We start from the raw sequence: 56,778 nt of genomic DNA on the forward strand, positions 1-56,778 counted from the left end.
AACATACTTTAGTAGTGGTGTGCGGATCGATCCTGAAATCTCGATTCCTCCAATACCAGTCATTTATGTTCTAGAATCGATTCTCACATTAAAATATCGATATTTTAGTAATTTAGAGTAAATTTGTAGTTTATCATTAACAGGAACACAGTGGAAAGAAACTATCATTCGGATTGTCTACATTGGAAGTAACTACTTCCTCTTACGTCTTTCATAGTCATGTGTGAAACACGGCTGTATAACTGTGTGGCAGCCCCTGGCGTGCGCACTCACAACAATGGCTGAGCGTAAATGGAGTCATGTGTGGACGTATTTTACCTCCACAAACAAGTAGTAGTTTGTGATACATGTGGCAAGAAAGTGAGGTGTTGTGGCAACACCACTAACCTCATCAAACACCTCAGAGTAAATCATATCACAGAATATGACTAGCGTATGTTGAGGCGAACTGAAGAGGAGGAGGGAGTCCTTTAGTGCTGCAGGCAGGCAACCTGTTCAAATAGCACAACTTCAGTTTTTTTTTATTTCTATATGATAATTCTGCATTATTAAGTGATAAGAACAAGTAATCTGATGTCCTGTGATCATTATGACGCTATAATTTGAGATTCAATAAAAGATACAGTAAATAAAATAAGTTTTTGTACAAAGTATGGTATCGGATCAGTATCGTCGATACCACCCTGAATTTTACTTGGTATCGGATCGGAAAGGAAATCAGTGGTATCACACATCACTATACTTTAGCAATCAAGTATCACCGCTCTATTGAGTCACATTTTGCGCGTAATTTATGGTCATGGTTAGAGTCACCACTCTTACTACGACTTTTGCGCCGCTGGAGGGCGACTTGACTTCCTCTTCCTCAGACGCTCCATGGCACGAAGTACCAGCATTCCCCTTTCTATTATGCATGATTTTTACTTTCCGTAAACACTTATCCTGGACTAAAGCTGCAGTTTACCTTCTCTTCACCTTTAACCCAGATCATCGCTTAAGCGCTGCAACTGAGGAGGATGGGCTTTAGTAGACACACTTAGCTGGACAACCAGACATGCTGGTGATTAAACGACTCAAAATCAAACGGAGTGTGGCCCTGTCCAATAAGAAGTGACATGAAGCAAGAAACATCCAATCACAGGGCGTATAGCGAATTGTGGGCGGGCTTAAAAAGCGCGTGCACAAGGTAGAGAGTAGGAAGAGGAGGTCAAATGTATTGAGTGAAAACGTGAGGCTGTTTCAGGACAGATACACAGGTGGAAAGCTACAATATAACAGTTCAGTTTACAGTGAAGTTAATAGATATTATATTCAGAGGCAGGAGCGGGGGGGGGGGGGGGGGGGGGTTTCGGTGTATTTTAGTTTGTGCTGGTAACTTCCGCTAATTTAGAAGCTAGTGAAGAGAGATAAGGTTAGCTAATGCTAACGTTACGTGTCGCGTGTTTGCAGACAACTCCGCAGCTAGTGGCACTACTAGAGTAAGTTATGAATTTTGCTTTCTATAGTTGTGCATCATTATCTGCGTAGGTAGAGAGGGAATGCGCGGTGGTAGCTCGCAGCGCATTAGCTTTGGAAACAAAGTTTGTTAGCTAACCTTGCTGCTGCACTTTGCTACTTCTGGAATTCACGTTGTCTTTGTGTACTTGTGTCACGGACACAGCTGTCATGTTTCACTCGGTGCCCCGCCGTCCGATCTGTGAGATCGGTGTAAATACAGTGAGGCTTCAGAGCAGCTGGTCATTTCGACGCACTGTCGAGGAGGGAAGGGGAAAGCTTGAGAGGCTCCCGTTGCTAGGCAGGAATGTGGGCCTGCTGCTGTCCTGGCTGCAGAGGGCAGGTGTGGGTGCTAGCGAGTCCGCGGCCTCTGGTCCCAAGAGGAGGGGTTTGCTGTCCATATTTGCAGACCATTGCGGCTTTGTGACCGGCCAGAGACTCCGGCGTGCATGCCAGATTGGAGAGCTTTACTCCAACCTGTACTCGGAGCGCACCAAGTGGACCCTGGTTGGCAACATATGGCGCAGATTACAGAGCAAGCACGCCCCTACTGGGAAATTTGTGGCTGCCCTGGCTGGTGTCTTCATGTGGGAGAATGATAAAATCCAAGATGAGGAAATTCAGAGGTGGGACAACATTTTATAAAGGCATATATTTTTGCAACAAAAAAAAAGGAATAGATGTAAAAATGCCTCTTACTCTGTTGGCACTCTCAACAAAGCAGCATTGACATTCCTGTCTTGATTCAAAATTTGAGTAAACAGTGCAGTTAAATTTATTCTTACATTTGTATGCACAGTTCAGCATTTCATTATGATCTCAATATAACCTGTAAGTAATCTAAGCTTGATATTTGCATCTTTGTGAAGGTGTGGACTGGAGCTGCAGGCGCTGGAGGCAGCAAAACGACTAAGTGTGTCTTCGGGGACTGCAACTGGGCAACAGGAACCTGGCTGGGAAATTGTGGTGGAAAAGAAGGACTTCAGAGTGTGGAAGCGACCTATTCCCAACAGTCACCTCTACGAATATCGAGGTCAGCTAGTCACACACATGTTTAACAGGGTCTCTCATATTTGTCCAGTTTTGTCAAAGAGGGAGAAATATTTGTAGCTCTAAATGATTCTGCAGATTTTTCTTGCATTTTAAGCAGGTAATTGAAGGTACTTTGAGCTGGTCTGATTTGTTATCTTTTACTTGCAGTATTGGGCTCTTATGACGATGTCACACCAAGACAATTCTTCAATGTACAGGTATATTTAAGTTCAGTCTAATTATGTGCAATTTTGACTACCTCAAAAGTTTAAGTTGTTGAGGAAACTGCGTGAAGTTGATCACCTATTCTATTCCAGTGCTGACATACATGAGGAAATGATTAGGCTACACTCCTAATCCATTATTGGGGATTTAGGTGTGCAGCAATCTCTTTACTCTTGAAGTTTGACCTTCTGAACCACTGTTTACTCAGACAACCTTTTAAAATCGACACATCAAGGTTATAGATTAATATTAATTGGAGTGGGCTTTTAGGGTTATGGGATTTTTTTATTTTTTTTTTGAATCGCGTTACACATCACAGGAATGCTTTAACAAGAATAACACTCTGCCTTTCCCTTCCCCCCAGTTGGACATAGAGTACAGGAAGAAGTGGGATTCTCTCATTATCAAGCTTGAAGTGGTGGACCGACATGCCAATACTGGCTCTGAAGTTGTGCATTGGGCTACACACTTTCCTGTGAGTTTGTAGATTGCTATTTGTTCAGCCTACCCTGCATTCACCCGTGACACTTTTTTTGTTATCAGTCAAAGTATGAATAACCTTCATTTACCTTTTGATCAAGAGCAACTGCCAACCAAGTAAGGTTAGGTTGCATTTCATACACTCAGTTGTTATTTGATCTTGTTTGATGTCCTTCACAGTATCCCATGTATTCGAGGGACTATGTTTATGTGCGCCGCTATGATGTTGATTTGAAAAACAACCTGATGATCTTAGTCTCCAGGTCAGACTTAAAGAGATGTTTGTTAATTTGTTTATTTTGGGGTGTATTTATATAATCAGACTAAATGCTGTATCTTATCTTGTGCATTGATAATCTGGCTGTGCAGAGCCGTGCAGCATCCCAGAGTACCAGAGACACAGGAATATGTGAGAGTTCATTCATACCAGTCAAAGATGGTCATTCGCCCGCACAAGTCCTTTGATGAGGTTTGTGATGAATGTCATGCTGCACAGATTATTTAATTTTAAACAACTGTCCTTTTTTTGAAGTTGCTCAGCATAGTTTTGCTTATCTCCTCACAGAATGGATTTGATTATCTGCTGACCTACAGTGATGACCCTCAGACCGTCTTCCCCCGCTATTGTGTGAGCTGGATGGTGTCGAGTGGTGAGTACTGAAAAAGTCATACGCTAATCACAAAAGGATTAACTGAAATTTATTCAAAAAATAAATTTAAAAATGACTAATGTTGATCAAAGAGCTGTACAAAACACAAAACAGAGAAAGAGGATAAAGGAATGGAATAAAGGAAACTGACTCAAATTCCAGTGAATAAATATAAGTTTTCAGTCTAGTTTTAAAAGTCTCAGTGGAAGGAGCAGAGTTGACGGGGTGGGGGATGCTCAAACAAGTTTGGGGGCAAACACAGTTTAAAACAATATTAAAAAAGTTGACTACACTGTGGCAGTGCAATTTGTCATGATGTTGTTAATCAACACTATAACTAACGGACATAAGGCAAGATTTTGACCGTATTTTACATCATATTTAACCACATATATTCATATTTAATTGAATAATACATATGAATAATACTACATTTTGTAGAAGTCTGGACAGAAATGTAGCGATCTAAAATGTAATATTTAGTTTTCAGAGAGAGTGGTCCATCATGTTATGCCTTTTCCAGCCTGATTTTGAGAATGTTCTCCCTCTTAAAACCTGTCTAGGAATGCCCGAATTTCTGGATAAACTGCACACTGCTGCCCTGCGGGCCAAAAACTTAGAAGTGGGAATTCAAGACTACACGAGTGTCATTAAATCCAGTGACACAAACAGGCCGTCAAGCCAGGAGCGCCTCACTGGAGAAAATGCCCATACAGGTGGTTCTGGACAGATCTACGCTTGAGATGGAGATTTCATAGAGAGCAGAGGTTTTCTTGGTGTGTTTTCACTTGCACTCAAGTCAGGAAAAATAACCCTCCAACCCCAAACTTAGGGGTAGATTAGAAGAACTGAAAATGAAAGGTGCGATCTACGTTACCGGCACGTGTCCATCCATAGACATGTTTATGCTGTTTATAGAGGAGATGTCACAAGAACGATGGACTACATTAGTGACGGCATTGTTGTCACTGGAGAATATGTTGCAATGCAAGTTGTCGTTCAGACTGCTGGTTTTGGCATTTTTCTTCTTCAGCCAGTCAATGCCACCTGATGTTTTCCTGCAATTGTACAATTGAGCCAAATTTCCTAACCGTAGACATGTTTTTGCCAAACACACAGTTTTACTCATTTTAATATTTAATGGCTTGTCTTATGTTTTTAGACAAAGCTTGACTTTAAACTCTATTCAGACCGCCAGCTTGCTCACTACTGTATTAGCGTCTTTAGTGTGATTTCAACAAGTTGTGGCGGAACTGAGTATGACATAGAACTGCAACTACACCCGGCTTGGACATTTTTACTAAGAAGTTGAGTCAAATTATGCGTTAAGAGAAGAACCGAGGCCCCCTGCTGGGAATTTAAAGCAAGCGGTTTTCGATTTGTTTGAAGCATGACAGATGACAAGTTAAATTATGAGTTTGGCCGAAAAATGATACAATTACTGAATTTAAAAATAAAATAATAAAGCTTTTTGTTTGCTATCGACATTAGTTTACTATCCGCCCTGTTGAGGTATCAGACGGTCCGTCTCACTGTGTTCCTGCGAGTGTTTAAAGCGCCCAGCCTTCTGAGGATAAACCAGGCCTTCAGCATTAGGGGCATAGTGTCTTATAACAACCATATAAATCCTCAGATACAGTGGTGTAAAGTTTTAGGTATTTGTGCCACATCCCAAGCCATTTGCATTTCATCTGATAGTTTTTTTTTGTTTTTGTTTTTTTTAAGAGGTGGTCCAATATTTTGTTACTGTTGGGTTCATCAACACAGTTTGCACTCCTGGAGGTCTGGATATTTCTGTGTTGCTGTAGATCTTGTATACTCAAAAAGTCACATCTGGAGGACTGGATTTTTATTTTTATTTTTTTGTCAATGGGTGCAATGAGATTCACGGCTTTCTCCTAAATTTTGATGCTACCGTTTTGTTCTCGTGTGTCCTACTGAAACTCCTTTGAATTCATCTTTCCAAGTCACCCTTGCATGCCGGGGGTGCTATGAATGTACAAATAGCAGCACATGCCACAGAATATATAACATCGCCTAACACAGTACACTGTTTACAGACTGGCACAAGAATCGTGAAATAATTTGTTGTAAAAAAACCCTCACATCTTGTAACGCAAGCTTGTGCTACAAGATGTGATTCACTCAAATGGTACATTTGAGTGAATCGGCTAATTCTATATGGTGGTTTCCACTTGTGTGAGGGAGGTCCTGTGTGTGGATACGCGTGTGCTCCCAGTGTATCAAAAGTGTGTGTAATTATATTCTGTTGTGAAGTGTTTTCCTGCTGTTGTGTTTTTAACAATGGCAGTGTAAGATGAGATACTCTTCATGGGTTGACTGTGCAAATTGACTCTCATCATAACCCAATTAAACAGTATGTCATACTTGCTAGTGTAGTGTGTGTGTGTATGTAACATTTGAATGATCTGATAACTGAAGACACCTCTGTGCCACCTGCAGTATTTAAAACCAGTTTTCACATCTTATTTTTGTTTTGCAGGTAACTTTTTTTTTCTCTCTCTCTCTCCATTGTTAAACTATTTTAGGAACAGAAAGAGGGGGAAAGTGTTGGTTATGAACAGGTGCACTTGTAATCCACGTGATCTGATGAAATAAACAGTCCTTTATGTGTATCATTGTGGGTTCAACTTTTGATGCAGAAAGCATTTGGCTTTGACTTGTGCTGCTCGGGGCCATGATTGATTAGCATACTGTTTGTACTGAAGGGCCACCATCGTCCAGTCTAATGGGATAATCTGTAAATCCAATAGGCTGTCTGGTCAGACGGTCTGTGACACTCCGCACATATAAGCTTTACTGCACACACACACTGTTTAATTTGTCTGCTCTGGATAACACTCACTGCTATATCTATGCTGACTATTGATTCTTTGCAGGCAGTCAGCACAGTGTACTACTTTAGCATCAAATATTTATGTGTTAAAATAGCTGCATGTCGTTTATAAAAGATATCTGCCAGTTTTGTCTTAAGTGCTTGACTTGAAGTTACCTTCACATCTTTTTAGGTTCATGAAGACCTTTTACCTCTCATCCAAGAAGCTTCTTCATGTTTCCCAGGTGCAATTAATGAGCACTTAAATCTGATAGGTTTATGTATAATAGTATTGAATGAGTTCATGTGGCTGAAGTTTGTGAAGGTGATAATTAGGGATGGGTATCGAAAACCGGTTCTTGTTGAGAACCGGTTCCCACTGTTTCAATTCCTTGGAATCGTTTGCCATTTTTGCAAACGATTCCCTTATCGATTCCAGTCGCCCCGAATGACGTCACCACGTTGCGGAGCGTCATTTACCTGGCAGGAAACATGGCGGCTCAAGCGCTAAAAAGTTTGGTTATACTTTACGAGAACGGATGACAACAGGGCAACTTGCAATACTTGCAAAGTAGATATTTCATTTAAGGGAGGAAACACTACGAATATGCAAAAGCATTTGCTCACAAAACACGTGATGACCTTAAATGAATGTCGTGTTTTTAATTCCGCTCCGGACTCGTGAATCTCAACCCAGCAGCAGCGGTAACGTTTGCACGTCCTCTCCCGTTAATGCGGCAGGTAAATAATCAACTAACAGTGCATATTATGTTAGCGCGATCTGCCTTATTACAAAACCTGCCATTACTGTGCATTTAGGTGACCATGATGAGACAGACAGAGTCTGGCTCAGATGCTGGCAGTTCTCGCTGCAGTCTACCGTAGCGTCTCCTTTCAGGCAGGATAGACGAATGTCACCGAGCAGAGACTCAGTTTGTGGTCAAAGGCTTGAACCCATTTGCCACAGCAGATGATTTTCAGTAAGTGAATGTGTTTAATTGTAGGCAGGGACATTACTGGATATTCTTGTGTTATTGCTACAGAAGAATATTTATTTTATTATTTTACATTCACAATTTTTTTTCCTGGGGACCCTGTGACGCCCCATTGAAGAGCCGTAGGTTGGATCTGTTAAGATCTCACTGTTGGGTTTGTAAGGCCATGTTACTCCTCAATTTCTATCTTGTTCAAAGAGAAGATATAAAACAAAGATCTAAGCTAATTGACCTTAGTGTTCTCCTTTTTAAAAAAAAAAAAATCGATAAGAGAATCGATAAAGAATCGAATCGTTAAACAGAATCGAAAATGGAATCGGAATCGTGAAAATCTTATCAATACCCATCCCTAGTGATAATTGGACAATGTGACGTAGCATTTTCCAATTGATATCTTGGGTCCATCCGTTAAAAGTCCCAGTGACCTTAACCTAAAAGTCAGAGGTTTCTTAGATAATTTCTGAAAATTACCAATGATTTCCAAATTTAAACCATAGCTGCATTTAGGATGCTTTTTTGTTTTCTTATATTTGTGATGTGTTCATGGTGCAGATGTAAATAAAAGGTGCAGTTGCTGTACGGAAGAAGAGAGGAGACAACTTAAACAGAGTAGTCTTTTTTTCAAGTGGCAGGAAATTTGAAATGCAACTTTTCAAAGTTGCTTACTAAATAACAGCAAACATAGTTTCTGCACAGTTTGTCACAAAAAAGTTTTCTGCTAGCTAATGTGCAGTTGCTGTATTTCTTAGAGAGAGAGAGACCTTAATGGGCACAACAGATGTTTTTGCAAAACATCTTGCAACCTTTAATTCGACTGACTTAATCCACAGAAAGCAGCAGCACAGGTCAGCTGCTGCTTTTATAGGTGACTGATCAGTCTACTCAGAGAAAGATCTACTGGAACTCCAAATAAGCTATTATGTCACTTATTAAGTAATTCTGCTCCCCACATTGCACTATAGCACTCTGTTTGACCTCTACCTGTCAAATCAATCTTTAACCCTTTGTAGGGTCAGATCCCAACAACAGTTGCCTCAATGTCCTTTATAGTTTAGATCAGGGGTCCCCAATCCCAGTCCACGAGGGCCGGTGTCCCTGCAAGGTTTAGATGTGTCCTTGATCCACCACAGTTGATTTAAATGGATAAATGACCTCCTCAACATGTCTTGAAGTTCTCCAGAGACCTGGTAATGAACTAATCACGTGATTTAGGTGTGTTGACCCAGGGTGAGATCTGAAAACTGCAGGGGACCCCTGGTTTAGATTAAAGACCCTACAATAATAGGGAGAACACTCCAACAATCAGAGGACCCCCTATGAATAAAGACTTTGCAACAGTGGGAAGGAAAATTAACCTCCCTTTTTCAACAGGAAGTAATCTCCAGTAGCGCCAGAATTGTGGAGGGGCAGCTCTCTGCCATGACCATTTATGAATGCAATGAGGGGAGGGAAAAGAGACACACACACACACACACACACACACACACACACACACACACACACACACACACACACACAAAGAAAGGTCACAGAGGTTGAAACACTTGGGAAGGGATCTCTGGATTGCATTATAGGTGGCTGATAGCTGGTGTTGCAGGACACCAGTTCTCTTCAGTGATGATCTTTCACTTTGGCTGTTGATGTCCTCCTTTACTCCTTTCTCAAACCATCTGTCTTTGTCCAAAATGGGAACATTCGGATTCTCACAAGAGCATCCCCTCTCCTTTAAGTGCTGACGTACCACTGGCTCTTATTCTGATGAGGTGTTTCTTCTTTGCATCTCTGGAGTGGATGTTTGGTCTTTAATACGTACAACAACCCTTAGGACTACCTCCAAGATGACAGCTTCCCAGGGTTAAATACCAGGTACACGCGATTAGCTGAACCCGCCACTTGGAACAAACGTGAAACATCCTCGCAGACCAGAAAGAAGCCTAGCTGCCTTCAACACAAGCATTGAAGACTGAGGACCTGCAAACACAAATCTGCCAGTTTAAATTCATAGATAGAGATCTGAAGATTGAACAGCTCAAGCTAAGAGTAGTTTCACATGGGAATGGGAATAGTTGTTCTCATTTAACAACATTCTTGTCAAGTCTAGTTTGAAAAAAAAACTGTCCACTGTGATGTGTGTATCTAGTGAATTAACCTTACTGAACCTGCTTATCCAGTCCTAACTAGTTTTAGTTTGAGAGGTTTATCGAATATTTTACCTTAAAGTGTTTTTTATGCTTCACAGCAGAATTTAGGGCTACGTAATCATTGCTTTGAACAGCAGATGGTGAGGTCTTATTATTTTTTACTTTACAGTCGGCAGTCAGCATGGCAGTGCAGTGTTTAGGAGGTCGCCTGACAGACGTCCAAAGCTGCTTGTTGACTGTGGCTGTCTTTGTGTCGATATTTCATGTTCTTCTGCTGCCTCCATCAGTTTTCTCAGAGCATGTTCATTATTTATTCTGAAGTTGTCGTGACTGTGAGTGCGTATGTTTCTGTGTCCCTGTGCGTTTGTTAACTCTATTATAGACTGGCCACATACCCAGAATTTACCCAACCTCTCTCTTAATGGCTTGAGCCCCCTCGCATTGGGTGAGTGGTTAACAAAGTGGATGGATGGATGATTCTGTCACTGCAAACTGTCTCAGTGAGACATTTGAGTAGAATGTATTATTAACACTTACACAATTACTGTATTTAAAATAGCAGCTACAGCTGAGGAATAACAAATGGCATGGCACCACATCCGTAATGAGTTGATTGATTAAAATAAGAGTCGTAAAGAAAGGAGGAGTCTGGTTTTCATATTTCATATTTATTGGTTTGATGCATTAGTTGGGATTGGACGACACAGACTGAATTTTAAAAGAAATAGCCGACCTCTGCGGAGAAAAGGGAGTAATATAATTTGATGATCATTTCAAGAACATAAACTCGGGCTGAGACATATTGGCTTGTAAGTTTCAGGCGTTTCTAAGAGTCTCGTCATTTGATTTACAGATCTGTGATGAGTCTGCAGTCCTTACAAACGACACATTGTTTTAATATATGACCTCTACCAGGCTGAAATCACTGGACATGCTCAAAATCACTGAGCACTTATTGTAATTGATCATTTCCACAAACGTCCCATATTTTTTGCTATCCAACTTATAGATAAAAAAAACCACTTTATTTATATGAATGCTATGAACCCGATTGCTTGCTTTCACTGTTAAGTTTTCCACTTTATTCAACATAACCAGTAAAAATACACAGAATATTTAGATGTTATTAATGAGCCATAGCCCCACATCTTACTGCATCATGAGATTTTATTAAAATATAAACTAAACACTTGTAATATTATTAAAATTGACCCTGTGGTTATTGATCTTCTTTGTGTTTTTCCACCACACACCACCGCTGTCGTCCAGTCTTATTTACTGCCCTATTTTTCGTGATCATTTCATTTATACATGAATATTTGGAAAAAAATGCAGAGACATTGAAATAGATATCCAGATAGCTGAGGCAGACAGTGCACACAAGACTCCAAGGTGCTTGGCACAACCATGGACAGAAGATGCACTGCATGGTTAGATCAAGCACAATGGAGTCATGAGCAACGACAAAAGAAGTCCAACAGATATCGCACAGATGCAACAGATGCAGATCGACCAAGCAACATGCCGTATCGACCAGGTTTTTGTGCAAATGTTAAGTAGCAGGTTTTATTTTTTTCCTGAAAAAAAGACACAGCATTGTTAGAATATTTTATGGGTTTTGTTGAAGGACGGTCCTGCAGTCGGAGCTGTCAGCAATACAAAATTTCAGAAAAATCCAAAAAGTGTGAGAGAAGTGATCTGATCTCATGGGGATGTTTAAAAAAAGAAAGAAAGAAAAGAAATGCTACTGGTTGTCTATGATCAAAAAAAGATGAAGAGACTTGCAGCTAGGAAGATCTGCAGAATTAAAAAAGGGAAAGATTACTCACAGGTCATGCTCACTGCGGGAAAAAAGGGCTACACCCTTCCTGCGCACGAACTGCGTCAAACCCCACCCTCTCGCCCTTCACGCCCAACTCTAACAGAGGAAAAAAGTCACCATTTGATCACTTTTCACTCTTTTAAAACTCAAATCTCAAACATTTTTAAGAAAGGACCTGCAACAGGCCTGAAAAATGTTGGCTTGATTAAATTTGTTTCCTCATTGGGCATTCCCAAAGTGATCAATGGAAACAGAGTTTGGGTAATTCATCTGTGATCTTGTTAGAGTCGCAAGATCTTATAGAGTCCAAGTCCCTGAAATTTGAGTAGTTATTGACTAAAAACAAACCATGCTCCCTGGACACTATTGAATTAAGAATTAGAGGTATAGTTACTTCTCTGTAGTCCATCTGGGGTGCATCTGCCATCTACTAAGAGCAAAGAAAAACCACTCCTAACATTTTAGTCTTAACTATGTTAAGTGTTCCTGTGTTGTGATACCATCAGGCTAAGATAGCTTCTTTTCCAAAAGGTTTGACAATCTTGTTACCTTCCCTTATGTCTCTTTCTAGCTCCCTGAGGACATTTTACTACAATGAAAAGGCACGGCACAATAATCAACTTACAGGGCTCAGCAAGTGAAACCACTTTGTGTGATGAAATTACACCATAATGCATATTAATGCACCAAACAGGAAAAAAGCTGCATTTGGAAGTGACCAAATGGCACGAAAATTGGAGTACTTTGGGTGAAGATGGTGGGCGGCGGTGATGAAACAGACTTTTGTTTTTCAGAACAATGAGGATGTTTGAAAGGGATGCAGCGCAGCTGATGGGATGGTTTAATGGGTTTTATGCACAGATGATGATTGTGATACATGATTACGCTTACTTACCTTCTATTTTCCTGTCTTCTCAACATGGCTTAAAATACTAAGAGAAGTATTTGAAAAAAAGTGCTTTCTGAGCTAAAGCAACAAAACCTAAAGCAACTGTTCTTCAAACCTGACCAGCACAGTATCACTGAAAACAGTTGGTCTCAACCTACTCTGTGTTTAACGGACAACTACACATTGTCTTTCCAAGAAACTCACCTTTCCATTCGCTAGCCTCAAAGCGAGCGTAAGGCGCAGGTGGTTGAGGGGTGGTGAAGACTGCTGGGTGCTCTGAGCTGTGTCTTGGGGTCTTCCAGCTTGCTCTACTGGAGACAGACTGTCCTGACTGCGTCCTCAGCACCCTTCAAGTCCCCAACTCCTGCCCCTCCTTCAAGCTAGGAGGGGTTGGTGATGTTCTCTTGGGATAGGTGCACTGGCAAGGAGGACTTGGTCAGGCTGGGATTGGATGTAGGTTGGGGAGTCTGAATGGGGGGGCGCCGGTTCCGCATTTCATAAATATTAATACAGAGTCCTCTCTCTCCAAATGGGTAGATTCTTTAATTTTGTTAGAGGGGGAAGTGCTTTATTCACTTAATGGCTTTTATTAGTGCCCAGTGTTCAACTCTTTCATTAGCTAAAGTGCTGCTATAATTTACAGGGTAAAAGGGGGTGGGGAAGAGGCGGTGTCTGGGAAGGGTTGATCCTGCTGCTGCTGCTTCTGCTGGACAGGCAGGCATCACCTTCAACCACTGCAGCTTTTACTAAAAAGCGGCTTTTGGGCTAAAAGAACTGGAGTCAAAAGATATCAAATACACTCCATGAACCGTTATACTGTCGGTCATGCTGTCTCACTTTCACATCTGTTTTTTTTTCTAAACACATCTGTGCAAATCTAAAGTGTTAAGGATAATCCCGAATTAGACACTGTAACCAATTTTCTTTTTAGAAAAAAGCACAATATTGATGACACTTCTAACAAATAAGTGGCTTTTTACTTATGAGCAGAGAAAGATTTTGTGGAAACATGCAGTGGATTTCTCTCGCTGGCAAACTGGAATCATTTTTCTTTACGGTTCCATATCATATTAATTTAGTAAATGAAGGCTGTAAGGGTCTCTTTTTTAGCTTAGCAACACATCTTTGCATGGGTTTTGTGCACACACTTGATAATTAAAAAGCAAAACATGAGTATCTTTCATGTTTGGACTGCTTGATTTCACTCTTCAAATTTGTAATCTAGCCATATTATACTACAGTTTACATGCTTGGTGTCATCCATCGCATTCATTCATTAGCTTCTGGTACTCGCACTCAGAGTGGTCTTGTTGTAACATATGGACATTAAATACCACCAACTTCCAAGAGTGCACCCAGTGCCAATAAAAAGCAGCTTTATTTTGCTCTGTGGAGTTTGGCTACTTGTGAACATCCCAACAACCCTCAGACTGCATCTGAGTGAATGAACTTATTAACCTGAGTGGCCGTCCCCACCAGAGAGCGGGGGAGTGGGTGGGCCACCAGTTTGAATAACTATCCCCATCATCAATGTCATATAAATCTCTTTCCTCCCCCTCCCCCATCTGAGCCACAGTTAAATGTTAGCCATAATGCTGGCTGCGGGTACACATCTGCAACATTTCTGTGGGATTTTTCCTAAAAAACCAAATTTAGCACAACACAGAACACTCCTGGTTACACTTTTTGATAAAGTAATAAATCTATTATCTGAATAAAAGTACAGAATAATAAAAAGCATAAAATAACAGACACATTGAGATTCCACTGTGATTTTATTGTACAGTTCTTTTAGGAGTCAATGGAAGCCTTAACCAATATTCAATATGAACTATTCATGGTGTTAAATACTGTGTGTTACTTTAAATATGACACTTGAACCTGCCATTGTTTTAAATCAATGAAAACAAAAACAACAGATGCTGTAATGACAGACATGTCCGGTAGTTTATTGAGCAGCTGTACAGAACACTTTGTGATAACATGGGTCATGCAGTGAGCATTAAGAATCCTTTTTTCTTTTTTACTTTTTCACCAGCTGGATAACATCTTCATCCTCCATCACATGGTCCTTGCCCACCTTTTGAGGGTTGTGCTTTACAGAGGAGCCCCAAACAAGTGCACTGAAAGAAAGAGTTAAGAAAAAAAGAGTTTGATCCTGGTTGACTGATGTTTCGTTCAAGAGTGTGAAAAGAAAAGATATCAGGCCATTATAAAGTAGCCCTACAAATCATTCTTTGCTACAGCTCTATTATAAAGGAACCTACTGGGTATGTGACATCCTTAAGGAGCAAAAGCTTCCATGTGTCACAGTTTTACCCGTCCGTTCCCTTGAGGATGGCTAATGCTCAGCAGCACTAACATAATGAATGATTGACGATGTTATCTTGGCAGGGCCATTTGGAGATGGTGGTGCAACACGCGGTCACATGTCTAAAAATCAAATGTTCCAGTGATGGCAACATTTAGTCTGGTAAATGTTGCCATTAAGGGAGGTGATAGAGTCAAGAGAAAAAGAATGTAAACCCAGTTTTAGTTTTAAGGTTTTGACGCATAAAAACACATTAAGAATAATCTGATCAACACCACGCTCTAAAATCATTTATATACAACCTCAGATGAACTAACCCCCCCCCCCAAAAAAAAATAAAAAGGAGCTATTACATATGTGTCATTATTTATATAACAAAAATTAAGTCAAAAATGAAGAAACGATGTGTGAAAAACTAAAGTACACTGTTCCTGCTTCCATAATAATGATGAGGGTAAGTGGCACCCAGATGTAGCTACTCAGAATGCATTTCAAAAAAGAAATTGTGGCAGTTTGTTGGTTAGGAGGATTCAGGTGTGTTAATGACGGGGACCAATTGTTATTGAATGTCATTTACAAATAATCTGAAATCCATCATTCTACAGAGAAAAAGATTATTCACAAGTTGGAAACATTAGAGACAGTTGCCAATCTTCTCAGGAGTGGACGTACCATCAAATTCAGCACAAGGTCATATCTACAGGCCTCAGTTAGCATGATAAATGTTTAAGTTCCTGACAATACAATTAGAAAAACACTGAACAAGAGAAAAAAAGGTGTTGCAATGTTTGGGACATTGCAACACCTTTAAACTCAAGTGAAATGCAGTGGTGGGACATTTAGAGATCTGTGCATAAACAAATTTATGCTAAATTACCTCCTCAACATTTCATGAAGTTCTCCAGAGACCTGGTAATGAACTAATCATTTGATTCAGGTGTGCTGACTCAGGGTGATATCTAAACCCTACAGGACACCAACCCTTGAAGCCTGAACTAAAGCAACGTTATAAAGAAGAGTTGGGCAAAATTCCTCAACAACAATGTCACCGAATGATGAAGTCGTTCAGAAAATGATTAGTTTATAATATTGCCTTTAAAGGTGGTTTTCTACAAGCTGTTGAATCAGGGGTTATATATTTTACACAGATATCCAGCCAAGCTTTTGTTAAATAAATAATGACACTGTGTAATATTCAATGTAATGCTGTTCATCTCAGGTTGTATTTAAATAACTTTACAACCTTTTAAAGATCACATGGTATTTTATTTTGTCCTCATCTGTAAAACCTTAGAAATTGAGAGAGGGTGTACTTATTTCAGTAACTTAAATAAACAAAAGACAAAAATATTTTTAAAATATTAGCATTTTAGCTAGGGCAACTATACTCACTATTTAAATTCTTTGATGAGGTTTTTGTGAATCTTCATGCAGAAATCCTCCACTGAAGTTCGTTCATTGGGGAGCACAACAGGAGACGTGTAATCAGGAAGCTGGCCTTTGGGTTTGGTGTAGCTGTAAGTAAACGTATCATCTCAGTAACTTTTTCCAGTCTGAACACACAAACACTTCAATTTTCCAAAGACTTGCTTTGAATCTATAACTGACTTTCACTGCATTCACAGCATCTTTTGCAGATTGTATTGATGGAAATTCTTACATGCGCACAAGCCTTAAGTAGTCCCACATCCTCTCCAGCAGGTCATCAAAGTTCCAGCGGTGGTGGGCTGAGATGGGCACAGTGTGGGGCACTTTGTAGATGATGTCGAGCTCTTCAATGGAGATCTGGTCAATTTTGTTGAGCACATAAATGCATGGGATGTAGACGCTGTTGGGACAGGGACACAGTCTGTAAGTGAAACCACTACATACTCAGTTATACTAAATAATCCAAGAAATAAAATGGTGAATAAATGAGTCTATATTTTGGTGCCGCATGAAGCCTTCTACTACATTTACTTGTTAACTAACATGTCAGCTGATACGCAAATGTTAGATATTACAACTAATGCCATTTGCCTGGCACAGGGTGCACGTGGTCTCAAACAGAAGATTTACAAATCAATTACTTTTGGCAGAATAACTCCTAATGAATATCATTATAAATTCATAGAGCTTGCAGTAAAAGTAAGATCAGGTGACCTTGAACTATCCCTCGGTGTTGCTGCTGTTGGCTCAGAATAATGCACGACCTCCCATAATGCATTTGCCTCTTTCACTCCTCTCGCACTTACATGCGACTAGAGTAAGTCCTTTTTTTGCACTCTGTCACAGTTTGTGCTTTGCCATCTCTGTGCTTTTCCCTTTCCCCTCACAGCAGATGGCTGCTCCACCCTGAGCCGCGTTCTGCCAGAAGCCTCTTCCTGTTGAAAATGAGTTTTTCTTCCCACTGATGCCAAGTTTTTGTTCATAAGGAAATCGCTGAATCACTGGGGTTCGTCTATAATGTTGTCTTTAGCTTAAAATATTAAGTGTCTTGAGACCATTGTAATGATTTGGTGCTACATAAATAAAACTGAACTGTTTCTACTACATTTAGTAAGACATTTAATTCCTTTATTCTGCTTGTTGAATTTGAGGTATTTTGTTTTTCATATAAAGCTTAATATTTTCATTTAAATGTAAACTTATCTTAATTTATTGTATTTATTTTTTTAACTTCAAATTACCTTCTGCCTTATTTCTTTTGACATATCTTATTTTATGGATCTATATACTGTTTAAGCACTACTGTCTGATGTGGAGTTTACACGCCTGGGTTCTCGCTGTACTTCCTCCCAGTCCAAAGACATGCAGTTAGTGGGTTTAGGTTAATTGGTGATTGCAAATTGGCCGTCTGTGTGAATCGTTGTCTGTCTCTCCGTGTTAGTCCTGCCACAGACTGGTGTTTTATCCAGGGTGTACCCCACCTCTCTATGGTAGCTGCGATAGCCTCCAACCCTCTGCTACCCTGAATCGGATAAGTGTATATTAAATAATGTATATGTCATTCAATTGTATAATAGGTGGTTACAGTTTCCACTGTGTCCATTTTCCTCCCAGAGTTCAGTAATTTTTTGTAGGAAAAAGTGTTTACGTTTCACAGGAACATTTGACTTTATTTTTTTATATATGTATATTAAGTAATTTTAATCATGTTTAAAATATGTAGTGCTACATTTCCTTTTGTTAAGACACCTCTCTTCAAATAAATACTGTAGGCAAGGACGGGGCCCCACCTAATGCTTTATGCAATTACAGTTAATAGGCCCATAGGCTTCTGAATTATGAGAATTTTTAAAAATATTTTGCCTTTATGAAACACCACAGTGGATTTTAACTCAATTAAATGTGAATGAAAGCCAGAATTTCATCATTATTTCAAGGGATTTTCACAAAAAAAACAACAAAACCCTTCTCTGCTCAGGTTCAGCCAAATGCTGCAAAACTGATCAGACAGAGCTTTGCAGTGCAAATGGATGATGACCCAAAGCATACTGCAAAAGCAATGACGAGTTTCTCAAGGGAAAGAAATGAGACATTCTTCAGTGGCCAAGTCACCTGATCTCAAATCAGTAGAGCAGCTTTTCAGTTATTAAATACAAAAGTGAGGGCAGAGAGACCCACAAACAAGCAGCAGCTGAAGGCAGCTGTCGTAAAAGCCTAGTGGAGCATCTCATGGGAGGAAACAACATCTTGTGATGTCCAAGGTTGACTTCAAGCACTCACTGCAAGAATTACAAAAAAAAGTCCTTGTATTTAAAATTATGTTTGTCCAATTACTTTTCAGGATTGTTTAGGATTTACAGCATTAAGAAATGCTGTAAATCCTAAACACGCAATGCATTTTTTGGCCAAATCTCTTACAATAAAGCTGAAAGTCTGGACTTCAGACTTTGATTGACCAGTCTTAAGATCCACAATGGGGGTGTACAGGATTTAGACATTATTTAAAAAATATTCTATAGACATAGTGTTTGGTAAATTTGTTTCTTTTCTGAAATTGTAGTTTTTATTTTATTGTATTGTGGTCTTTCTCCTAGTTGCTTTTTTCAGAGGAGGGACCATGCTCAACTCCACATATCTCTGATCCCCTATTTGTTGACTTCTTATATTAAGATAAAAACCTTTGAGTCATCTAAGTAAGATTAAAACAGGAGTTCTCCCAGATGCTGCCTAGCACATAAACAGCATATTTAAATCCATCTGTAGTGGGAATGATGGGAGTGTTAAATGGGATTTCAGACCGGCAGGCCACACCCACTGAGAATGACTAAGAAAGGCCCATTGTGACACTTCAGCAGCTCACCGATTTCCCTCCACCACATCGATGAGGTCATCAGCTGTGGAGTCACTGCGCAGAGTGATGTCGGCGTTGTGGATCTTGTACTCTGCCAAGATACTCTTAACTGTTTCAGCGTCAAGCTCACTCTGTGCACACTGGAGAGAGAAAGTGGGAGTACATGTGGATGGATGACTTAAAGTAACACAAAAAAGCAAGAAAATAGTCATAAAAAGTCACACAATTTAAAGATCTGTATTAATAAATTATTACATATTAGAGTCAGCAATACAATAAAAATCCATATGTTCTAATCCATGTGGCATCACTACCCATTTCTGCATCTAAATGCTCTGCTGAATTAATAAAAGTGGCTGCTCTCCAAGGTGTTACAATAAACTGCAAAATATGAAAAACATTCAGCTCTGGACATAAACGAAAAAGGAAAAATTAAATACCACCCATGTTTGTTTGATTAGAGAAAACAGGATAGTTGACATTCTGCTACCTCATGATGAGCTACAGAACTACTGTTAGGCTAACATTAGCGCAGGTAAGATGTAGCAAGAGGGTTAAACTGTTTTTGAAAGTACAGATAGACACAAATGCCGGACAGGAGGATAAACACCAGAAAAGGACAAAACATCAGACAAAAAAAATGTCTGGGACTGTGAGATTTTAAAAACTTAGCTTGGAGAACACATTACACTTGAATGTAGAGGCTGAGAATGACAAGTAAATGATGTTTTAAGTATCAGTGTAATTATTCACTTCAGTTATTAATTCTAAAGTGAAAACTGTAAGTGCGAAGTTTCATTTAGTGTGAGACGTATTATTATATTTTTATTATTATATGAGACGTACCGTAGCGGTAAAGTTGATGCCTCCTTTGTCCTTTTTCTTGAAACCAATGTTTGGTGGTTGCTTGTTAAGCCGAATGCCGAAGCCTTCCAGCTCATGTTCTATTAGCTTCTTATGAAGAAGAGGCTTCAACACATCGAGCACTATCAGAATCAGATTGCAGGTTCGAGCCACTGTGAGAGAGCGGAAAACGAAACAATAACATCAGTCAGAAATGTGTAAAAAGAAATCCCAGTTGAAGTACACCTGTTCAGCTGCTCGTTAATGCAAATATGAAATCAGCCAATCACAAGGCAATATTTAGACATATAGCCAGGTAGGTCATATGGGTCAAGACGACTTGCTGACGTTCAAACTTGAGCCTCAGAATGGGGATTTAAGTGACTTTGGTTTTTGATGCAGGACGAGCTGGTCTGCATTTCGGAAAAAGCTTTCAGGATCTACAGAGAATTGTCTGAAAAAGGGAAAATATCCAGAGAGTGCTGTGAGGAGTGCTTTTTATGGAAACCAAATGACCACTCCATAAACACATGGCACAATACAGGAGGGAAAGCTCAACAGAACAAAACAAATGAACTTAAAGGAGAAAGCACATTTTTTGAGGATGCCAGTGTTCACATTTTGGACCAAGAACACAGACGGTTTGAGAGACGAGTAAAGAAGTCCATCTACATCCACTGTGAATGTCTGTCACTAAACAGAGGTGGTGGGTGTGACACGAGTTATCAGCTACCTACAATGCAAATTTGAGAAACTTTCCCAAGCATTTCAACACCCACTCTCACCTTACCTCAGGTGACCTCGATAGCTCATATGAGGTGCAAAAAATGTCTTCACAAACTTAAAGAAATCTAGTTACCTTCTTTTAAAGCAAACTCTACAAGCACTTAAGACTACCATGACCTGTAAAATCTACATAGACCACTGAGCATTATTTAAAATGTCACAGCCTACCTAGGTATTGTTGCAGCAGGATATGTCTGTGAAGGTTCTCAGTCATCCAGGTCATCATAGTCAAAGGAGCTTGCAAAGATCTGCCATCTATAATCCAGTTTTGAGTTCCCTTCCCAGACGCCTTAACGCCCACTCACATCCTGGGCCATCTGACCTCAGGAATTCGCATGATAAGGTGGGGCCAGGTTTCACAATGAACTCACCCAAAACTCTGGCTGATTGGGACCCACACCCAGTTTCACACCTTGGCTCAGGCGATTAGAGGATCATATCAAATATCAAATAAACTGAGAACTAAAAGGAAATTCTCAATCTCTCCTTGTTGTATAGCTTAGCTTTGCAAACAGTTTTAACAGTTACTTTAGTCTGACAAAAGCCAACTTGAAATAGCCGAAATACCTTCACACTACGGAACTTCTATGGCTCTTCCGTTCGACAATCTCTCCGGCATTGAAACCATCATCTGTTTTCTCTTCGGTAACCTTCGGTCACGCTCTCGGTTGATTTTTCTCTAGTTGGCACACTCATTTCCTCCATTACCCAGGCGGCACGGCAGCTGGCTGCTTCCCAAACAAATACACATGTGCGGCTTGGCACTTGTGCTGTACGTAACAAGTCACGTGACGTGACGCTGCAGCTGTGATTGGTTCGGCTCTGCGCTAGTTAATTTGGATTGGCTGTTCTTCTTCTTCTTTTTTTCTTTAAGAGGACAAGCGAGATGAGGCTTATCGCAATAGTTTAACTTTTCTATCGAGAAAAAGTTATTTCGCAATACATATCGTTATCGTTCTATCGCCCAGCTCTAACTCAGAGTTTCAGAAAATGAGCGGAAGACAGCTGTATGCAGGAACATTAGCGCAGGTAATGTTGTGGAAGCAGCAGAAAGAGCCTCTTATGGGCTCTGGTATAAAAGGGAGGTGTAGGGTTGGAAGTGTGGAGGTGGTGGGCAGTGATTTGGCCATCGCTGCTGACACGCCAGCTGGAGGGTGTTGCAGTTAAGGGTTGAAACGCCAGGTTAAGCCTGGGCATGACATCAGCTCCAGGCCGAAGGCACAGTCAATATGTAGAGCATCAGCAGTTGTGTTTTAAGCAAACTTTAGATAAACAATGTGAATCATTGTCTCACTGAAAATCATTGATTTTAGTGTTCTCGCATCTACAAATACAACATCTTATGATTTAATCTGTCTATAAATATATACAGGAGAAAACTAAATTCCAGTAGCACTATTAGTTGTGCTGCCATTAGGGCTGGGCCATATCATACCGTTCACAGTAATACCGGTATAATGTTGGGCAACGATAAGAAAATGAAATCTCGCGATAGAATATGGGTAAAACGCACATACGCAGTGCCTTTGTTTTCATACGCACATGGCGGAAAAAGCATGGCGGTGACAGAGAATGAGAAGGGTGAAAGCGGATCGTTGAATGAAACGAATGAACCAGAATTGGTTTGTAAAAATGCTGCAACTTCAGTGGTGTGGAACTGGTTTAGCTTTTGTCCGTCAGATACACAACAAAGCACTATTTTTGCTAGAGCATGCTAGCGGGCCGTCGTTATTACCATGTTTTTTGGAAAATACGGCACACTTAAAATCAATCCTTTGATTTTTCTGAAAATTGACAGTGCCCCTTATAATCCCGTGTGCCTTATGTATGAATTCTGGTTGTGTTTACTGACCTCGAAACGATTTTATGTGGTACACGGCGCTGAAAAATCTGTCAAATGTTTTAGTACGACTTTGCTAAGCTACGAACCCGCACCGCTTGATGGATTGTCGGAGCATTACGGCTATTGTAGGCAGGAGCCTCGCGGAGAGATACGTACTGTGCTTCAGCATAGTATTACGGTAATGTGCATGTATAATCTCTTTTTAAGTTTTGTGGATATTATACATGGTTATGCTGAGGATATGTCGGCCAATTTCCACTGGAAATGGCTTTTGGTTAAACTGTCAGCGAGGAATTTGCATTTGCACTGTTAAATTTTTATATAACTTTAATGCACATAAAAAACAGCTGTTCGTTTAAGTGAAAATACATTGGGGTTTTTTGCACTAATAAAGTTGTGTAGTTGTAAAGTATTTTGTCTAGTGTCAATTATATCGTCAGTTATAGCGTTATCGCAAATTTTCAAATGTATATCGTGATAAATATTTTTGGTCATATCGCCCTGCTCTAGCTGCCATTGTATTTCCCTCCAAGCAGATTCCACTGTAATCAAATCATTACCTGCGATGACCTGTCGGCCTCTGCCCTTTCCATCTTTGGCACCCTCAATGATTCCTGGGAGATCCAGGAGCTAAAAAGGACAAAGTCAGAAAAAGAAAAATATAAGCAAATAACTTAAACCTCACCACAGCATGAACAATATTCCAGATTTTGAAGAAAGCAGAAACTCTTGTACCTGAATTTTAGCACCTTTATACCGAATGACTCCAGGTACTGTTGTTAGAGTGGTGAACTCGTAGGCAGCAACCTCAGAGTATACACCTGCAAGGTTACTTAGTAGTGTAGACTTTCCTACAGAAGGAAAGCCGACAAAGCCGACACGAGCGTCACCGGTTTTCGCTACATCAAAACCTAAAAGTTGGAGGAAACACATGAAAAAAAAAAAATCAAATATGCATTAGCATTCTTTGCCGGGCAAAAATAAAGAAATATTTAAAATAAAATTTTGGTAACATCATTAGGACACAAGTATCCTGATCTCACCTTCTCCTGTCCCACCACCGCTGCCTCCTTTAGGTGTGATGAGTTCCCTTCTGAGTTTGGCAAGACGTGCTTTGAGCAGACCCAAGTGGTGAGCTGTGGCCTTGTTCTTCTGCGTCCTGGCCATCTACAGTGAACAATAATACCAGTCTGCATGAGAACTTTCTAAAAAGCATTAAGTAAGCAGTTTTTACTGACTGCACTCAGGTACAGTCATGGTGAAACTTAAAACAGAATAGACTTATCCTTTATAATTCAAAGTTTAATTTTGCCCATCTGGATCTACTGTAATGTCAGTGCAATAACAACACAGTAACAACACTATAAACCTGCTCCCATTCTCTCATGTTGTACAGTTTTTACTTTATGCCAACTTAAATGCAAGAGTTTCTTACATTTGACATGCAACTTTAACTCAAACTTATATACTTGAATGATCATAGTTAAGGTAAAGAGTTTTTTTAAACCTCAATTAACAGATATTAATTTTATTTAATAATCTTGGTTTTTCTGTCCATTTGATAAATAATACAGTTTAAAGCATTTAATGCGGGAGGAAACATTTTTAATAGGCAGGAAAAGTCCTGGCCAAGATCAACACAGCTGTGTTTCTCTGCACATTACAATGTAGGTTGTGACAGGGAGGGCGTCCGGTGTAAAGTCTTTGCCAAATCAAACACGTTAGCTAGAAATGTTACTAGTGACTTACAAGAACTGCTACCGGTACAACTGACCAGCAGGGTGGCTGCTAATGGCCAAAGACTGAGAAAGAATAGTAGGGGGAAGGCATGTTTGGAGGCAGTAAAATAGAAGGCAAGACTTTAAATGTAGGAATTATGGCTGGTAAAGTGAGAGAGATGGCTAACAAAGGAAAGGATGTTCAAAATGGATCTGCCAGGCAGGGAGATAAGAGGACGACCACAGAGAAGACAGATGAAAGCAATGATCTGCTGTGGCAACCCTTAAAGAAGACAGTGAAACAAGTCGTCTTTGCACTGCAACCTGGAGGGTTTCCTTTTACTGCCTCTGATAATACAGTAAGGTTTCCATTAAAAACTAGAAAAGGCATTTTCTGAAGAAACTGCAGTGTGAATGCTGATAGCTGAATGTTTTGAGCTGAAATGAAACAATTGCTGAATGTTAAGTTAAGGTTAAGTTTAAACTAAACTAAAAACTTAAACTAAAACATTCAGTGCAATTTAAAGCAAGTACCCCTGCTGGTACGAACTCTCATGTTCAAATTTGAGGCTTTCTCAATACAACAACAGACGGCACACCATACAAAGATCATAATATATGGATACGTGTGGATTAAAAGACAACACTGTCGTTTTAAGTTAACTTGTATTGAACAGTTAAAGTGTACACGTTATGTAAAGGCGAACTTGTTACTTGTTACCACCATCAACCTGCACTAGCACCTCCGTTACACTGTCTTATATGATTAGTAATGGATTCACAAGTTCACTGATTGGGTAAAGCAACTTTATATGCACTTTGTGGCCAAAAGGAAAAATGTGAGTTAGAAATATTAAGCGCAAAACAAAGCCCGGCTGTAATATTTTTGCTAATGCTAACAGTTTGTGGCTAGCTTAAACGTGACTGTCAGCGGGTTAGCCCGCCCGCTGTTTCCATCTTACCTCATTTTCAATTTCTGCTATTTTGGCGAGTATACTCATGGTGACGGTGTTCCCCGTGTACAATTCACGTTACCGATTGAAACCGAAAAGGTTTTACATGGAAGTTGGCAAAGTTATTGGGGTACTTTAGCATGCACACCACACAAACGCGGTTGTGCGGTGTTTCCAGGGAAATCTCGCGAGAACCCGGACAGAGGCGGGTCATGGTACCCGGTGCGTTGACCAATGACAGCCCGCGTTCACTCACAGGTTGCTCACTGAACAAAAAAGAGAAACCAATGACTGTTGAGAAAAACGCAAACGCAGCATGAGCTTCCATAAGTGCAAAAGCTTCATTTGCGAATCAGGAAGGTGGAATTTAGTACAACTAAAATTGCAAATAAAATGTATAAACACAAGTACTGCTATAGTACGGCTATGGATAATGGAAAATTCCATTATTCATTTGGAAAGGTTGTTCTACTTCACTGGATATCAGAAAAAAAAAAACAAACGTTTAGTTAACTTGCTTGATAAATCCCAGTTAGCTCTTCGAGGAAAAAAAATCTCAAAACGTACAATAAAGCTATTAAACACAATATTTTATTAAGAATTAATGAGGCCTGTGTGCCTGTGCAAATGAGCATTGGCTTGTACTTTTCTCAAGTTTCGGATGTTTCTGAGTTGTGAGGAGACATCGTCGCTCTAAATTGATTTAAATAACTGTTTTACGCTGTAAAACATCAGATTTAATCAATGTCTAGCTGAGAATGTACCACTGTTGTCTTACATCTTCATACAAAAGTTATACACCTGTACCTAAAATACTGCACGAGTACATTTACTCAGGTTGGATAGTGCGCTTTTATTTCTTTTGCCCTTTTAATGAAATAATCCACAAGTTAAATATTAGAAGTGCTTTTCAGTATAAAACAAAACTATTTAACTACACATGAACTAAATTAGCGTCTCCTAAATTAGGTTATGAATAAAAAACACCTCTATAGAAGAAAATATTGATGAAAAAATAAGCTCGTGGGCCACTTCACTGAGTACACCTTAGTGATATGAGGTTAGAATACCCTTTGCCTTTTGACTAGCCTTAATTCTTCGTGACACAGATTCAACGAAACGCCGGAAACATTCCTCAGAGATTTTGGTCTATGTTGAAATGATCACACAGTTGCTGCAGATTTTGCAGCTGCACAACCCTTTATGAGAATCCCCCATTGCCACATCCCAAAGGTGCTCTATTGGATTGAGATCAGGCCATTTGAGTACAGTCAACTCATTATCAGTCAGTGTGAGATGATCTGGACTTTGTGACATCATGTGTAATCCTCCTGAAAACAGCCATCAGAAGATGGACACACTGTGATCATACTGAAGACCGACCGATATATCGGCACTGCTGATATTATGAGTTATGTTATGAGTGGTAATGTTATCAGTTTTCATGTTGCATAGTTTGTCCACCAGAGGGCGCTCTTTAACGTCTCTGCTGGCACCAATGACTGTCATTGGTTGGCACAAACACGGCAGATCTAAGTAGAGTCAGGCAGAGCATAAACAAGTAATCCAGGACTTGCTTTGACAATAAAATATGATTATTTTTAAACTGATTTGGAAGGACTCATAAATAACATAACAGATATTATGGAAATTTGTTTATATTTCATGTATCATATTTCATGTCACCCATCAGCCCATCTAGCACCAACAACCACGCCATGTTCAAAGTCACTTAAATCACCTTTCTTCCCAATTCTGATCCTCCATGTGAACTTCAGCAGGTTGTCTTGACCATATCTACCTGCCATGTGATATGTATCATATTTAATACATGGGTTTTTGTGTTGTTTATGAGCTGTTGAAAAGGTGTACCAAAAAAGCATCCAGTGAGTGTATAACTGCATATAAAGTCAAAGCTAAATGCACACAAAGTATTGCAAACTGATACTTCGGTAAGATTAATATAATATCACATTTGTTTAATAATAATTACATTTATTCAGGTAGACGTTTAAATACTGTAACTGGATTTCTGGTGTATAATTGTAAAATTGTTGCATGCTAACTTTTAAGAAATAATCAATTCTACCTTTCTGCTTCTAAATAAGAAAAATCTTATAACTTTGTTATATACTTAAGGACTATCCCTTTACTTTTGCCAACACAATGGCAACTCTGGCTATATCAAATAACCTAATGTATGTCATAGCGAGCCTATTTCTTTAGAAGATCTACAAAGTCTGTGGTGCACTTTACCTGGAGCGTACATACTGATGAGCGCATTGTTTACAACACTGGTTATTGCACTGAACTGTGTAACATCTTTCTACAAAAGCACATAAGATACAAACCCACATTTAAATGCATACAAAAAGGATGGAGACCGGTGAAATTGTATATTTTTATTGTTTAATTCTTTATCGTTTAAGTCGCATACAGTATAGTCTGTCATTGGTTTCTATAAGTTTGTGGACGGAACATCTGTGTTTTGTCAACTCTCTGATTGATTTATTGGTTAATGAGTGAGCTGGTTGAACAAGACCTGTGATGGATCTCCTCTGACCCATGCGATGCTCTGTGAACCTTGGAACGGCTGTTTTAAGAATACACAACCATTATGGTCGTATACTGAGTAATAATGCATAAAAGAGTATGTTGGACACATCAGGAGATCTCACAGTTCATATGTAGCTATAGAGCATTAATGACCAAAGTGGATATATGAATAAAATCAGAATATATGTTAAATCAATTGTGGACCGTAACATTTCCAAGTGTAGTAAATGCCAATCACATTTACCAGCCCTGCTCTTCCAGCTCATCCAGCAGTATCATCCAAAGCGTATGCTGTAAACGACAGATGAAGTGGGAAGAATACCACAGTTTTTAAATCACACTGTTTGTTAATTATGTTCAGGAAAAAGTCTCACAGACAGTTTTATGTATCTTAACTCCAGTCCGAGATATCCTTACCGTGTGCTAGTTACGCTGAATCTGCCTCTTAATCGATCCCACGTTGTTGTTTGTTTAGTTTTAAGAGGTGTGCTTCTCCTCATTAAAGTATATAAAAATAGGCATTTACTTTTTAAAAGGTAGATATGGTTACGGTTTTGTTGTTCAGCATTTGTTGTTGCCCAGCTGGGATGGCAGCAAGCATAAAGAGCACAGGCAAAAGAAAAAAAAGGACAGGAGGTGAGACACAGCGAGACCGGGGGTTAATTAGTAAATGTATGATCACTCAGTAAGTTTCTAAAGACTTTTGCAGGTCTAAGATGATGCTTCTTTGTGAGAAACAGAAATAGGGCTTCGATTTGAATCAAATTAATTGATTGATTTGAATTAACACTAGCCACAACTCGATAATTGACAATAATAAACCCATGCCCGAACATTTAAAATGTTCTTCTTTTAATGAGCAACGTATCTTTATATCATATCTTAGTCAGCATTGAAGTGCATTGATTAAAAAGTAAGTGCAAGTACAGGTTCTGATGCATTCATTTTTACTAGAGGATTAAATTATTTGCAACGTGGCCCCCAAAAATAGTCATTCTACAGGGGCACTCTGCAAAGGAAAACCATTATAGTTGATGCTGTTTCTAACCTAAAAGATATATGCTGTTTTCCTCATTTCAAGCTTTTAAAGTTATCTCTGAGTGACAGTGTGTAGGAGCGATTTTCATCTGGCTTCTGCTGTCAGCTCACTCCAGTCCGTAAACCGCAACACTTTTCCTCAATATCACTGCCATGCTCCCTGACTGATTTCTCAGTGGGTTCTCGGTTTCCTTTGAGGAACACAGAGACTGAATCAAGCCAGCAGAAGCACAAAGTCTGTGAGAAGCACTATTTTAGTGCAATAGTTTCACACTTGGTAACCCTGCTACCTAAAACTGGCTACCTCTGCATAGAGATGGAGAAGAGTTCTTATCACAGCCCCATCGATAGGCCTTTTAGTTGTTACTGAGGGAAGCGCCATTATTTTTATGTCACCAGAGCAAGGATAACAACATCTTTTGAGGTAATAAAAAATAAATAACAGCATGAAGTTATCCATCAAAATGTATTGTCCTCAGTATCTTGGATTCTGTCATCAGAATTTGGATAATACTTATTGAAACCATAAGGCTTTACGATAAATGCAACTTGGCCATATGATGGCAAAAGTCTCCAGTGGAGGCGTTCCCCCTGGACTCTAGCTGCTCTCGGAGGAGGTGGGCGGTGCCGTGGAGGACGACCTCCGCCGGGACACTGACTGTGAGCGCTCAGGGCTGTGTTTGTCATAAGGCTGGAGCTGCACCTCCAGGAAGTCCCTGTGCTGCTGGCTGATGACCTGGCTGATGAGTCCGGGCAAAGCTTGCAAGTTACTCAGTAGAGTCTCCAGCTTCGTCTCCAGCAGGGCAATCCTTTTCTCCATGTCCTCCCCTCTCTCATTCAGGTCTGATACCATGTCATACATGATGTTCTGAGTCTGGAATAGGAGAGATAAAACAGCTTATTGTTAACATTTTCAAACCAATGTTACTTTTGATGGACCACCAGAAAATTTATTATACATTAAAAAAATAGGGAAAATGCATTTTCATCACATCAAGATGCACTGATAGTTCTGAAAAGAGAAGAAAGAAAACTGGTTACAAAAGGCTACGAGTGCTAAAGATTCACTGTTCAAACACATCAAAGTCAAAGTAAAGAATGACTTTAAAATAATAAACTGATGTATATCTATTTGTACGTCTGTCTGAAAACAATACTCACATTCTGCCTGCAATTTCAATGTCAGAAATTGTGAATAAACATCAAAGGCGCTATGCTGTGTAAAAGTGCAATAAAGGTTCAGCTAATATGATGCTTCCACAGTCTGAGTCAGGTCTATAAAGCTCACAGTTTCAGATGTTACAGGCTTTTTTCACTGTATTGCACAATATTTGCTTGCTAAACCAAGATAGAAGGAAGAAAAAACTCACCATCACATTCAAAGTATTTTAGGATTTCATGTTTCTCTTGAATAACAACAAAAATGTTCATGACTGAGTGCAGTAATGACACGGATACACTCAACGGCCACTTTGTTAGGTACACCTGCTCCACTGCTTGTTAATGCAGACTTCTAATCAGCCAATCTCATGGCACAACTGACATGGTGAAGACGACCTGCTAAAGTTCAAAGTCAATATCAGAATGTGAAAGAAAGGTGGTGCTAGAGGTCAGAGGATAATGGCCAGACTGCTTTGAGTTGATAGGATGGCAACGGGAAGTCAAACAACTCCTCGTTACAGCTAAGGTATGCAGAAGAGCATCTCTGAATCAACAACATATTGATGGGCTACAGCAGAAGACCACACTGGGTGCAACTTCTGTCAGCTAAGAACAGGAAACGGACCTACAATTTACTTGTAATGGTGTGGGGGATATTTTCTTGATACACTTTGGCCACTTAGTACCAAATGAATATTTAAATGCCACAGCCTAACTGAATATTGCTGCGGATCTTGTCCATCTCTTTATACCCTTTATGGCCACAGTGTGCCCATCTGCTAATGGCTGCTTTCAGCAGGATAGTGCACCACGTCATGCCCCTCAAATCATCAAAATTGTTCCCAAATGCCCTCCACAGTCATCACAACCTAATCCAATAGAGCACCTTTGGGATGTAGTGGGATGTGAGATTTCCATTATGTGCAGCCAACACATTTGCAACTGTGTGATGCTGTCATGTCAATATGGATCAAAATCTCTCAGGAGAATGTTTCCAACATCTTGCTGAATCTGTATCCCGAAGACTTAATGCTGTTATGAAGGCAAAAAAGGGTCCACCCTGGTATTAGCAAGGTGCATCTAATAAAGTGTCCAGTGAGTGTATACACCTTACGCCACACACGAGATCAGCCTGTACAGAACCTGCATAATATGACAGGGTGGTGATTGCACCAATGTTTCAGTTTATGTGTCAGGCTGCACGCTGTCGTAATACTGCACGGTGAGATGTTCCTGCGCGGGCTTCTTGAGCTGAATCAACAGTTCAGATTTTACTAACTCAAAGTAAATGCTTTATGATATTGCCATATTATCCATCTTGTCTGCAATGGCTGGTGTCTCACCCAGAGAAACCTTCACCATCCTTCAAAATAAGGTCAGAAGAACATTATGGGAGTACAGTATCAGCCGTAAACTGATCTAGAAGGGTGAATTTTATTTGGGCAGTTTACAGGAGCTTATGTTTTCATGCAGACCAGAGTACATTAGTTTGTGACCTTAAGGAGACAGGAAAGGTGCCTGCTGACTTGATGCTCTTCTGATGCATCAGCCATCTCATAACAGGCTATTAAGAAAAACAAACAAACAAACAAACACACAAACAAACAAAAAACCTCCATGAAAATTATAAAACTATAACTGCTCTTCTCTAAAACGGTTTGGGCTTCCAAAATAGTCAGCAACAGCCTAAGAAATTCATATCACATTCCAGATGAGGAGTGGTGGTGATGCTGCTGGAAGGCGGTCTCTGAGGTACTATTCAGTGCAGGACTAATAACCCCTGGCAGCTTAGAGGCGATGTCATCCATCACTTACCTTGTCCTCTTCTGATTTGAGGCGGAGATGATGGGATAGCTTGTTTATATGAATCAGTGAGGACTAAGGAAGCCATGACACTACTTAACCTGACAACTGTTGTTAGGGTTGTGCTATTAATATCAAATTAATCCAATAAAGTGTAATTAAGAAATGATTGCATCCAGGCACAGGCCTCCAAGTTTCAAACCGTGAAATGAAAGGAGAACATGCTCAAATATGGTGGAATGGATGATAGAGAGCAAGAAAACAGGTGGTTAATAGACATCTACTTGGGCTGTAATGTAAAACCGCAAATTGACATTATAAACCAATTTCTGTACAAGACGAGGGAAGAAGCGCGAGCAGAGTGGCAGAGATGGTTGTTAAAGCCACTTGGGTGAGCAGTTTTGTAATATAAGGATATGTACAGGAAAAAATGAAAAAGAAAAAAAAATCCTGTGGAAGGAAACTGCATTCAACCAATGTTACATCGTTTATGTCACGCTGGATGAATAAACAGGGTCTGTATAAGTGACTCTGGAGGAGATAATGAAATAAGGGGATACGTTGTGATCTGAGGAATTTCACTGTGCACTGCAGTGGCAATACATCTTCCAAAAAGATATGTTCAGCTCTATTTAGCTCCGTCTTTCCACCGAGAGCGTGAAAAGACTGAAGCCACACTGCCCTCCTATGGCTGCAGACTCGTACAACACTGGCCATAAGCCACCTTACTCAATGTCACGTCGCAGGTTTCCGTGCTGTTTTACAGCATGAGGTGATTAGGCAATATTAACTAATACCTTTCATGACATGCTGGCCTGAATCCAGTTTGACTGTGGTGTACTTTTGAATGTCAGAAGCTCTGCTTTTCTCTCCTCTTTTTCTCTGCCTTTATTTCTGGCTGAATCATCAGATCACAGTGTGTCTCCCTTTCCAGGTTACTGTTTCTGCTGTGTCAGGCTGGCGCACTGCCTGGTCTTTCCCTAAGGTTTGTCGACTTCTGTTTAGTGCATCTGGAGACAAACATCAGAGAATACATAGAGGGAAAAACTGTGCCGGGGTTCTCATTACTCCCATTCAGTAATTTCTTTGTCCCGGGGACAGTGATTTACACTGCAAAATAAAGATGCGTTATTATTTCATACCCCAAGCAAATTGAATTCCAGGTGAGCGCAGTCAACCGCAACCAACACACAGATTGTAAAGCCTGTCTGTTTATTTGACACCTGTAGACTTTGATTTATATTAGAAAACACAACTAATTCAGCTAGTCAGCTAGCATGCATCGGATTCAGCCACACAGAGGGAGGAAACCTACAAAGGCAGCAGTGTACTGTTAGTCTAGCTTACCTTAGCAAGGTCCACTAGTGAGTTTGCTTGGTCATTCAGCTTGCGTTGCTCCATTTTAACACTTCTCAATCTGAACACAAGACCATTCAGAACCCAATAAATTAACGCTATTAGTGTCGATATGTTTTTTCTTTTTCTTTTCTTTTTTGTTCTTGTTGTAAATTTGTGCACACACAAGGCATACACATGGAGAACACTCCCAGGACATGCATGGGATATGTGTAGAGAATGCAGGGTTTGGAGGGGCAGTCTGCTTGGTTGAGCTGCATGCAAGTGGAAAGGAGACCACAGAGAAAGAAAGGGTGGGGGGAGGAGAGGGAGCTGCCACGGGGGGTGAATGAAATCAGCTCTGCGTCCTACTCAACCAATACACACCACAAGGGAATGGGGGTGGGGGGTCATATCTGGGTACAGTGTAAACAGCATTTATCAAGTCCTACTCTATGTCTTCTTGACATATGAGATTAGAAAACAGCAAGGGTAAAAAGGTCAGCTGTTGTTCCTGTAAAGTTCCCTTCTGGTTAACTTTTTTCTCTTTACTATTCCTATTTAGTCACCCAGAGAGCCAAAAACATCCCACACTGTTTTGTATTAACACAGAGGGTAAAGATTAACCTTTAGACAGCAGCTATGAGCCTGCTTCCCTTTTGAGACTTTATTCCCATTAGAACAGAGAAAATCGTGTCATCGTGACAACTTGAAGAATTGTTTTAATTGTTAATTGCGGGCAGGAAATGAAAAGATTTTTCCAGAAACTGTCTTGTGGGCTAAAAAACCCTGCAAAATGCTAATTTTTCTATCAACCAAAAATCCTACCTGCAAAGACTGAAAATTGCCTACTTTATAAAATGTGCTTAAATAATTTACAGCTCCTGTTTAATTGTGCTACTGAAGCACCTTTTTTTTTTTAACTCTTCTTCTCAGGGGACTTAAAAACAGCAAAATGTGCACTATTGTAGAGTATTAGCCACATGTGGCGTCAACATATTAAAGAGGGATTTTTTCCTTCCTCCTGAATTGCTTAAAAATAATAATACACCGTTAATACAGTCTGACTCTTAGGTGATGATTGAGGGTCAAATTTTAAGATTGCTGAAGACGAAGAAATTCAAGAGTCTTTGAGGGAGACGGATATTTCGTCGAGAAACTCCCAAATGTGCAGCGAAGACCAACAGAGAGTGTCACAGAAGCCACTAAAGAAAACTTCAGGCATGGGGCAAAAATGTCCTGCCACCTTAGTCCCATAATGCTTCATACAAAGAAGACTCTCAGACAAATGCAGAACAAATTTCAAAACATCACTCTTATATTCTTCTAGCTATAATGAAACAAATAAAGAAAAGAGCAGTAGTCTTCTCTAAATTACAGAAGATAATAGGTGTTCGGGGTTACTTGGTTTTGTAGTTGACATGAGACCTGTTAGAAATATACATTTCACAATTGGATGACCAATAGCTGTCAGAGGGCAGGTTGAGGTGAGGGCGAGAAAGCCTGCTGACCTTCTATTTTATATTCAAAGTATGTTTTCCACAATCAGTCACTGCTCATGGGCACTTCCCTTTGTGAACGGGCACTTTATATGCGGTTGGTGTTCATTGGGGGAAAACGGCTATGCTAAGCGTTTCAATCTCAGTTAGTGCCGCTCCACATTTTTTACCCTCTCAAGTTGCTTTATTTGTCGTGACCTCCATTAAACTCATGGTGAAAAGAAATGCAAATTATTCTTCAAAGTAATGGATGGGTCTGACGTCTTCTTTTTTTACCCCCCCCGTCGCCCTTGTCCCTGCTGACCATTCACACTGTTGATCACAGTTGCAGCCTCTCGAGCACAAACGGGATTTCTTCAAGGCTTTACCCTGACCTTCCTCTTAGGTCACTTCCCTCTTTGTTCAATTTGCTGATCTCTGAGCTAACAAGTGCTCACTGTCCTGCTTTTTTTTTTTTTTGTCCCTACTATGGTTCCTCCTTCAGCCTTGCGCATGGAAAAAGACGTCCTCCCCAAAGGGAGACATTTGATTTCACAGCCGTTATGGCCTAAAACATTCTGCAAGACATTTGGCTAGCACTTGTGTGATACCGTGCCTCTAGCACGTGTCATCCAAATGACCTCAGTGTTGTTGTGTCTCCAAACTCTTCTTGCATGGCAGCTGCATGTTGTTGCTATTATGCTGTTTACCAGCCACGACAACAACAATGGACTGGCATCTCTGCTACTGTGTCATCCAACAGGGAAATGGAGGAAATGTAGCTGCAAATGTCGTAACAGGCGTAACAATGGTTCCACTTGCCGAAAGATGACCCTGAGCCCTGATCTGTGCGAGTGTGGCCGCTTGGGCGTATCGCATGACTTTTTGGGGTATCACAGAACGTACACGTCTGCAGGCTAATGCCACTGTGGTCGTCATCCTTCGGTAGGTGAAAGCACAGTTGATTGGAGTTTAATCAGTTGCTTTCTGATTAAAGATCAAAAGTCTCATCACATCCATGCAGAAATGGAAAGAAAAACACCCTCCATCATTGATAATTGAAATTCACTTAAACTGCATCTGTGGGTGTGTATACAATGTGCAGCACATGTCTGTTCACTAACAAGGTGCCTGTACCAGTGATTTAAATCAGACAAAGAAAAATGTGATGCTGTGTGTTTCGTCAAACTGACATGCCAACTAAGAAAAACACACTTTTAGCAGGTGTGACTGGGTTGTGTGAAGCAAAGATTTTTGAGGGATGAATTTCACTTATCAAATGAGGGAGTGTAATTTTTTTTTTTTTTTTTTTTTTTAGTAGTTATTGGGTTCAAGGACAAGCTCTCGTTAGCATGCACACAACAGGTCTGTATCTACATGAGAGGCGAAGACTTACTTTCGAGCTCTATTGCATTGTGTCGACACAAACAGGAAAAACAAAAACAAAACAGGAACAAAAAGGAAACATGAAGTAGACAAATGAATTATTACAATATCAGATAAACATAGTCAGATGGCAAACTCTGTTTGCTCACGTCTGGCTGCTGAAACCCTCATCGCTACACTGTCACCTGTGAAGAGCAGCCACCGCTTCTCCTGACTTCCCTCATCTTGAAACCAGTTCGTTATTTCACCCTGCGTGGACCGTTTCTGGTGGCTGCAGCTGTTTTTGTTCTCTGAATCTAATTTAGCCTTTTCTGGTCCTATCAGAAAGACAGTGAATAAAAGCAATCTTCCTGTTAATGCCGGCAAACCAGAAGTGTCTGTTTAACAACAGCTTTTACCCCCTCCAACTAATTCAATTCAATTCAATTCAATTTTATTTATATAGCGTCAAATCACAACAAAAGTTGCCTCAAGGATGTGTGAGCAAAGTTTTCTCACTGTCTTACAACTTTGACCAGTAGAGGAAGTCAAAGATTGCTGTAGGCCTATTAAAAGCCTCCACTTGTTAATCCACTTCCTATTCTATATTAATTGCACGCCAGAGTTTGTCTGTCACACCCTGTGATTAGGCTACAGGCCCTACTTAAAACTCTCCCACACAAACCCCGTGAACACTCTGCCTCATAACCCGACTGAATCTCTCTAACACAAAGAATGTGACCGGGAGATGTTGATACCACGCTGAGTGGTCGTTCCAAGCACACAGAGCAACGTGACTTTTCCCAACTGAATCTGGTTCTTTATAGATTGCACTTTAGCTCCGAGCCATTTCCATTATTAGGCTGTCCAAGAGAACAGGAGGTGGACATGAGAAGCCGTCATCAATGCCGCGAATCACCTGAACCCAACAGCAAGGGCATAATGACTCGAAAAGCAGCAACAATGAGAGAAAGCTATTAAACTGCAAGTCTGGATGTGGGTTGCAGCAGCAGCAGACAGTTTGTGTATATTTGTGTTTCCCTACCTTCCCAATAAACATCTGAATGCAGTTAAAACTTAAATGTGTGTCCAAAAGATTCATGAGCAAAGCAAAGTTGCACACAGTAGACCACGAAGACTCATATATATATGTGTGTGTGAATAAAACCACAGAAAGCAAAACAAACATACAAACAGAGGACATTTTTACTTGAGTATGAACAATATACCAGCGTATTTGCTATTATTTATTCTAATAAAGCGCAGAGGTGATTGCCAGTTAATGAAAGAAGCCTCAGTGTGGCTGTGCTGGTAAGCACTGTAAGCTGAAGGAAAACAACAGTGAGGTGAGGTTAAAATCAATACTGTTTTGGAGTGAGATAGCACTTTGGGGGTCCTTGGGGACCCACTAAAACACTAGCTGACAGGTGAATGTCTGAGCAAGCGCTAGAGGAGTAGAAACCGAAATGTGTCAGCCCAGAGGTCAGCCTGACATCTGACTCACAGCGAAGAAGACACACAAGAGTCAACCTGACAGCAAAAAGGTGGAGAAATCGATATCATACTCCTGTGAATTCTGTAAAACCTGCATATTTTGAGGTAAAATGAACTTTACACAGAGTTTCTTTTTCATGATGCTAGTTTATGCCTTTTTAAAAACGGGTAAATGCTTTACAGGAATCTCCAATGATTCATTGTGTATATATACATATATAACATTCAAACATCAGCAGAGGAAGTTGTGAAATCAGTCAAGTCAAAGCATGGTTATAAAAATACAAGATCCTCCAAATCTATGAGCACAAAGCTTTGCTACAGGTGTCAAACAATTCAGATTTCAGGTTTGTGTTGCTCTGGTGAATGAAATTGCTGGAGAAAAGTGGCGAGGTCAGGGTTAAGAGCACGGCACCTACTGGTGAATGGCTTGGAGAAATTTTCTCTGGTGCTTCCTGACTCTGGCGTGGTCCATCTTCCTCACCAGTTTAGTGTTCTTGTAGATGAGCCACGTCTCCCTGAGAACGTTCGCAGCTGTGTTTTTCACCTTATGGTGCAAAAACAAAATTGGTTAAGACTGTAAAGAAATAAAGCATCTATGACACCTTGCAGAGCTTTCACTTACTCTTTTTGTTAGCTGGGTGTCCATCATAAAATTGTGAACATGTTTTTCAGCTTTGGTTAATTCCAGTTTCTTTGCCACCACAGCCACCACCAAGGCAGTGCAGCCAGCACCCTGGGGAGCCAGACAAAATATACAGCGTTCCTTTACTTGTCAATATTTTTCAGTCACGATAAATTAGCAGCAGATCGGCGGCTTTTACATAATTAATAAGAGTCTTTCAATAGTTTCACAAGCCGATAAAAAAACAAAACAAAACAAGCATCATAATCTCACCATAATGCCAGTCAGGAGGCAGACTCCTTTCCCACAGTACGTATGTGGGACCATATCCCCATAACCAATGGTAAGAAACGTGATTGAGATCAACCACATGGCTCCAAGAAAGTTGCTGGTTATGTCCTGGTTATCATGGTACCTGTAATGAATAATAAATGCATCAGACTGACACACCTTCATGCACCTGAACAAACTGAAGCTCATGACTGCTACTTATTTCTTTTTTAAAAAAAGAGGTTTTAGCCACTGTAATGCCTAAAATCCAACGTTTCAGGACTCTGCAGTTTCATAATCTTTTCTTACAGCTTGTGTTAATCCTTCTATCTTGATGCTCAGACAGAGAGTGAGTATTCTATCTATTTTTAAGCCTTATCTATGTTTCATGCTGAGCAGCGTGGCATAGCATGAGAAAACTGATCCAGGCACCTCTCGCAGGCTCTCACTGTCCATGCAGCGATTATCCATAGCGAGATGGTGAAGACCAGCAGCACAGTGCCGGGACAGATGGTCATGAGAGTCTTCATCACAAATCGCGTGTTAAAGTTAATCTTGTTGAGTGCACCGATGCTGCGGGACGAGGCATCGGTGAAGAGCTTGCTGTGCAGCAGCATGACGCGAGCGATGAGGTACAGGCGCAGGAACATGGGGATGGACAGGATGATGTCCACATCTGCATCCGTCTTGGATGCCACGTAGGAGTAGGCCAAGCGTGCCGTCCAGGTGAAGGTGTAGTTGCCTGGGATGGGGTGTATGGCGCACACCAGGATCTCCAGGCAGATGAAGAAGATGCGCTCGTATGTCATGGCTATCCTCCAGTCATCAGCTGCATTGTCCACCATAAATAGCTGCAAGTAGAGGGCACCATGAGGGTGATGAAGGGTAGAAAAAGCAATCAAAGAAAAGGAAACAGCTGAAATTTTCATCATGTTGACACAGCACACTACAGGAAATCATTAAACCCATTAAAGAGTAAACAGCAAATCGCCTCAAGCCATTAAATTACATTTTTGCTTGATGTGGGATCTCAGCTGCTCAGCTGTTTGACTTCAACACAGACTCACTGTTGCGATGTGTGTAAAACACTGGAAACCTCTGAGAAAGACTTCTGGATGGCAATATGTTCCTCTAAAACCTGCGTATGAAAATGTGGAAACCTTTGGTTGTTCTGACCACAGCAGAGTTAGTTTTCACCCCAGTCCATCTTAAATGAGCTTGGGTTCAGAGAGGAATTGTATGTTTATTTTCTTTGATCTGAAAGCATCTGAAAATGGGACTACTTATAAAAACGACTGCAATTCTTAAACAGTTAATGCAATACTTTTGTTACAGCCATCGATTTAAATCTGAAAGTCTGCACTTCACCCACATCTCAATTGCTTGATTTAAAGTCCACTGTGGCAGTGGACAACTTAACTGTTGCTACAGTAAACGGTTATTTCAGCATCAAATTTAAAAAACAAAATAGTCCAAAGACTTCAGATGTTTGGACTATTTTGTTATGATGTTATGATTGTAAACCAGTTTTCTTTAAGGTTTTACCTTTTCAACCAAACCGAGACATTTAAAGATTGTCAGGGCAGTGTGGACTTTTTAAAGCTACTTTCACGTGAAAACTAAATAATGTAAAAAGAAAAAGAAAGCCAGGAAACGGCAGACTCATCAATGCTGTATAAAACAGCTTCTGCATACAATAAATTATTGAAATTTATGGAATAAATGACAATCCTTAGTGTAAAGCATCTTAGTGCCTATAGAATAAATTGTTCTGAAGATGACTGAAGATTTTGACTTCTTCATTAAAATACATTAAAATAAAATATTATTACATCAGGCAATACATTAGCGGTGTGCAGTAAGCATTTTCAACTTCTAAGCAGTATACTAATGAGAACATCTGCCACCTCCACATTAGCATTAGGTGCTGATCGCCTGGCCACCCTGACCAGAAGGCTGGCGGTCTCACTGGGGACTTCAGTGTGAGTGGATTTCAACACCTCCCATCGCTCTTCTCCACCCCGTCCTCTGTCATATATACGCAGGAGCTTTCTCACATGGTCACTCCTGCTGATGTCCCTTCACTCCTCTTTATCACTTTCTACAGCTATCTTCAACTCGTGTCCTCACACGACTACCAATATCAGCTCCTTCGCGGTCTCCACTTCTCACACTAAAGGTTGTAAACAGGCGATCTCAATTTTATACCTGTTACTTTGTATTGTGAGGCTTGTAGATAAAAAGCGCTCCAAACTGTATTCCTCTCTCTGACACCTCGCACTGGTATCCCTTCTCTAATGCGCCCGCTCTATCCACTCAATCACATCAAGGTCCTCCGCCTGTACAAGCTGTCACAAGTGGCAGTAGATTTTTCACAAAACGTTGTTGTCAGCAAATCCAATCGAGGTTTCCTGGCAGCTTTTTTTTTTTTTTTGCCATGAGAGCAGACGCCTTTATGAAGGGGAAAAAGGAAAAGAAAAACTGCACTATTACGTGTCGTCAGAAACCTCCCTAATGTACTCAGTAATAAATTATGGGGTGTCCACTGACTTCTCAGGCTTAACTATGATATACAGTACAGTGATTTTGCTTACAGCCCTCTGAAACAACATCCTGCACAGTTCTGTTCATCTTTCAGCTCAGAAATGTACAAGAATTATTAAAGTAAGAGGAACATCTTCACAATTTGTTCTATTAATGTGTTATATAATACTGAAGTATTTGTTTGCTTACTCAATGGTAAGAAATGAAAATCAAAAAATAACCCAGATATTTAATGGAAGGATTCGTTTCAGGTTATGTCGTAAGTCACAGAAAATGTATAGTTAAAAAAAAGTCATGATGCTCGCTGCAGAGTTTTTGTGCTGATCTTAATGTGAGAGAACAGCTGAAACACTGCAGTTACTGAGTCGACAGAGCATTAGCGAGTTTTACTCTCTGTGCCATTCAGAAGCACTCGGTGATGCCGCTCTGTAACTTTATGTGGTCTGCAACTATGTCGTTGAGTTTCTATTGTTCATAAATGCACATTTTGCAGGGGCAACATCTCACAAGCAGTCAGGTCATCTTAAACCTGTCAGTGATATAACTCGAGAGGTGGAGCCATCAAAAAACCCTTTTGAGTTCTCGCTTGGCTTGGCTCCCAGTTAAATCTGGAATTGAATTTAAAGTCCTTCTCTTCCCATACATGGTCTTGAATAATCAGGCCCCATTTTATCTTAAACACCTCATATTAATGTATCATCCCAATAAAGCACCTTACTCTCAGACCACTGGCTCACTTGTGGTCCCTAGGATAAAAGTAGAATGGGAGGCAGAGCTTTCAGCTTTCAGGGCCCAGTTCTGTGGAACCAGCTCCCAGTTTGGATTCAGGAGACAGAAACCCTCTCTTCTTCTAAGATTAGCCTTAGAACTTTAATTACTGATGAAGTGTATAGTTATGGATGAATCAGGTGACCCTGAGTGATACCTTAGTTATGCTACAATAGGTCTGGGCTGCTGGTGGATTCCCATGATGCATTAAGTGTATCTTCATCACTCACCTCTTTTGACGCGCTGTTAATGTGTTTATACATCACTCTGCATTTAATCATTAGTTATTATTGATGCCTGGCTCCACAGCATGTCTTTTGTCCTGTCCCCATCCCCCGAACTGGTCATGCCAGATGGCCGCCCCTCCCTGAGCCTGATTCTGCTGGAAGTTTCTTCCTGTAAAAAGGAGGTTTTTCCTTCCCACTGTTGCCAAGTGCTTGCTCATAGGGGGTTTTCTGTATTATTGTAGGGTCTTTACCTTATGATATAAAGTGCCTTGAGGTGACCGTTGTTGTGATTTGGCAACATATAAATAAAACTAAATTGAACTGAATAGGAGTAAAAAAGATTTTAAAGAAAATTAGATGACCATTTTTAGAATAATTCATCATTTGCAGCACATAATGTTAGTAAACATTGTATCTGAAGAAATCCCTACACACAAAGGACAACACTGAAAAACAAAACTGACAGGCAAAGAAAGAAACATGTTACAGAAATGCTGCTGCCTCCTCTGCTCATGTAAGATGGACTGAGGTGAAGTGGAAAGCTGTCTGTGTTCTTATGTATCAAATTTGAAATTTATGCTTGAATTCATGCGCGCTGCTCTAACCAGGCTAAAGAGGAGAGGGACCGTTCGACTTGTTGTCTTGCTGTCAGGAAAGGCCTTATTTATTTGTGTAAGACAATGCCAGACCCCATTCTGCGCAGAGTACACAGCACGGCTCTGTTGCAAGAGAGTCAGGGTGAAAAACTGGCCTGTCTGCAGTTCAGACCTGTCGCCTATTGAAAACATTGGATTAATAGGAAAAAAAAAAAAAAAGACAACAAGAAGCAGCAAGAAGCATTTGATTTACAAAACTGCAGCAGCTGGTCTCCTCGATCCCCAAACATTTAAAGAGTGTGTTGTTAGAAACAGAGAAAAACCTGATCCTAACCTTTTTAAAATGTGTAGCTAGCATTAAAAATGTGGGTGTATTTTTCAAAAACAATTATATGCCTCCCTTTCAGCATCTATTACTTTGCCCTCGCACTTTTAATCATTTATATAGGGCTTATATGATTTGCAAATCAGTCTGTCTTAAACTTTATGACAAATCATATGGTCATAATTTTGCGGACACTCTGGAGGCATACATCATGACTCGGCAGTTTGCCCGCTACTCTCCATTTAATTTGGAATTTCTCATTATAGAAGCAAAAAGAAAACTGTCCCACTCCTGAAAGGCTAATGGGATCACCGACCTAGATTGTAATTTTAGCTGTGACATGTTACCTAAAATGGAATCGCTGAAACAGTCATGTTTCTCACATCTTAAATAAAGCTCCCCATTCAAAGCGTTCATCTCAAGGACAAAGCGAGCGCGCAGAAATCAATAAGACTGCACTACAGACGTGTATGAGTGCTCCACATGCTACAGTACGACAGCTTCAAAGGCACTCCGAAACTACAGCTTCAGCTGCTTTAATGCAGAAACGGCACACTGCACGCTTATTATAGCTTCTGAGCCAAGAAATGTGCAGGAAATATCAGCTGTCAACAAGCTGAAAGTCAAGCACAGTACAACACCAGCCAACAACAACAGCAACAAGTCCCTCAATAAATGGTACAACAACCCCACGTAGCCTCTGCAGCTCATTTGTATTTATTCAGAAGCTACAATCAAAGTCCCCCGCCCTCCCCCAAACACAGAAAACACGTGAATTAAATTTTCAGCGGTGGTCGTTCCTATCAAATGAGCGACACTGAGCTCCTTTAACAAACCGACATCTGACAAAGAAGTGTGTAACTCTAACCACAGCTTGTCCTGTTCGGCTTTCCAGCTGAGTGTAATGTAGACACGGAAACACAAGCTGTGTCTCCACTCACACTGTGGTCTCTTACTTACAGAATTAACTCTCTGAAAGAGGCTAAATCTATTGTTTGCACGCGGCACAAGCAACGTTTTATTTTACATTTTAAACAACAAACCGGTCGTGTCAAAAGCAGTTACAAAGTTTGTTACCTCCAAACAATGTAATTAAACATTTAGCAGGAGCTTGCATAAGGAAAGCCTACTTGGTGAGTAAAAGCAATTATGGTAATGGATGACCTGAAATACAATACTCATGGGGCTTTAACCGCACAGCATGAAATATTTCATACTCGCTGGAAAACCAGCAGTTATGACAGAGAAAAAACTGCATCTATGGATGAAAAATATTCAACTGTGAGGTTTAGTTTTTTTAAAAAAGAAAAAACTTATGTTAACAGTGTGAAAAACAAAAGCCCTGATGAGAAATAGAAGGTTAATTATTTACAGCACAGATGGTTTAAGTACTATAAAAACAGGCTACAAATATAATAATTTCAGTTACATCATAGTTGCATTTTTTAATGTTAAGAATGAAAATATGAAACAATTAATAGAGGTTCAAAAAAAACAAACGAGTCCACAAGTAAATTTTGTGGTGATCATTAAATTATTATTACATTTTTTTAAATTTACATATAGACAATTACATAAATGAAAATTATAACCACAGAGACATAATTATTAAAAATATGTCCAACCTAACATAAGATTAAAATAAAGGCCTGTGACTTGAGAAACATACCTGCAAGTTTATTTTTAAGATAAAGAAGGTAAAAAGAATCTATTTAAAGTGGTAAGAGCGCCGCATCTTGACCTCGTACACAGTGGATCATTAAGATTTGAAGATGAAACAAAGGCACAGCTAGAATAGAAGAAATCATTTTTCTTTTCACTCAAAAAAAATCTTGTGCATAGACTTTCTTTGTCGTGCTCACTGTGTGGAAATATGACATTTAAATACGGTTAATGTCTTGTAAAAGTGGCAGAAACTTTATCAGGTGTCACTTAGCAACCTAGTTGCTAAAATCAACTTGTTTAATCTGCTCAAATGCTACACGTGTATGTTACTTAGCGTACACTTGTTAACCACTTTATTAGGTACATCTGTTCAAATGCTCGTTAATGCAAATATTTCATCAGCCAATTGCATGGCTGCAGCTCAGTGCATTTAGGCTTATAGACAGGGTCAAGATGACCTGCTAGAGTCAAAACCGAACGTCAGAATGGGACTGCAAGAAGATTTATGTGACACTGAATGTGGCATTGTTATCAGTGCTAGATGGGTGATGAACAGGCAACAAAAACTCAAACAACTGCTTGTTACAACCAAGTGATGCAGAAGAGCATCTTTGAATGCACAACATGTGAAACCTTGAAGCGGATGTGCTACAGCAGCAGAAGATCACAATGGGCGCCACTCCTGCTGGGAAACTAAGGCTATAATTCGGCTCACCAAAAATGGATAACAGAAGCCTAAAAAAATGTTGTCTGGTGATGGTAGAGCCAGAAATTGGCATAAACAAGTTGAAAGTGTGCATCCATGCTGCCTTGTATCAGCAGTTCAGGTTGCCGATCATGTACTGGCTTGAGGGATGTTTTTTTGACACACATTGGACCCCTTAGTAACAGCGCCGGTCTACCTGAGTATCTTGGTGACCATGTCCATCCCTTAATGGCCATAGTGTGTGCACCCATCTTCTGATGCCTGCTTCCTACAGGATAAAGCTCCATATCACAAAACTCAAATCATCTCCTGATCATGGTTTCTTGCATATGACAGTGGCCTCATATGACCACAAAGATGGGAATGTGGAGCTGAAAAATCAGCAGCAGCTGTGTGATGCTGTCATGTCACTATGGTTTAAAATCTCTGAGGAATAATTCCAGCACATTTTTGAACCTGTACAATGAAGAATTAAAGACGTTCTGAATGTATGGGATCTAATGGATCTAACCTGGCATTAGCACCTGGTACCTAATATAGTGGCCAGTGACATTTCTAATTAGCACACAGTACAGCTCAGAGTGATGGGAATGCCATTGAGTCTCTGAGGTTATAAACTAAAGGATCAGGTAAAAAAAAAAAAAAGAAAGAAGAAAAGACCTTAATGGCATTAGATTAAAAGCTAAGGAGTCACTAAATATATTTCAGTACATCCTGGGGGAAAGACAAACATGTGTCTGGGCCAATAGTTGCCCAGACATTTTATTTGAATGTGAACTGTGTGGTCACACAAGAAGACAAGTCTGGGGATCACACAAGAGATTAGGATTTATCCTTATCTGCTCAGTATGAATGCCTATAATAAAGTTTCATGGTCGTTCCTTTAATAGTAAAATGGCTAAAAATGTAGTCACAAAAATAATAGATAAAAAACAGGCCTTTAAGTTCTTACAATCTATATTTATCACATGGATATTGAAAGACACATTTGTTTTTATCTATATATGTGTCCTAACCTTAACTGTGTGCCTTTATTCTAAAACAGCTCTCTCCAAAAACCCCCACCTTACCTTAGGAAAAAACCCTCAAATCTGTTCAAGAGCACAGACGTTAATCCCCTGCAATGTACAACAGAGCCCAGGGAACAGGACGCCAGCCTGTTTCTAACTCGGGGCAAATCAAAGCATCAGCGGTTTCTCTTTGACATTCATCTTGTTTTCTGATGGACTTAAAATACAGTCTAATCACTCAGAGTGCATGCCCCTTTCCCATCATCGAAAAGGCTTCTTCATGTCAGTCTGAGAGACAGCACAGCCGAATATGTCTTGAGCTCATTCCCTGCCTGCTGATGTCCTGCGTCTGCACTGTGCAGCCCCGGAGGAGCTCACCTGCGCTGTTAGCTGGGTTGGTAACTGGTTTCACTACTCTCAATATAACTAATGGAGCTCAATATTTAATCTGTGTAATGTGGAGATGGGAACATATATCTTGTCACTGAGAATGAAATCACTCAATCTCATTAGTGAATTAGGTTGAGAGGTTCAGTCCAATTAGGCATTAATGCAATGCTTTATTTATGATATCAAAGTGAGCCACTAAGAGGCCAGTTTGCAGAATAAATCTGAAGCTTTCGCAAATTCTGTTTGCTTTCGCTTCCGAGATTAAGTCTCACATTTGCATGTGCAATTTTTCCATTTGAGCAAAGTGAAACATTTCTGAGCCAAAGCAAAAGCTCGTATAAATCTTTCTTTAAAGTGCTGTGGCTGCAGCCAAGTCGCCACACATTAATAATCTACATTCAGCTGCATGTTTGGAGTCACACACACACACACAAAGAGCAATTTCATAAATAATCTTCAGGATCCTCAGCTCCATGGGTGGTTTGGTATCTCTGCCCTTGAAAGGCGGTACGTTCAGTGAAAACATTGAGGTCACCAGCCAGTGGTGGTTATCTGACTCCAGTCTGGAGTCTCAGGTAGAAGACAGATTTCACTGTGAGAAACACAGGAGAGTGTCTCCTGCAGTTACACCATATCTCTGACACATACGCAGCACTCAGGGGCAATCTGACGAGCACAGCCAAGTTTGGCTTTGGCAGAATTTTGCTGGCACAGTTTGGGTGACACGCTGTTGTTTTATCTTTTCTGCTGAACCGAAAAATGTAATATTGCGCAACTGTGAAACATCAGCGCAGACTCTTATCGCAAAAGTACACATCAAAGACAAAAAAAACCAACCCAGCCCCCAAAGCATTTTGCATTAGTTTAAGAGAACTCAGCAGAACTGTCATCACAAGGTAGAGTGACACAGCAGTGGCCTTAACACAACACTTTGATGTGAGAAGAAGAGGGAAACTTGCAAAATGTCAGTTTGTGTTCGCTTAGAAAAACAGAGAGAACTCATCAACCACCTCAGCAGCTTGCAGCTCATATCAGACTCTGACAAGGACATGTCAAAGTTAGGAGAGCTACACACTCAATGCAGCTGTGTTAACTTCCACAACACAGCTGCATTGCCTAACTAAGAAGTCTAAAAATTACTCATCTGGAAATATTAAGGAGACGTATAATAAGATTCATGCTTCTGGCTCTTTATCAAAGCTGGTGTGTAGAGGGAGGAATACATATAATTTTCCTTGTGGACACTGAAAAAAGAAAAAACTAAGGACAAATCTTTTTCTTTTTTTTTAAGCACACTCAGCTCAGTAGGTCACTCCTCACTGCCAATGCAGCACAGCAGTTGTATCCCTAAACAAATGACAGCCTGTGTCCGACCTCTGTCCTGCCTGCTCAGAGTGACCTTTTTTTGAGTTTTCAGTCACTCTACGCAGAACAAACTTTGTGTTGTGGAAATCAGAGAGCGCAGACTTTACCGAGCTTGACAAGTAAATCAGTTTTAAGGGGCTAGAAGTGGTGGGGAAACCATTTCATCACCCTGACTTATGCCTCTACATCTGACAGGCATCTGTGAGTACACATGGATGTGCATGCATAATCTACTTCACTGCAGGAACAACATTTCCCACATGGAAAAGGGCACTTTAGAAACAGCAATTCATATTGCAACATTGCAAACACATTAGGCTCTCGTAGAGGCGTAAAAATGAAGCGCGGGGGATGTGGATGGGGAGGGTGTGTTAAACTTAAGAACATTGCATAAAACCGAATAACACAACAGCTGACAGAGTGCTGATGCAGTAATGCTAAATAAGGATTCAGTCGATGGGTGGGTTTGTGTTTTGGTGGGCGCGGTGGTTTCCAAACTTTTTCTCCAGGGGACGTCATTTGCAGATAGAAAATAAAAATATTTGGGTTGGTGAAGCTCTACATGGGAAATCTATCATTTAAAGCGATTAGTTTCTGAACTCAGGCTCTAATGTCAAATATTTGGAGTAGCCACCCCTCATTTCTTTACATTTTGTTAGGAAAATGGGAAATAGATGCAGAAATTGTCTAAACAAATATAGAAATAGAGCTTGAACTCTTTTAGACAAGCTTTTTCATAATTACTTTTGTCTTCAAGAATAGTTTCCAGGCTTCTTGTTAAAGCGCTGCTTTGGATGCTGACATGGCAGAGCCTCCACTGTGTTTACAAAAGGCTGTAGACACTCTTTGCATCAGACCTGTTGCCACTGAGACTATTTCTGATGAGTCTTCAGTGAACTGTACATGAGTAAACTGGAGTGTCAGATGCATCTTTCAGGTCCTGCGTCAGGTCTTTGTTGGATTTTTTTTCCAATTTGTCAAGGACATAACTTCCAGAGCTGTAGAGAGTTTTTTTAGACCTGCCACTTCTTGTTTTGTCCTCCACTGCTCTGTTTCCTCAAAATTTTAAAGACACGCTCCACAGCATGCTGATTTATGCCAAGTTTTCGATTAATAGCTCTTTAGGAATCACCTTTTGTTACAAAAATCCCATTTTAAGTCTGCCAAACTGGTTCAGCTAAAGAAACGGGAACAATGGATGAGCTTTTGTGACAGGATGCTAGCAACAAAGTGTCTAACAACTCAATTCAATATTCATTCTTTGCTAAGTTGTGTGTCATGTGTAGACACAATACCGGCTGATCCTTGAGTTAGGTGTTTTTTAATACTTGAATGATTCATGCAGTAGGTAAAAATATTCCTCTGAAAATGGCCAATGTCTAAAGAAAATCTTTAAAACACCTCCATCCTGGAGAGCTATTGTTCAAGAGCACTTTAAAAAATTACACGTCTTGTTCCTTGGAAAGAAAATATGAAGCAATTGTCGTTGGCTTTTGCATTGTAGTGCACATTTACATTGACTTCATTCATGGGAAAATACTGTACTTTTTGCTTTGCTACACTTACTACTTGGCAGCCTTTATGTGAGGTAAACAAAACATGGTCAAAGACAGAATGATTCAACTATCAGAAAGTTAGTTGGCAACTGATTCCTCTTTAGGTTTAGACTATTTGATAAAACACGAGTTTTTAGATGTTACGTTGTTCGTTTCTTTGCAGCGGAAGCTTCTACTTCTGATAGTTTAGGTAAACTTCCTAATCACATTTATAGATACATAAGAAACACTTTCAGTAGCTTTATTTTCAGCTGAGCTTTTAAAATGATTGACTTTATATGATTTTGTACTTTGTTGTTAATACTTCTATAGCATCTGATAACCTCTTTGCCACTGCCAGATTTCCCTGTGTGAATTTACGAATCACTGAAAATTTACCAGTCGGTAGCTGTATTCTTCCACCTGTTAAAGTAATGTTTCTGACTTTGGAGAAGCTTTTCTCAAAAGAGTTTCCAAAACTGCCAGTTAAGCAGATAATCAAGTTAAAAATTAAATGCCAAATTAAAAATCAAGAGCCCCCCCTCCCCCCCAAAAGTTCTCTTGTTTCAGCTCGTCTGGTGTGACAATTTGCTAATTTTCGTTTGTATTACATCACTGTCAGTGTTTGCAAGCATTGTACAAAATCACTGCATTTAATAATGGAAAAAAGGCTAATTCAGCACCAATAAACGATACCAGATTATTTAGCGATATAGTGAAGACTTAATGATATAAAATCTGAAGTAACATGATGTCACGTAGAAAAATGCGCATTTAAATCCATCCATCTCCATCAATCCTAACTGCAAAGACACTAAAGTCCAGGTGAAACTGGACATACACACTGAACATATCACCAGTGCATCACATGACTAACATCTACACCCAAACCAGTTTAGAATCACCAGTTAACCTAACATGCATGCCTTTGGACATTTGCACTCAGCACAGTGCCTGCGGATGACCAGGTTCAATCTCAAACCTTCTTGAAGTGAAGTGAATGTGCTAACTGTTGTATCACCCCAATTTAATCATCTATCAAAATATTGGCAATGGTAAAATTTGCATTGGACAAGTTTATGTCGTTCCTAATGCACCTGACGTAGCACCTCACTGCTAATAAAAAAGTCAACCTTCAATCAGGATTTTCAATTTGGGGCATTAAACCTTCATTTAGTCCTGATATTTAAATGTTTAAGGATTCAATCTGGAGACTGTTTCAGTTTATCTTCCTTAAACAAAAAATAAACCAAAAGAAAACAATCAGTTTGTTTTTTTCACAAGTGTATTGAGTAGCAGGCAGCACACGGACAGAGAAAATCAGAAAGAAAAACACATTTTAACAGCTCTCTCCGGTCTCTCTCTGTTCTGTGTGCTTGTGTGTACTTGCGATTACCATCAGCAAGACAGATTCAGAATTAATTCAGCCGTCTACACATGTGGATGTGTACATTTTTGAAGGGACATATGTCAATCTGCAGGAACCAAAAAAGCCACAACTGGCACAAAAAACAGCAACAACTGACACAAAAGAGCCTCAGGCAAGGAGGGATGGGAGCAGCTGTTGTGGTGGATGTTGAAGTATAACAGTGTGAACTGGATTTAACTAGTGAGACAAAGTCAGTTCCAGGGACTGGTTACTCCCAAAGGGAATGTGATGAATTAGAGGACAGACCTTCTAATCAACTTGTATATTTACAGAGCAGGTCTAGTGAGTAAGACTGCGGTGACTTGATAATGTTTTCTGACTCATCAAAGTGTTCCAGCTTCTACTTCAGTCAGCGTGAATATGTGGCGAATTGCAATAATCAGCTGTGAAGAAACAACTGCCTTAATAAAGTTTTCTAGGTCAACAAAGGAGGAAATGTCTTTTATAGCAAAAAGAGAGCTATGTGGGGTGAAAAATGTTTTGGATATTGACGTGACTGTCAGAGGGGACTTGATCAAAGATGTCTGAGCAGCCTGCCTGTGTGTTAAATATGCATCTGCTGACAATTAAAGGAATGGAAAGAAGGCCTTGCTTTAGAGCTAAAATAATCACTTGAGCTCAGGAAACAGCGGTTCCTCAGAGTCATTTTAAGCAGAGAAAAGAGATTTAAACTTCTTGAATCCATGTTTATAATATACAGATGTGTTGCTGTAACATTGCAGCAAGGATATATATACATAAAAGTAGTCTCAGCAAACTGGTTTCCTGTGAATGGGAACAATAACCGCGTGGCTGATGCAGGACTAATTTAATACCTCTACCTAAATAGAAACATGCTGTGTACAAAGAATGTCTCTTTACATCAAAACTAAATTGTTACACCGGTCGGCAGCTGCATAAGCAAATGGTGAGAAAAAGCTCTGTTTATGGATTTATTTATTCGCTCTGTATTTTAGCAGAAATGTCCAATCGCCAAAAAAAAAGAGGAAGAAGAAGAAAAAAATGGGTTTGATACTTTCATACCAACGTATGATTTTCTTTCTAATTTATACACAGCTCCTGGGAACCATCTGCAGGGGAAATGAAACAGCTTCTGTTGTACGGTGAAATATGATAATGATGCCTTTCTACCATCTCTTATGAAGAAAGGTTTACAATGAGAGATCTCAAGGCAGTGACACATTTTACTGTTGGGCTATTTTAATGACTGATCCTCTCCTGGGGTTTGTAGCTGCTAAATATACCAACAAAGCTGATGAAGATTCTGTTTGCGAGATGCAAGAGGTAAGAAGTGATGTTTTATCAAAGTGTAATGCACTAGTTCATAAACAAAATGAGGCTACGTCTTGAGTTTGAGACTAAATAGACTGGCAACAAAGTGAAGAAATAAGGTCAGATGAAAACAGCTGGATCAGCTTTTACAGTTCAGCTGAAGGCATTTTTAAAATCACCCTCTTGTGCAAAAGTAAGAAACTCCATTAACATGATTAAACATGGCGTTGTTTAGGATTCGAGAAAATGCTTGGGTGGTGTTTCTTTTAAGGTGAAGCTTTTCCTATTTAGGTGAATTTAAAAAGAAACAGACAGAAACACATCAGGCACATGAAAGCTGTCTGGCATGCAACAGAGGTCCATGCTGCAGGAAGTGAAAATTTGTGGCAAAGACATGAGTACTGAAGCACAGTAGTGCAACAATGCTCCGAGGCATGGTCATAAAACTGTCATGTTGGAGCATCTCGGGCTAATAATCATTCATCCACTCAACCCTGCGAGGAGTTCCTTAATCTTCCCAATATCTATAATGAACTGTTAATGCGGCTTCAATAGCTGATGATTAGGCCTACAACAGCACCAGTGCAACAACCTCTCCTATCATTTACACACTCACAGGGCTGATTCTTTGAAAGAAAAAAAAAAGATGGCAAAGAAACAAGCACACATTTCACACGTTTCACAATGTTCATGCATTAAATGCACACAATACTTAAATCTGACACTAAATGAGCAGCAATGACTTTAAAATCAACCTGTAACAGTGTAAAAGAAGGAAGAAAAAGTGTGCAGAAATACAGCAGATTAGACATAAAACTGATAAAACATTCTTTGATTAAAACAAAAAACAAAAAAACAACAGAGTGCATCAGCATTACCTGTATCTCCCTTGCATGGTAGATGATAATCAGCCCCAGGAGAATGATTGTAGAAAGGCTTATCAGGCATTTTAGAGCTAATGAATATAGGGATTCCTGCAAAAGAGCAAGGACAGTAAAGTCAAAGAAGACACAAGAACATGACAGAAGATCTTGTCTTACATGCTGGAGTAACTCCTACAAATGTGCCAAAATAAATAAATAAGTAAGTAAAAACTGCACGATTTAGCTTTTTAGGACACAGTGCAACAAATTTTAACATTGCAGCTTCTTCTCCCATTCATTTTTTTGGAGGTGATGGTGGTGGGGGGTCCCCTTCGTGGCTGGACAGCTGTGGGCCTTTTGGCCTGCGTGCCTGGGACCTGCCTGAGAACACTTTATCCTACCACAAGTTGTTTAACGTTAAAAACACTTGTTTCGTGAGTCACCTGTCCCCTAAATCAACTCTAGCCTACATGGGACTGCGAGGCACGGACTTTGAGTGGGCTATACGCACCTTTCCATACGCTCCCCATGAGAGTTCAGTCTCTATAACCATAACAACGATCCCAAACATCCCAAAGATTAAAGCATAGTCGCTGAGCCGTTTCCTTTTCTCAAACAAGGCCCTCCTGTGCCCCAGCTTCTCCCCAATGTTCTGGTTCTTCTTTTTACCCGATTTGGCCCCGCTGTGGCTGCAGCCTCCCCCTCCGTCTCCCGATGCGTAAGGCATCAGGGTGCTTGAATTATTCTCCGGCTTGGATACTAAAGTGTCCGACGCATCTGCGGCGGAGATGGGCTGCAAAGGCTGGGACTCGGAATCAAACTCGTGTATGTTTCTGCGGGACGAGCTCAAGTTGCTCAGCGGCCGCATTACGCCGCCGTTGTATCTGCAGCTGCTCATGGCTATTTCATTGTAGGAGTTACTGTCTTTGTGGCTGCTGCCCAGGCTGCCCCGCTGCCTATCGCGGCAATGCTGCTGCTGCTGCTGATGGTGAGGATGATGATGATGATGTCTGGATAAACTACCATGACTAGAAGGTGTGAACTCGCAGACGCTGTACTGGCAGCCTTGCCTCGAAGACGTTTCCGAAGGTGCCCTTAAAGTTCCCACAGTGGCCGGCGACGTCCCGCGAAAGACGAGGCTTTTTCTCGCATCACAGGTGCAATTATTGCAGGTGCAGCATTGGTCGTGCTGCTTGCCGAGGCGATCCTCGCGTCCGCAGTAGTGCTGGTACTTACAGTGCTGGAGCTGCTGCTCTGGGAAGAAATCGTTCTGCAGCTGTAATGGGGTTTCCATGTCAGTGCTGCTTTTTAAAGCAGCGACCAGGCGCCACAGAGCCCCCGACAAAGGGCGTCACGGTCCTTACGGGAGGACAGAGCTGCTGCATGAATAGATCCATTTCGGCTCCGGTAGATGTGTGAGAGGAGCCTCCGATTGGGCAGAGGGGACCAAAACAACTGTCTCGACGTCATGAAAAGGTTGCAACCACAGGAACTGAAGCCCAGCCTCGTTTCATTCTCATCAATATAAGCGAGTGAATTGTTGCTTCCCCCCACCTGCACAGTCACACCTTTACAAAGACACACAGGGAAAACTTACTCAAGGTGTGTGTGTTTTTTATTTCTCATTATTTCTATTGATTTGTGAAACGTCCCTTGATCAGTGCAGCTCTGCTTTGCTGAGACACCGCCACTCCCACAGGTGCATTTTAGCTTTTGCCCCAACAACACATCAGCACCTCCTATTAATAAAACCCGGACTGATTTCCAATTTCTTGACTTGAGAGGAAACACAAGTAGCTCGCTGTCACCCGTGATTTACAACAAGGTGCTGATTTCATTCAGCTCATTGGCCGTTGAGCGCGTGACGCCTTCGCGAGCAACGGCCCTGTGTCTCCGCAGCCAGATTGATGTGAGCGCTGGTGGCTGCCTTATTAATGGAGTCCAAGAGTTATATCACCCCGAGGAAATGCAACCAACTTCCCGAGATTGAGCAGCTGTGGCATAAAACAAAGACCGAAGCCCAATCATCCACACATCGCGGCGTAACAGCAGCAGCAGCAGCAGCAGCAAATTTAGTCACAGGGCCGTTTGGCGCTATTAGAGTTATGTTGTTGTGTTTGCGGTGGGATTTGAGTGCGAGCTGCGCAGTTTGATTGCTCGGAATGATTTCTTTGCTTCATCTGCAGTGAAGCCGTAAAGTTGCCCTTCTATGCAATATGTAAATTAAGCATAAAGCGTAGATCCAGAAACAACAAAACAGCTCCAAACGGGCGCAAAAGTTTGAACTGCACGAGAGTGCGTGGTAAAGTATTAAGGTGCACGTGTTTTCCTCCAGTTATCTAAGTGGAGCTGTTTACTGGAGCTCACAGACAAAAAAATTGAGTCTTCAAAGTCAGAAACTTCGACTCCGTGGACTGCTCCACTCACCCATTGATCACTACCAACCCCTCAATAAAACAATCCTTCAGCACAGGATCGCAATGCGCACTTACTCCTGATTGGCTGATGCACACGCCACGTGACATCTCTCGCCTTCACGAGCCGGAAGCTTCTTTTTCTTCTCTCTCTCTCTCTCTCTCTCCCTCCCTCTCTCTCTCTCTGTGAAGTCAGGTGAATGAGAGCCGTGCTCGTTAATTCAAGCCACAAATCGCACACAATCTATGGGAGTCTATGGACTCTTTTCTGTAAGGCAGATAAAACAGCCTTCATTGAAGCTGAATGGTCATTTCTTCCCCCCACTTTAAATAGAAAGCATTGTCAGATATCTTAGCCTTCGTTTCTCTGCAAAACGGGCAGAGCATTTTAGTGCTTAAAAGCATTTTGAGCGGTGTTTTGAAATTACACCGTAAGAACAGCGAAATGTTTGTCCTCTTATGTAATTTAAAAATGTGTTTATTTTACAATGTCATAACACTCTATTTTTGTAATAAAAAAAAAATAAAATAGAAGCTCTAATTGTAAGGGAATTCCAGATCTTAGGAAAAAACCACAAGATCCAGAACAATCATATGCACAATAATATGGGAAAAACAGAAAGTTATAAAATCAGATATTTTCGGTAATTTATATTTAGTTAAAATAGTATTTTAAAACTGCTAAAGCCTGGCTAACCCACCCAGGTACAGATTTATGATCGAGTTACTCACTTCAGAGGAACTAGTTATTGCGCCTTCTAGTGGTTGCACAGAAGGGGAGAGAGAGATTTCAGTGGACAAGGAGACAGGAAGCACATATTCTAATGAGATGCTGGCAGCTGTGATGGTGTACATTTTATTCTTTCAAAATGGCGTGTACAAACAAGGAAAAATAAACATGAATGTGAATTCTAAGGTAGAGAATAAACCCAGATAAATCGTTTTATATTCATGCCTTTTTGCTCTTTTGCTTTCTCCTGTTGAATAATGTACATCCAGTTATATGAAACCAAAGTGTTTCACAGGACCGTATGGAGTCCCATGGAAAACTTTGGGTCTTTGTGGAATAACATAACTTGAAATAATGGTTTTCGTTTGACTTTGTCAGTCTGTCACATCGTTAGGGATGAATTTGGGTCCACTCTTCTCTACAGCATTGCTTCTGTTCATTGAGATTTGTGGGCTTTATCTATGCACAGCTCTCTTAAGATCCAGCTGCAGCATTTCAGTCAGTCACCTTTGACTAT

The 56,778-nt window shown here is 40.4% G+C and overlaps 3 protein-coding genes across 7 annotated transcripts; 1 reads left to right on the forward strand and 2 right to left on the reverse strand.

The window, feature by feature from the left end:
* Positions 1–1,226: 1,226 nt before the first annotated feature.
* Positions 1,227–6,517, forward strand: stard7 (StAR related lipid transfer domain containing 7). Of its 2 annotated transcripts, XM_085168543.1 has the most exons (9): positions 1,227–1,478; positions 1,661–2,120; positions 2,364–2,527; positions 2,695–2,744; positions 3,116–3,226; positions 3,412–3,494; positions 3,601–3,700; positions 3,797–3,881; positions 4,445–6,517. In XM_085168543.1, exons 2-9 carry the CDS (start codon positions 1,666–1,668, stop codon positions 4,621–4,623), a joined length of 1,227 nt encoding a protein of 408 aa, XP_085024669.1. In that variant the 5' UTR covers positions 1,227–1,478; positions 1,661–1,665; the 3' UTR covers positions 4,624–6,517. The 2 variants fall into 2 exon arrangements, with proteins under 2 accessions (XP_085024669.1, XP_085024668.1); XM_085168542.1 differs by having other exon boundaries at positions 1,228–2,120.
* A 7,803-nt stretch (positions 6,518–14,320) lies between these two features.
* Positions 14,321–25,505, reverse strand: drg1 (developmentally regulated GTP binding protein 1). Its single transcript, XM_085168545.1, has 9 exons — positions 25,307–25,505; positions 23,670–23,793; positions 23,362–23,537; positions 23,187–23,256; positions 20,001–20,170; positions 19,164–19,294; positions 16,536–16,703; positions 16,268–16,390; positions 14,321–14,687 (listed from the first exon to the last, which is right to left on the reverse strand). The coding sequence occupies exons 1-9, from the start codon at positions 25,343–25,345 to the stop codon at positions 14,588–14,590; spliced, it is 1,101 nt and encodes a 366-aa protein (XP_085024671.1). The 5' UTR covers positions 25,346–25,505; the 3' UTR covers positions 14,321–14,587.
* A 1,464-nt stretch (positions 25,506–26,969) lies between these two features.
* Positions 26,970–54,411, reverse strand: kcnn2 (potassium calcium-activated channel subfamily N member 2). Of its 4 annotated transcripts, XM_085168538.1 has the most exons (9): positions 53,629–54,411; positions 53,133–53,228; positions 38,855–39,273; positions 38,426–38,567; positions 38,153–38,263; positions 37,947–38,074; positions 36,065–36,073; positions 33,203–33,272; positions 26,970–29,765 (listed from the first exon to the last, which is right to left on the reverse strand). In XM_085168538.1, the coding sequence occupies exons 1-9, from the start codon at positions 54,409–54,411 to the stop codon at positions 29,490–29,492; spliced, it is 2,034 nt and encodes a 677-aa protein (XP_085024664.1). In that variant the 3' UTR covers positions 26,970–29,489. The 4 variants fall into 4 exon arrangements, 3 of the variants coding, with proteins under 3 accessions (XP_085024664.1, XP_085024662.1, XP_085024663.1); XR_014875363.1 differs by lacking the exon at positions 36,065–36,073 and having other exon boundaries at positions 29,732–29,765; positions 37,938–38,074; XM_085168536.1 differs by lacking the exons at positions 33,203–33,272; positions 36,065–36,073 and having other exon boundaries at positions 29,601–29,765.
* Positions 54,412–56,778: the final 2,367 nt, after the last annotated feature.

Source organism: Neolamprologus multifasciatus, chromosome 7, assembly GCF_963576455.1.
Source record: "Neolamprologus multifasciatus chromosome 7, fNeoMul1.2, whole genome shotgun sequence".
NCBI lineage: Eukaryota > Metazoa > Chordata > Actinopteri > Cichliformes > Cichlidae > Neolamprologus > Neolamprologus multifasciatus.

What these genes read in the sequence shown, in the direction of transcription:
- kcnn2 (XM_085168538.1), bottom strand. Translation starts at nt 54,411, where the DNA reads ATGGAAACCCCATTACAGCTGCAGAACGATTTCTTCCCAGAGCAGCAG. An exon ending in ACCATGCAAGGGAGATACAG is followed by an intron (nt 39,274 to 53,132) that starts GTAATGCTGATG and finishes CTCTACTTGCAG; the next exon opens with CTATTTATGGTGGACAATGC. An exon ending in ACAGTGAGAGCCTGCGAGAG is followed by an intron (nt 38,568 to 38,854) that starts GTGCCTGGATCA and finishes TATTCATTACAG; the next exon opens with GTACCATGATAACCAGGACA.
- drg1 (XM_085168545.1), bottom strand. Translation starts at nt 25,345, where the DNA reads ATGAGTATACTCGCCAAAATAGCAGAAATTGAAAATGAG. An exon ending in TACTTAAGGCTTGTGCGCAT is followed by an intron (nt 16,391 to 16,535) that starts GTAAGAATTTCC and finishes GTTTACTTACAG; the next exon opens with CTACACCAAACCCAAAGGCC. An exon ending in CTCATCAAAGAATTTAAATA is followed by an intron (nt 14,688 to 16,267) that starts GTGAGTATAGTT and finishes TCTTTCTTTCAG; the next exon opens with TGCACTTGTTTGGGGCTCCT.
- stard7 (XM_085168543.1), top strand. Translation starts at nt 1,666, where the DNA reads ATGTTTCACTCGGTGCCCCGCCGTCCGATCTGTGAGATCGGTGTAAAT. An exon ending in TCACCTCTACGAATATCGAG is followed by an intron (nt 2,528 to 2,694) that starts GTCAGCTAGTCA and finishes TTTTACTTGCAG; the next exon opens with TATTGGGCTCTTATGACGAT. An exon ending in GAGCTGGATGGTGTCGAGTG is followed by an intron (nt 3,882 to 4,444) that starts GTGAGTACTGAA and finishes AAACCTGTCTAG; the next exon opens with GAATGCCCGAATTTCTGGAT.